The sequence below is a fragment of the Onychomys torridus genome, chromosome 9, assembly GCF_903995425.1.
Source record: "Onychomys torridus chromosome 9, mOncTor1.1, whole genome shotgun sequence".
In the NCBI taxonomy this organism is placed as follows: domain Eukaryota; kingdom Metazoa; phylum Chordata; class Mammalia; order Rodentia; family Cricetidae; genus Onychomys; species Onychomys torridus.
Genome location: NC_050451.1, coordinates 93,654,875 through 93,726,963, shown reverse-complemented (window position 1 = coordinate 93,726,963; position 72,089 = coordinate 93,654,875). Strand labels below are relative to the sequence as shown.

Here is a 72,089-nt window from a genome sequence, read left to right as displayed (position 1 = left end):
AAACAAACAAAAAACATGGTAGGGTAAGGATGGTGGGATAGCAATGAGGGAGGCTGGGAAACTATACCAAAGAACCAACTTCATGAATTCACTTTTATTTCCATATATGCACCTATCATCAGGTTTGTGCTAATTTCTTTATTCCCTATAACCTGGAGGTTATAAATTTTCCATAAAGTTTTTCTTTTAACCAGGATCAAAAAAAAAAAAAAAAAAATCAGCAAAGGAGGTTGAGAACATTCTGTATTTCATAAAAAGACCATCTTAGTACAATGAGGAGGGGCTAGGCTCTCCTTCAACTTGGTATGCCAGACTTTGTTGACTACCATGGGAGGCCTTACCCACTCTGAGGAGTGGATGCGGGTAGAGTGGGAGGGAGGTGAGGAGGTGGGAGAAGGGGAGGGAGGGGGAACTGGGGTTGGTATGTAAAATGAAAAATTTTTTAATAACTAATATATTTTTTAAAAAGACCATTGTAGTTAGAGTTTTTCTGCCTGGCCCAGTCAGGACAAATCTCTCTCACCCGCCAAGCCCATAGATGCTCAAAACCAACCAAGTAAACACACAAACTTACATTGTTTAGAAACTGTATGGCCGTGGCAGGCTTCTTGTTATCTACTTCTTCTATCTTAAATTAACCCATTTCTATTAATCTATACTTTGCCATGTGGCTCGTGGCTTACCAGTACCTTACATCTTGTCATGGTGGCGGCTGGCGGTGTCTTTTTTCACCCTGCCTTCCACCTTCCAGAATTCTCTTCTCTCTTGTCCCGCCTATACTTCCTGCCTGGCCACTGGCCAATCAGAACTTTATTTACACAGAGCGCTATCCACAGCAGACCATCTTAGGAAAGGGGGGTGTAGCACGAATCTTAAAAGTTCTTATTAATAAAATCAAACCTGAGCCAGGTATTGAGGTGAATGCTGGAAGATCAGAGAGACAGAACAAGCCACAGCTTCCTCACCTCGCCAGTTCCTCAGCTGGTCTTGTTTCCTCAGACTGCAAGCTTCTGAGTCCTCATCTGAATGGGTCTCAGCTAAACTGTGCTGCTCAAAGCCTAAAAGCTTAACCAGCCAAATGCTGCTAGTTTCTGGTCTTCACGCCTTATATATCTTTCTACTTTCTGCCATCACTCCCTGGGATTAAAGGCTCACTTCTTGGGATTAAAGGTAGGAGTCACCGAGCCTAGCAGTTTCCAATGTGACCTTGAACTCACAGAGATCCGCCTGGCTCTGCCTCCTGAGTGCTGGGATTAAAGGCCTGTGCTACCACTGCCAAACCTCTATGTTTAGTATTGTGGCCATCCTGTTCTCTGACCCCAGATAAGTTTATTAGCGTGCACAATATTTTGGGGAACACAGTACCACCACGCCCCCCCCCGGGTGTGCAGAGGAGGAGAGGAGGGTGCAGAAGAGGGAAGGGAAGGAGAGAAAATCATGGCTTTAATCAAACTTGTCTCAGTCACTGCATACAAACATAGCGATAAAATTCTCACAGTAGCAAAATGACTTAAATTCTGCCCTAAAAAAAAAAAAAAAAATCAGCTGGATGTGGTGGAGCAGGTGTGAAATCGAGGAGGATGTGTCTCAGCTGGTAGCCTATACTTGCAATCCCAGCACTCCAAGGGCACAGGCACAAATGTTCAAGGTATCAGATCTCCTGAAGCTAGAGACACCGGCAGTTCCAAGTCAGGGTGTGGGAGCTGGGAACCACACCCAGATCCTCTGCAAGAGCAGCAGGTACTCTTAACTGCTGAGCCATCTCTCTAGCTTCCAGACATTTATTTCCTTTTCCAAAATTAAGACTTGAAAAAAAAAATCTACCTTAAGTAAATTCTTTAATTAAATTAATTGAAAATAGAACTGGAATACTTTCTTTTTAAAGAATCAAATAGGAAAAGCAAATCAAACAAAAACAAAACCCAAAAACCTGGCTTTCTGGAGAAAAAAGAAAGGAAAAAACCCCACAAAATGTATCATATACTTAAGCTATAGATGTATTAGTGTTAGAACCTATGAAGCTGGCTGGGCAGTGGTGGTGCATGCCTTTGATCCCAGCACTTGGGAGGCAGAGGCAGGCAGATCTCTGAGTTCAAGTTTACCTTGGTCTACAGAAGGAGTTCCAGGACAGCCAGGGTTACACAGAGAAACCTTGTCTTGAAAAACAAACAAGAAAACAGACAAATAAAAATCCAAGAAACTCTGTTTCAATTCCAGGACCCAAATAAAAAAGCTCAAGGCAGCCCTGAGATAGTGTCTGGAGCTTCGGCATAGTGTGGTCTTGTTAGGGTCGGCGTATAAAACAGAGAGCTTCATTCCGATATCGGGTCATAAATGAAGCTTTACTTTAACACGAGCTTGTGGGACACCAGCGCGAGGAGTAGCTGGTGACCCCGAGTTTGAGGCTCACAGGCCTTTTATGAGGCAGTTCTACCAGGGCAGGGGAGTGGGGTCACCCCGAGTGCAGATACCTGGATGCCAGATGTCTCCAAGGTCTTTCTCAGAGTCTGGGTAGGTAAACGAATTCCAAGCTTATCTAGCAAGGGGTTATTTGGCAAGCATTCTTTCTCAAGCAATTTATCTTGTAAACACAACCCCAGGGGTCATCCTGCAAGCATCCTGTTAGCATAGCATGATGGGCTAACTTTTCTGATATGGGGCGTGGGGGCAGAGTGCAGTATTTCCCACTGAATCTGCAATTAGCGGAGCTAGTGGGGGGGGGGGGCTTTGTTTCCCTTACAATGGCCCTTTCATTCCTCCCTTTCTCTTGTGCCGGCCTTTAATCCTAAAGGCCACTGCCAGATACCGGCTGGTACCGTTGCCTCAGGACCATCATCTTAACCCCATTTACCTGGGATCGTACAAGAGCCGAGATCTGATTGAGGATACATGGTCCAATCATGAGGATAAGAATTAATATAATAAGTGGTCCTGTGAGGGCTGACAATAATGTAGTTGGCAGAGGTCCAGGTGCAAGTCAGGCCATCAGCCCCATAGTGGGTGCTGATTAGAGGTAATTTTTATATAATTTTTTCTTGGCCTGATATAACCTGCCAAGTCTGGGACGCTGGTTGATGTGGGCTACTTGCGGTCGCACTGGCGACGAATCCGGAGCTTAAGAGGATTGTCAGTCCGTTCCGCAGTCCAGGAGTCTTCTGGCACTTTGGCTGGCTTGAGGTGGGAGGCATGGATCCAGGCGGCGATCCCGTCCACCTTGACCGCCGTTGGAGTGGTCAGCAGGACTTGGTATGGTCCCTTTCACCAGGGTTCTAAAGTCTGATGCTGGTGTCTGCGGACGTATACGAAGTCCCCCATGTGGAACTGATGGGCAGCGCTGTCCCCACCGGGTTGGTATGCAGAGGACAGTTGCTTCCACAGTGTATGCTGGACAGATGCTAAAGCTTGCAGCCTGTCAGACAGAGAGGAAGGCATGATTTTTCTTTTTTGGAGGGTTAGGTTCTTAACTGGGGGTGCACACCCAAGGAGTAGTTCAAAGGGGGTAAGACCCATGAAGGAAGGGGTATTTCTAGCTCTAAAGAGGGCATACGGTAGGAGCATCGTCCAATCTCTAGAGCCAGTCTCCATGGTCAATTTGGTTAAGGTCTCCTTAATTGTTCTCCTGTCCTGAGCTCTGGGGTCTATAGATATAATGTAATTTTTAATCAATCCCCAGTACCTTTGTAAGTCCTTGACTTACCTGGGCCACGAACACTGGTCCATTATCTGACCCAATTACCTGAGGCAGTCCAAATCTTGGGAAGATTTCTTCCAGGATTTCCTTAGCAACTATTGCTGCAGTCTCCTTTTTGGTGGGGTAGGCTTTTACCCATCCTGTAAAGGTATCTACAATCATTAGCAGGTACTTTAGGCCATACTTAGCTGGCTTTACCTCGGTGAAGTCTGCTTCTCAATGCTGGCCAGGGTGGGTTCCTCGTAGCCTTTTTCCAGGGGCCAGTTTCCCAGGATATGCATTTACCTGCTGGCCGGCCTGGCAAGCAGCTATCATCTTTTCTGCCATTTGTTTCTTTTTAGATGGGGAGAGGGTCTTATCTTTTGTAGTCAGCTGGATCAATTTTCTGCTGCCCAGATGGGTTAATTTGTGGATCCTTTTTAGAGTGTCTTTCAGAAGTTCCGGGGGTGGAGCCTCTTCAGGAGCTGAATCCTCCGGAGTCGAGGCGTGAAAGGCCAGGCTCCTTGGATCCCGGAGGGCAGCCTCCTTTGCCTCTTGATCGGCCTTCCTGTTTCCCGCAGCCATTGGGGAGTCTCCTTTTTGGTGCCCAGGGCAATGTACGATGGCCAGCTCTTGGGGTAACATTACAGCCTCTAATAGGGCCTTAATTTTTTTATTTTTTATTTTTTTTTTTTTGGCTTAAGTTAACAGTCCCCTCTCCCTGTATATGGCCCCATGCACATGCATGGTTGCAAATGCGTACCGGCTGTCTGTGTAGATGGTAGCCGGTTTACCGGCTGCCATGGTAAGTGCTTGGGTGAGCGCAATCAATTCGGCTTTTTGAGCCGAGGTTCCCTCTGGGAGGCTGCTAGACCAGATGACCTTATTTTTGTCCACTACTGCCACTCCCGCTCTCCACTGGCCCTCATTTAGGAAACTGCTGCCATCTGTACACCATATCAGGTCAGGGTTGGCCAGCGGTTGGTCTGTTAAATCTGTCCGAACCCCGGTTTTTTCCACCAGAATGGCACCACAATCGTGAACCGGCACCCCCTCCTCTCCTTATTCAGCAATTGGGAGGAGGGTGGCTGGGTTTAGGACAGCTGGGGGCCCAAAGGTGATGCAGTCCCGGTCCAGAAGAGCCGTCTGATAATATGTGGCCCGAGCATTGCTAAGCCATCGGTCAGGCGGCTGGCGGACAATGCTCTCCAATGCATGGGGAGCTATAACAGTCAGATGCTGTCCCAAAGTTAATTTGTCTGCGTCCCGCACCAGCATGGCTGCCGCAGCCACCACCCTTAAACAGATTGGCCATCCCCTGGCCACAGGATCTAGCCCCTTGGATAGGTAAGCAGTTGGTCTTTTCCACGGACCGTGGGCTTGTATTAGGACGCCAACCGCCACCCCCCCTTCTCATACAAATACAAAGTGAAGGGTTTACTCACATCCGGGAGAGCGAATGCCAGAGCGGATAAGAGCGCCCTCTTTAACTTTTTGAATGCAGCCTGGTGTTCTTCCTGCCAGACAAAGGGAGTCTTTTCTTTTAACAAGGGAGAGAAGGGCTCTGTGATGGCAGCGAACCCTGGAATCCAAAGGCAGCAGTACCCAGCTGCACCCAGGAATTCACGTAACTGCCGGCGGTCTGTTGGAGCAGGTATGCTGGCCACGGTTCGCTTAGGAGCGTTGGTGAGCCACCTCCTTCCTCCCTCCAAGGAGTAACCGAGGAAGATGACTTTGTTTTGGCAGATCTGCGCCTTCTTGGCAGACGCCCTGTACCCCAGGCTGGCCAGGGTATCCAGAAGTTTCTCAGTCCCTTGTTTGCAGGCGTCCCGAGTCTCAGCTGCCAGGAGTAGATCATCTACATACTGGAGGAGGGTGACATCAGGGGTGGTTTCTCGATACTCCCGAAGGTCTCGGTGTAGGGCCTCATCGAAGATAGTTGGAGAGTTCTTAAAACCTTGCGGAAGTCTGGTCCATGTCAGTTGCCCTGTCACCCCTCCCTCAGGGTCTGACCATTCAAAGGCAAAGAGCTTTTGAGAATCGGGGTGGAGGGGGAGGCAAAAAAAAAAAGGCATCCTTTAAATCCAGTACAGTATACCAGTTGCGCTCTGGAGGTAAGGTACTCAAGAGGTTGTAAGGGTTGGGCACTGTAGGGTGAATGTCTATTACCCAGGAGTTTACTTCTCTCAGGTCCTGGACTGGTCTGTAGTCATCTGTTCCTGGCTTCCTTACCGGCAGGAGCGGAGTATTCCACTCTGATTGATATGGTTTCAGTGTGCCCAGTTCCAGAAACCTCTTGATGTGGGGTTTTATGCCTTTTCGGGCTTCTCGACTAAGCGGGAATTGTCTTACTCGCACGGGTACCGCGGTGGGTTTGAGGGTGACCACCACCAGGGGTTGCTCCTTAGCCAGTCCGAGGCCCCCTGTCTCTGCCCACGCGTTAGGGAACCTATGAATCCACTCCTCGTTGTACGGTGAAACAGTGGCTACAGAGGCTTTTGCCACCGCTCCATACAACTGGTATTCCTCAGCAGCTGGGAGTTCTAGCGTAGGAGATGGAGGTCCCCTATTTTCGGGTGGGCAAATTTTAATTCTGGGCCCCGAGAGGTAAAGGAGATCTGAGCTCCCAGTTTTGTCAGGAGGTCTCTACCTAATAGGGGTGCCGGACAGTCAGGTAAGACCAGAAAAGAATGTTGCACAGTACCTTTTCCCAAGTTAACTGTTCTCTGGGTGGTCCAGGGTCTCTCTCTGCTTCCATTTGCTCCTTGGACCAGTGACTTTCGGGTAGACAGAGGGCCTAGTGGATGCTTGATGGCTGAATAGACTGCCCCTGTGTCCACCTCAAAGTCCACTGGGGTCCCCTCCACTTCAAACGTTACCCAGAGTTTGGGGAGGGGGTCCGAACCCTGACTCCCTCAGTCCCCAAGGACTTCTTCGGGCATTCTCTGATCCAATGACCTTCCTCTTTGCAGTAGGCGCATTGATTTGGTCCCAAAGGAGGACGGCCTCCCCGACCTCCTCCTCCTCCTCGCCCCCCGTGGTCCCGGGCCGTCTCTTACCGCGGCTGCAAGAATCCGTGTTAGATCCCGATTTTGGCGTTTCCGCTGCTCTTTTTCTTTTTCCTCTCTTTGTTTTTCTAACCGAGCCTCTTTTTCTTCCGCGGTCTCCCGCTTATAATAGACTTTTTCTGCCTCTTTAACCAGGTCCCTCAGGCTCAGCCCTTGTAACCCATCTAATCTTTGCAACTTCCGCCGTATATCTGTGGCAGACTGCCCTATAAAGGCCATGCTCACTGCTCCCCTCAATTCCTCTGACTGTGGGTCAAAGGGTGTATACCTTCTATATGCTTCCATGAGTCTCTCAAGAAAGGCAGAGGGGGTCTCTTCAGGCCCTTGAAGAACCTCGCCTACCTTAGCCAAATTAGTGGGCCTTCTGGCCGCTGCACGGAGACCTGCCATTAGAGTCTGGCGATAGAGGGACAGATGCTCCCTACCTTCCGGAGTATTCGGATTCCACGTTGGGCGCCGCAGGGGAAAGTGCTCATCAATGAGATTGGGGAGCTGAGTTGGCCGCCCGTCCGGTCCAGGGACCAACTTCCTAGCTTCCAGGAGGATGTGTTCCCTTTCTTCTGTGGTGAAAAGGACCCCCAGAAGTTGCTGGCAATCATCCCACATAGGCTGGTGGGAAAACATGATGGACTCTAGGAGTCCAGTTAGGCGGGAGGGGTCTTCAGAAAAGGGTGGGTTATTATTCTTCCAGTTATATAAATCTGAGGAAGAAAATGGCCAGTATTGGAGGGCAGGCCTGTCTCCTCCAGCCCCATCATCAATAGTTCCCCCAATGGGGCGTAGGGGCAGTGTGACTGCCGGTGAGGTCTCATCATGAGGGCGTGCCCTTCTCTGGTGTGTGCCCTGTGCAGGCCCCGAAGGGGAGACTGGGGCCAGTCCGCATCCTGCCCCGGCTGGCGGCGGCGGCGGCGGCGGCGATCTGTAAGGCAGTAGGGGGGTCTATGTCAAGAGAAATGAGATCAGCCTGAGACTCTGGCAGGGGTGCAGGTGTCGGGATCAATGGGGGAGGGGAAGATTTAGGCGAATCAGAGGTTTTGGTTAGAAGGAGAGAGGTATGATCAGTAGGTGGTGCAGATGGGCCGACCTGAAATGACCGGACCCACTTAGGTAGGTCCACCACTAAATCTTCCCAGACCCAGATATAGGCTTGTTGGTCCGGATGCCCATGTGAACCTGGAATGAAGATTTTTTGTTTGACTGCTCTGATTATATTAAGATCAAAAGTACCATCTACCAGCCACCCGACTCCGAAGGTGGGCCATTCAGACGAACAGAAAGTCTGCCACTTCCCTTTCCTCACCCGAACCGCCAGCTTCAACTCGCGGTCCGTCACTGCCGACCAATGAGAGAGGGTTAGGGACAAAGGGGTGGAGGCAGACTTGGCGGCCGACTGTCCCATTCCAAACAAGTAGAAACCGACACAGAAGGACACAAAGATAGAGACATAACATACAAACAAGACAAGCAGGCAAAATGGTAGGGAAAATGAAGCCAAAAGATTGTCTATTGGCCCGGGCCGTCTGAAAAATCTCCTAGACAGAAGGGAATCAGACGGGGTCCCTGTCTCAGGGTCCCCACACTCCAGAGCGTCCTCCAGAGCTGTAGCCTGTGGGTTCAGGACACGTCTGTCCCCCACCGTCCAAGGGTCCTCACGGGCCGCTTGAACAGCTGCTTCCCTGCCGACTCACCACTGTCCTTATCAATCTAGGTGGGACCTCCAGATGTTAGGGTCGACGTACAAAACAGAGAGCTTCACTCCGATATCGGGTCATAAATGACGCTTTACTTTAACACGAGCTCGTGGGACACCAGCGCGAGGAGTAGCTGGTGACCCCGAGTTTGAGGCTCACAGGCCTTTTATGAGGCAGTTCTACCAGGGCAGGGGAGTGGGGTCACCCCGAGTGCAGACACCTGGATGCCAGATGTCTCCAAGGTCTTTCTCAGAGTCTGGGTAGGTAAACGAATTCCAAGCTTATCTAGCAAGGGGTTATTTGGCAAGCATTCTTTCTCAAGCAATTTATCTTGTAAACACAACCCCAGGGGTCATCCTGCAAGCATCCTGTTAGCATAGCATGATGGGCTAACTTTTCTGGTATGGGGCGTGGGGGCAGAGTGCAGTATTTCCCACTGAATCTGCAATTAGCAGAGCTAGTGGAGGGGGGGGGGGCTTTGTTTCCCTTACAATGGCCCTTTCAGTCTTTCAAGTGTATCTTTAAAAGCTTTTTTTATATACCTTTACAATGTTTAAATGACTGCAAGTTAAAAACATTTCTTCCCCACGAGAATAGCCTAAATCTGTATACACACTCCAGTCACCAAAGCAGACATATTTAGATGGTAACCTGTACACTGAGATTTGGAACTGGCTGTTGGCCTTAATAGTTTGATGTCTGTACTAAAATAACCGTGGTTGTGGGAATGTTTGGACCACATCTTCCCTAGAGAACAGTCTGAACTTCCTGTGCTCTTTGACCAGATACTCACACTCTGAGAAGTAGACGATTAAAACATCCACAGATGTGGGATGTGGAACCCCATGTTTGCCTGCCTGTAATCCTAGCACTTTGGAGGCAGAAGCAGGAGGACTACAGAGTTGAAGGCCAGACTCAGCTACATAGTTGAGACCTTGTCTAAAAATCAAACTATAATATCCTATGTATTCAGAAGCCAAATTTTCCTACTGCTACTAAACATTACCAACAATATCTGAAAACTAATGTCCACTACTCATTCTCTTTTATACTAGGCTTTAGTGTCTCTGTTAAAAAAATATTCTAGAACGAAAAGGAGCAAATGCTAAGAAACACATAGAAAAGTAAATGAAAGGTGGAGAGAACAGAGGACTAGATCAGTCCCGCAAAGGAAGAAGTTTAATCTTTAAGTCAAAGGACAGATATATTGGAAAAGCAGTGAGAAAACACATGCGGCCAGCAGTAGACTCTTTCCTTGCCTTGTTACAGACTTTCAGCCCCTATATGACTTTGTATCATCTGTAGCAATGATTTGCAAGCATCTGGCAGGAATATTCACTCATTAACCAGGACAAACCGCAGGTAGAGTCCAGCTAAATATGAGATCTCTGAAAACACCAGACCTACGGGAGTCTGTGGACCGAGGTCACTTACCCAAACACCTCCTCTCACCCTAGCATAACCCTAGATCTTGCACCCAGTTTAGTTAGGGATAAGGGACAGCTGCAAAGAAGGTTAGATTCCGAGATAAAGTACTTCCAGTCCCCCAAGCAATCGAGATAAGACATCAAGTGGTCTATTTTGAATTCCTTTGCTTCTTTAATGATGCCACTCCCAATTCCCCTCCTGGAGGCAATATCAACAGAATGTGAGGAATCAAAGAAATTCAAAGCGTAAAATGATAACAGTTGTGGCTGCCAAATCCAAAGGTCCCCACTGCAAAGTCCTCTGCTGCAGGAAGGTCCCAGAAGAGCCCTTGCATAAATGAATTTTACTGACCCAATCCGACTGTAAAAAGAAATGATGGCTGAAAGGTCCAAACTGGAACCCCTGGAAACAGTACACACTGTTGTGTTCTGTCCTGTCTTTAACTATGAACACAAAACAAACAAACAAAAATCCCACCTCCTTTAGTAATAGAACAAAATGTGTGAATATTTATCAATTCTTTGTCTCAAAAGCACACTGTACGTTTGCAAGGCTTCTCTAAAGTTTACAAGCCTAAGACTAAAGCTAGGAAAGTCAAGGGGTTTCTTCAAATCTCAGAAAGAAACTGGAGTGAGAGCCATCTAAAGATACACTTTCCCACTTAAAGAAAACCAAACAACTTAGGTTAGCCAACAAGGACAATCCTAACCAAGGATTCTACTCACTCAACAAAACTCCAACGGAGCATGTTTACAGTCTTCTTCACTACCTTCTATCCGAGATTGGAGGAGGTGAAATTCACCAATGTTTACATTCTGCTTCATTAAAAAGAACACATGAATAAGACTATGGTTATGAATTACAAATACACGAATTCAGAAAATGAAGCCCGAGTTGAGAACTCACTAGCACACAACAGATTCTAATCAACAGCCAGCACTGGTGAGGTATATTACTTGAAGAGTCCTGGGAACCTGGAGTTGAGCATCAGCTCAATGTGGAGATCCACGGACTTGTTTATGTGTTTGCTGTTGTTCTTGTATCAGGGTGCTCTTTCTAGAACTTTCCACCACACATCTAAAAGTGAACTTTCTCATGATGTTTGTCTGAGCTCTGCTACTATCCTGGATTTTCTTTCACAATTAACCCCAGTTTTAATTTGTGAGCATAACTGATTATGAGACACAGTGGTTTCATGAAACATCTCATTGTGCATATACAATGTGTGGACAAATACAATCCGTCTTTTCTATTTTAACAGTAGTCTTTGGAAGTACAATATGGTATCTTATACACTGACTGAAAAACAACATGCACTAGGTAAGATAAAGACTAAGGAATAATTAAAAAGAACCCAGATTCTTACATTTATTGTGATCTTAAGTTATCCGTAAAATGTTTTCCTAAGCAGTAATGTGGGGGTTATTGGAAAGAAAAAGAGAAGTAGATTATTACCTAAAATCCTTTCTAATTTATGAAAGATAAGTATGAAGTCTTAGATTCTTTCCCAAGCATCCGGAAGTTCCTGGTTTAAATTCTGTTTTATGCTTTGATTCCTAATGACCTCTTGGCAGAGCTCCTGCAGCGCTGGAGGAAATGGCATGGGGCAAATGTCTCCCAAGAAGCGGCCACCGGGTGAAAGGCGGTGAAGGGAGGTGTTTCTCTGGCCAGCTCTGCTTGGGCTCCTTGCTGGTCACACACCAGCCGCCCTAGTACAACCTGCCTTTGACCCCCGAGCTCCTGGGCTGAAAACTTAACGCTCTTCGGAATCGAGGCAGCTCAGTCTCAAAGGGAATGTGGCTAAGGCGATGGTAAAAAATGCTACCTTGCGTGGCGCTTATACTACACATCTCTTAAAATCCCGAAGCCACCCAGACCCACTCCTTTGAAAGGCAACCCCTCCAATCCGCACTGAGTCCTAAAGAAAGCAGCTCGAGCCCGGCGCCTGGCGCACGCCCCCTGGTGGCTCCATAGGGAAGCGCAGCGACTGCTGCGCTCCCTTGCTAGAGACTCCCCGGTTTCGGACGCCGCGCGAGCCGCGGTGGCCCGAGAGGCCCGGCCGTCCTGAGCCCAAAGTCTCGGGGAAGCGAAGGAGCCGGCCGCCGAAGCCTCTTCCACCCTCGGCCGTGGGGTGGGGGGACGTAGCCCAGCGCCCGGAAATAACGCATGCCACTTCCCCTGCCCTCTCTAGTTCCAAACCCCAGGCGAGAGAGAAGAGCCGTGGAGAAACACGGAGAGGGCAGGGCGAGCGCAAAAGTGAGGCAAATGACGTGACAGGGACAATCTAGAGAGATGCGTCCCCTGAAGACTGCTAGAGGCCAGGGTAGCCGCGAACAGCCGAGGGCTGGAGCGAGATCAAACTCTACGTTTCCCTAGCGCCGGCTTTCAGCGGCTGGAACCTCGCATGGCGCAAGGTCGCAGGTGCTGTGCGGGAATTTTGACCTTACAGCAGGTACTTTCCGGTAGAGGAAAACATTCTGTACATTCTCAGCTACAATGGCAACATTAGTAGTGGATCTATTAGTAGTGTGGATCTATTTCAGCTACCCGCTGGGGGCTTCCACGTGCAGTCACCTTTCTTCGCCCAGCAGCGGCCAGAGCCTGTGTATTTTTTATATTTTACGTGGTTAACCGTAGTCCACTTCCAGCACGAAGAGGAACTTCTAGGAGAATGTTCTGGGTGACAAATGGTGGGATTTGAAAGACGGCTCTCCTTTTATTTACGGTTTCGCAAAGGAGGAATTCAACTCTGCAGGGGAATGGTGAGCCTCTCCCCCTCTCCCTATTTCGGAAGTCCATGATGTCGCCCTGAGTAATCGCGTGGGTATTACTGAATTAATTTAAAAAGCTTTTGCGACGAGCAAAACAATACCAAAAAAGTCTTCAAAGGGCCTCCATCTATAGATAATCCCTCCTAAAAATGAAATTCTAACAAACTACAAGTCCACACAATCAAAAGCCAATCCCAGCCAGAGCAGAAGGGACGTGAAACCCGAATCTGCATTCCGTTCCTCCCGTACAAGGCTCGGAGGTGGGGGAGGCGGTTTGTGCTGGTGCCCGGTGTATAATCGGGTTAATCCAGTAGACAAAGAATAAACCAATAGCCCTCCCACCTCACTTCCCGCTCCCCTTTCCCTCCCTCCCTGCTCTCCCCCACCCCACCCTCTTCGCCCCCCGGGCATTGGAGGGGGTGGGGCGGACGAAGGAGACGAGAGGTAGCACCGAAATGGATTCCCAATCGAAATCTTCAAAAGCTGCAAGTCGCTTTTCACGCTAACGCTGTGCGGCCGGGTTAGTTTGCTACGTCCCTTCTCTCCTCCTCTCCTGGAGGCGAGGGGAGAAAGTTCCCTTAAGTCAGCCTAGCCTGGGGCTCGTGCTCGTGGCCTGTGGGGGTGGGGGTGGAGGGGACCCTTTAAGGTCAGTGTTTCCTTGAAACTAGATAAACTGACCTCGCGGTGGCCAGAGCGGCCCCGCGTGACGGCGCCCGGGCTGCAGGAGCGACTGGGGACGCGCGGGGCGGCGCGGTTGCCCTTTTGAATGCCTCCTGCGGCTCGGAGCGCTGGCGGGCGCTGGAGTGTGAGTGAATGTAGCCCCGCGGAGCCAATGAGCTGGGACCGGATGCGATATATCCTCTGGGACAACAACTGCTCTGTTCCGCCTCGGATCCACATGACGCCATTTACTGCTGCCGCGGCCGCTGCAGAGCTCCCTGCCTCCTCCGGAAAGGCGAGGGCGCAGGCCAGCGGCGCGCCCCCCCTCTCCGCCTCCCCTCCTACCCCCCACCCCCGCCCCATCCCCGCCCGGGCCCCAGACCCTCCTCCCCCCTCCCCACCGCCTCCTCCCCCTCCGCACCCCCGCCCCCGCCTCGGCCTCGCCGCCGCGCCTCCGCAACGCCCAGTCTGCACGAGCGAGAGCTGCGCGCCGCAGCGCCAGCGGAGGACAGGGGCCGGCGGAGCGCGCAGCGCCCAGGCCCCCGCGCGCGCCCGGCCCGGCCCGCGGCCCCGCGCCAGCCTCCGCTCGGAAGCAGCCCGGGGCCCCCGGGACTTGGCGAGCTGCTGGCCTTAGGTTCTTTGTAAGGCCGTGTTCGCCTCTCTTTCTCTCGTCGACCAGGAAAAAAAAGAGACTCGCCAACCAAGGCGCTTCGGCCTCTTGTTCATTGAGAAAAAAAAAAAAAAAAGGAAAGGAAAGGAAAAAAAAAAAAAAAGAGGAAATACTCCGCGTGCGCTTCTATAAGGGAGGTCATCTCTCTAGCCCGGAATCCGGGAGGATTCCAACGGTGGAGGATTGGGTTCCAAATTTTCCCGTGGTTGTTTTTCTCCTCCCACCGATTACTTGGAAGTTGGACTGAAGCAGAGTTCGGAAAGAAGGGAAAAGTTTGCATCGGGACTGGATTTATTTGCACATCGCAGAAAGAAGAGAATCCAAGGGAGAGGGGTTGGTGCAAAGCCGCGATCACGGTGAGGAGCGTTTGGCTTTTCCCCTGCTGGAGCCACAGCCGGCCGCGAGTGGGGTCCGGGTTCCTCTCTCCCCCTAAACCCGCAGGCTTCCCGGGAGGATCGGGGAGCTGCCCCGCGGATCTGCTTCGCCTAGGACATGGGTTCGGCCACGGCTGGGCTGCAGGGCGCGCCGGTGCAGTGTCCCCCACCCCCGCGACACCGCGCTCCCTGTGGGGTTTGGGGTGGAGGACTGACTGCTCCACTGCGTTCCGCTCCTACCCCTGCATTGGCGGCGACTTAGTCGCCGAGAGCCCTGTTTTTCCAGGTCGTTGTTGCAGGCTCTTACGTTGCTAACCTGTTCCTCCTTTGGGTGGAAGGCCAAGTTATGGGAAAGCCTATCCTGAGGCGGGGGGCGCCTGTGGGGCTGGGGTACCGGGCTTCTCACCTCACCGGGGCAGAAGACCCGGCGGACAAGCGGGGAGGGTAGGTTGCCAGGCGGAGGGAGTCCCCGCCTCTGCCCGGTGTGGACAGTCTAGCCCGGTGCGGGTGGGAGCGTCGCCCAGCCTGGCGCCGCGTCTCTGCGGTTCGGAAGTGCGGCTTTCTCTTTTTTCCGTTCTTCGTGGTCGGCCTGGGTCATGCTTTTTTTATATTTGGACACTTGGGCTGACCTAGCACAGGAAGAGAGTTATCAAGTGGTCGCGATCGTTTTCCATTACCTGAAAGTAGGTGGCAAAAAAAAAAAAAGAGAGAGAGAGAGAGAGAGAGAAGGGCTAGTTTCCCCCCCTCCCTCTTTTGTGTTACTGTTTTTAAGATTTGGAGTCTTAACGCCTTTTTTACAAAGGGGTTTCTGTGTCGGTTTGCCCCACCCTAGAGCTGTAGTCGTTTCCCCTAATCCTCAGTCTGATCACACACTGTTCTTAATGGGGGTTTCAAAGCACTCTCAAAGAGGGAGGGAGAGGAACTGGGAGAGCGCAGGGGGTGGAGGGGGCCTGCGACGGAGGCGGCCAGGGATCGGTAGAAATCACTTTTTTTTTCCTTCGGAAAGATGCTGCGTTCCACGGCAAGTCCTCAAGGAAAGTTTCCAATCCCAGGGGTCCGAGTCCTGCACGCCTGGCGTGTGCAGTGGGGCTCTGGATAAAGCTTTTTTCCTTTCATTTTAAGAAATACGTCCTTTTCTTCTTGATCTAAAAGGAGGTAGGCGTGTGCAGATTGCAGGCAGTGCTCGCTTGGGTCATTGCACGTTGGAGTCTCTCTGGGAGCGTGGGTGCTTAGACTTCTGTGCGTCCCGGCCTGGCTCTCTTCCTCGGGGCGGCGGATTTGGAAACTTGTGGGGACAGGCGTTTTGAGGGCCTTCGCAGAAACACCTTGTGGTGACCTTGCTGCGGGGGTGGGCGTGTTGGAGTGGCTCCCCCTCTTGGGGCTGGGTGGCAGTTCCCTTGGGTTGGGGGAAATTTTAGCTGAGGGGGTGGAGGAGGGGGAGTGTGCTCGTGCATTTCACGACACGTCCCCTTCGGAGGCGCCCGCGCCCCCTGCCTGCCTGAGCTTCTGGGGATTGCGCGCAGGAGGGGCCGGGCTGGCCCCTGGACAGCGTCTGTCCGCCTGGAGAAAAGTCCCCGGGGTTCTGGCTGAGTCCCACCTGCTGCGGACTGTGTGGGGGCGCAGATAGAGCCGATAAACCGGGTGAAAGCAAAGAACAGTCTTGTGTACCTTGCTGTTGGAGGTGAGCAGATCCGGTTTCCAGCTTTGCGTAGTTCTGAATTAGGAGGCATTTGTCACCTGCCTTGTTCTGTGCTTCTCCAAAAAGCAAAGGTTTCATTAAAAGTCGGATTTTGCTTATTTCCTTTGTATGTTATTAGGGCTTGGGAGAAGGTATGGTACTTTTTAAACTGAAGAATGACTGTAATTTAAGCGATTGCTAGACAAAATGATAGGTTTCAACTGTGACATTTTGGATTTTTAAAACTTTTCCTGTTGCTGTTATTTGCTTTGTGTTTGTGGGTATTTTTCAAAACGAGAAAATGGCGTTATTTTTTGCATGATTTATTTGTAAAACAGGAAGAATGACTTGGGATTGAGAATCTAAAGCTAGAATCATAAGTCGTATGTAGGATATTTAATTCTCGAGTTGTGGAAAATACGTTTTGGTCTTGTGAGTTTGTTTTCATGTGATACCTAATGGGACTCGAAGTGACTTGTTTTAATCCTGTAACTTTGTACTGCTATATATATTTAACAATGCAACCTTAGTTGTCCTCGAAATGTACTTCTGTATCGAATGGGATTGGGGAAAGGTGCTGATTAGACAACTCAGTGCAAGCGTGACGTAAAAAGCTGACTTAAACCCAGGCTATTGTAGGTATTTGGTGTTTAGTGTAAAAACGGTCATGGCAAATTCAAACATGTTTCAAAATCGGAAAGGTATTTAACCTCTGAAAATGTTGGTAGCACTGGTAGGCTCCAGCATTTACTTTTCCTCCAGTTTTTACACTGAACCCTAGACTTCCAAATTGTGTGTTTCTTTGAATAAAGGATTGTTAGCTAAGTGACCCTACAAAGATTAGCTTTGTGTCGCTGCACATCTCAAGATTACAGAACTGTGAGTGTCCAGCCAGGATTTTCACTTTGCAGTGCATGCCTGGATCATGTGGCCCCCTCTACCAGTGCATTTCCCGTTTCTCCAGGGGATGTGGGAAGTGAAGAGTCAACTCCGGTGGGTGGAGAGTGGGAAGGTTTAGAGTGTAAACCACTTTCTTTCCTCTTGGTTTCTCCAGGAGTTCAGATGTGTTCTAAGCCCGCTGGAGTGAACACACCACCAAGACCTGATGGAGGCCGGAGCTCAGAGTGGCAACGGGTCGCAGCCTTTGCTGCAGGCGTCCCATGACAGTGGCAGGCAGCGTGGGGAGCCGGACCCCAGAGATGCCCTTACCCAGCAGGTACATGTCTTGTCTCTGGATCAGATCAGAGCCATCCGAAACACCAATGAGTATACAGAGGGGCCTACTGTGGTCCCAAGACCTGGGCTCAAGCCTGCTCCTCGCCCCTCCACTCAGCACAAACACGAAAGACTCCATGGTCTGCCCGAGCACCGCCAGCCTCCCAGGCTCCAGCTCTGGCAGGTCCATTCATCCAGGGCCCCTCTGTCCAGGTCCATCAGCACCGTCAGCTCAGGGTCTCGGAGCAGTACAAGAACAAGTACCAGCAGCAGCTCCTCTGAACAGAGACTGTTAGGATCATCGTTCTCCCCCGGGCCTGCTGCTGATGGGATAATCCGGGTGCAGCCTAAGTCTGAGCTCAAGCCTGGTGAGCTTAAGCCACTGAGCAAGGAAGATTTGGGTCTGCATGCCTACAGGTGTGAGGACTGTGGCAAGTGCAAATGTAAGGAATGCACCTACCCAAGGCCCCTGCCGTCAGACTGGATCTGTGACAAACAGTGCCTTTGCTCAGCCCAGAACGTGATTGACTATGGGACTTGTGTGTGCTGTGTGAAGGGTCTCTTCTATCACTGCTCCAATGACGATGAGGACAATTGTGCTGACAACCCTTGTTCTTGCAGCCAGTCACATTGTTGTACTCGATGGTCGGCCATGGGTGTCATGTCTCTCTTTTTGCCTTGCTTATGGTGTTACCTTCCAGCCAGGGGTTGCCTTAAATTGTGCCAGGGGTGTTACGATCGAGTGAACAGGCCTGGATGCCGATGTAAAAACTCAAACACAGTTTGCTGCAAAGTTCCCACTGTCCCCCCCAGGAACTTTGAAAAGCCGACATAGCATTATTAATCAGGAATATCATAGTAATAAGGATTGTTTCCCCTCTCTCTCTCTCTCTCTCTCTCTCTCTCTCTCTTTTTTTTTAACACACATGCAACCCACTAAATAAAACAGTTGTAATCTTGGCACTGTTAATAGAGGGTTAGAGTATTTGTCGTTTGCAGTGAGATGCTTTGTTTTTTTGTCCATGTGCCATTTTAACTGATAGGCTTGCTAGAACTCAGCTAATGGAACTCCAAGGAAAGGGAACGGAAGTTGGTGACCCACATACTGCATAAGCTAAAGCAGCAGACACTCCTAGGCAAAGTTTCTTGTTTGTGAATAGTCCTTGCAAAATTTGTAAATTAGCAAATGACTCCCCCTCATTGTTTTCTCCAGAGATAATGTGCTATATTTTTGTATATACAATAATATTTGCAACTGTGAAAAAAACAAGTTGTGCTATACTCCATGGCACAGTCACAAAATATTATACTAATATGTTGTACATTCGGAAGAATGTGAATCAATCAGTATGTTTTTAGATTGTATTTTGCCTTACAGGAAGCCTTTATTGTAAGACTCTGATTTCCCTCTGGACTTGATGTATATTGTACAGTTACAGTAAAATTCAACCTTTATTTTCTAATTTTTTCAACATATTGTTTAGTGTAAAGAATATTTATTTGAAGTTTTATTATTTTATAAAAAAAAGAATATTTATTTTAAGAGGCATCATAAATTTTGCCCCTTTATGAGGATGTGATGGTTGCTGCAAATGAGGGGTTACAGATGCATATGTTCAATATAAAATAGAAAATATATTAACGTTTGAAATTAAACTGAGCTTGGTTTATCTTACTTTCCCTGTTTTTTCTTTCTTTCAAATGCAAGAAGCCACGTTTTCTGTCAAGGCATTCTAATCCAATGGTTTTCCTTGGACAAGCCCCCTTTTAATGACAGCTGCTTTAAAGTAGGTGAGTTCAGTGGCTTTCAGAGATGATGCTACCTAGCAAGACAGAAAACAACTGACTATTTGAGTGTTGTGAGAATGCCCTTTGGCTTGGCCGGCCTGTTCTTCCCAGTCTCTTTGCAGACTGTTATTTTGAGCTTCTTTAGAAGACATTCCGAAAAAGATTAATGCTTAGAATTTTGTCCTATTAAAAATGAATGCCAAAGACACTCAAAACTAGAGGAGCAAGTTTGTTCAACAAGCACTGAGTGTCAAACATGGAACATATCATTGCCCAGATGGATCCGTAGAGCAGGAAAAAAGCTTTTCTTGACTTAGCTGGTCCTGCCTGTTTTCTCTAGTGTATATTTGGTTTAGTTTCTCGGTTCATCACCATCACACCAGATTCTTTATGTTGGGGGGGAAACATTGAAAAATGCTGTTTTGATTCAGGTATATATTTGGTAGACTTTTCATACTCTAGGTCAAATAATTCAAATGCCAGTTTATATCTCTGACCTGCTGAATCAAATTACATAGGAAGTTACTCAATCTTACTCCTGTGTAAAAGGTGCGGTATGGCAAAAAGTCAGTGTTCTCAGAGCTGTCCTTTGGGAACAAAGACACCGCAAGCTGCTGCAAGCCCATCTTGACAAATATTAGTCACTTTGTGGCTGATGATTTTTTTTCCCAAAAGCATAACACTTTGCTGCCAAGAATCCCCGGAAGTCTAGGAAATTATTTACCTGCCATTATAGTTTAATCTCTTGTTTCCTGTTCTCTTGTGTGAAGAGGTCTTGGGACAAGCTGTCTTCTGTTTTGTTTTTTAAAATGGGCTTTCAAGGAACCCTATGGCTGCCTAAAAGTCTGAGGACCTTCAGTCCTCTGAACTTCCTCCAAACAACACAAGATTCAATTAATTTAGAGCTTGTTTACTTTTAACTTCAACTCGGAGATACTGAATGTTCAAGGAATGTTGGGTTTAATGTGCATTCTTAAATTTCTCACTGGTGATTTAAGGAAGAATGAGAAAGCTGGAAAATGAAGCAGGGTTTCTTACTCATGGCAGTCTTAAGATTTGTAAAGCACAATAATTCTGACTAATTAGCATTGTTCATCATTGTGCTTTATGCATTGATAGAGCTTTTTTGGGGAGTATAAAACTTGTGAAAGTCAAAATTTCCTTACACTGTGTAAGCAGTTTACAGAGTGTTCTGTACACAGATTGGAGCAGATGCCATTGAGTGTTTATTGAAGTTAGATTAAAAACTTTCTTCATAATTACCCAATCAGAATCTCTGATGCGGCCTAGAGATTTGCATTTACCATCATTCCACAGAAAGTTATCTACAGTCTGGGGCTGCTGACCTAGGAACTGGGTTCTACTTGAGCATGCTTTTAATGAGCTCTGATATCAAGCATTCTCACTGATTTGGATATTAAACAATAGCCAACTGAATTTAGAATAGAGGACTTGGTGTGTAAATATGTTAAGTGCTGGTAGATTTAATTTATCTAACATACAAAGGGAACTTGGTTTCCTCAAGGACTCTCTCATTGACCTATTCAGTGTTGACTTTATCCACACCAGTATAGAAGTTGTTTTTACATATGAAGATTAAATATTTATGACTAGACAGATTAAAAATAGTGGGGTCTACCACATTCTTTGCGCTAAGAGTTGAGGGTAAATCACTTCGCTTGGGAATAAATAGGGAATAATAACCTCAAATGTCAGTTTCTATTGAAAGTTGAAGATGCCAGGAAAATGAAGTGAGTTAATGGGTCCAATGACCAGATTTTGGTGTACCAGATTAAAAATAACTATGCAGGCAAAAATAACTGCTGAGCCCTGAGACAGTTACAAGAAACTTTCTGTGTCCTTAAATTTTTCTTAAACCTGTGCATACTCTGTTTGAGATTCATTTACCAATGACAACTTGATTGTTGTTATTTGAAACATTCATTTATGTGTTTTGAGGAGGAGATTTGAAGGCCTTGCCAAATTTCTGCCATGTTGGAGCATGCTCTGGGGATTGTCTGAAAGAAGACAGCCAAACCCAGGGATGTAATTCCAACCCAACCGTTGGCATAACTTCTTTCCCAGTACATGTCTGTCCCAAGGACTGCTCAGTTCAGTAGCTAAGGTATTGGTGATGTCAGATAAATGAGTATGCTCGCTGCACAGTGCTGGGAAGTAACCCATAGGTGTGTTGTCATTCATGAGCCTTTGTGTGCACAATCCAAGATTTACTGGGTTTGGAATTTCAGTTGGCAGCCTCTCCACAAGTGACCCTTTACCTTCTCTCCTAAATGTGCTGTAGCTGGAGAGCTTCTCTCCAGCTCCCGCCAAGCCCCTGCAGTCCAGCAGCCCACTTATAAAATAAACACACAGACTCTTATATTATTTAAACTGTTTGGCCTAATGGCTGAGGCTTCTAGCTATCTAGTTTTTACATCTCAAATGAACCCATTTCTATAAATCTACACCTTGCCACGTGGCTCGTGGCTTACCGGTATCTTACATGTTGGTACTCACGGTGGCGGCTGACAGCATCTTTTGACTCAGCCTTTTACTTTTCAGAATTTTCCTCTCTCCTTGTCCTACCTATACTTCCTGCCTGGCTACTGGGCAATCAGTGTTTTATTTTTTAACCAATCAGAGCAACACATTTGATGTACAGACCACCCCACAGCAATGTACAGAAGGACTGCAGCATGGCATAGAGTCAGTTTTGACACTGATTAAATTCTATATCGAAGAGTAACTTGTCTTGAACTGGAGCTCTATCCCAGGAATAGAGTGTTGAGCAGGTGAGAAAGATCCAGGATACAACCCCCAGCACTTACTTATACCCACAAAAACTACATTTTTATCTTACTAATATTCTGGTCTATTTTAGTAAGGAAATGTTAAGAGGCGTAGCTCAATTGGTAGAGTACTCGATATCCTACAAAGAGCTCTGGATTCAGCCTTTAGCATAACACAAGTGAGGCATGGAAGGACAAGCTCATAATTTGGGCACTTTGTAAGTTGAGACCGGAGGATCAGAAGTTCAGAGTTTGGCTACGTACTGAGTTCAAAGCCAGTCTAGCATACATGAAACCCCATCTCAAGCAGGACAGATATGAAAATCGGTTATTAAGAAGTCATGCCATTTATGTCCGTGACTAATCTATTGGCTGCATCTATTAAGATAACATATTAATTCCTATTTTAATTTTGATAAATGCATCATTTTTCACCATTGAGACCAGGTCAGAATTTTATCAAGGCCTACCTGATTTGGCTGAACACTGGTCACCATGGTGAAAGATACACATCTGAGATATTTCATCACTGGTTTGGCTGTTCATCAAAAGAGAAAGAAGGCAATTAGGCTGAATGTGCTCAGTGCTGCAAACTGGCTTAGATGCCACCACCCCCACCCCTGCCACCTTCTATCGCTTGAGAGGACCATGTGAATAATGGAAGTATTTACCAATAGTACAGTGCCTCTGGTCAGAACAGTGGTCATTAACTAGGAGTCAAAAAAGACCAGAAGTGCAGAGGGAGTGGCTCAGTGGATAAAGCGTTTGCCCCACTCATGTGAGCACTGGAATTCAGGTACCCAGAAGCCTGGCAAGGAAGGTGTGGCTGCTGCCTGTCATCCCTGAACTCGGTGATGCAGAGATGGGACCCCTAGGTCAGGTCTGTCTCGACATATAGGGTGAAGAGTGATTAAGGAAGATACTTGACTTTCACTGCTCACAATGCATGGGCACACATATGAACACGCATGCACATGTGAGTACACCAGCCACACACACATATACATCAGGCCTACCGTGGTGGCACATGCCTGTAATCCTGGAAAGAAGATTGCTAATGTGAAGCTAGTCTGGGCTTCATAACAAACCATTGCTAAGTCACCCAACAAAAGGCAACAATGACAAACGGTAGTGAGGATGGAATATTGTAGATCAAAGGAGTGCTTAAACATGAGTAGACACAGATGGCTGGGAGACGGCAAACACTTTTATTTACTGCTGCATCTTGATTGATTTATAATCCTCCTCCCCCCTTTTTAAGTCTGTCTTACTTGGTAACTCCTTTATGAAAGTCAATGAAATTAGAATGGAGCATTGGCCTCTGCCTTGGCTGGATGGAGGCATTTATTTCTCAAAACAGTTGCTAATACACGGAGGGATTATACTGATTAGTAAAACATTCACTCATCATGGAAGAAGAGCAAAACAACCACCTGGCAGTTCCACTTAAATTCTATTTATTGATTCATTCATTTATTGAGACATACACCCCAACCCAAACTGGTCTCAGATTCTTAGTTCTCCCTAACTCTCCAGAGGGCTGGAATGACCAGTTACATACTGGTCAGTTGATTCTTGAATCACTGCATAGGAATCATAGGACTAGTGAATCGGATGCAAAGGGGTAGAGCTAGCAAGTGCAGTGCTATCGTGCCTTGAGCTGTGGTAAGAGCACAGGAAGAAAGAGAAATCAAGATGCATTCTCACCATGAGGTTGGTTCAAAGCCACTGAACAACCCTGCTATGGCTGCAGATACACAAGAAAGATTTTGCCATGAGAATTGCAACAAAATTCATATTACTCATTAAGTGAAACACTTTGTCAAGGTCAGACCTTATTAAATCCCAGCTCAAATGTGCAGGCGTTTGATAAATATTTGGCTAACTGTATTTCCTATGACTGCTTGTTTGTTTGTTTATATAGCCCAGACGAGCCTAGCACTTACCGTGTAGCCTAGGCTGGCCTCTTACAGGCAATCCTGCCCTGGCCTCGCCTGTGCTTTGTTTACCAGTGGGTGTTTTACGCTGAACTTCATCTACAACTCAGCTGCATTTATTCTTAATTTTCAAATATAATTCACAAAAACCTTTTACAAAAAAACAAATCAACACACAAACCGAACTTTAAGGCTGGGGACATAGCTCAGTCCATAAAACGCTTGTCTTGTGGGCATAAAGACCTGAGTTTGATCCCTAGAACCCATGTCAAATATGCCAGGCAGGGTAGTACATGCTTGTAATCCCAGTGCTGGGGAGGCTAGTTTAAAAATAAAAAAGATGCTAACACCTAAGGGATAATACCCCCGAAGGATGTCCTATGACCCTTACATGCACACGCACATGTGGATATGCTCCTGTATGTACATGAGTGTGCGCACACACCAGAATACAGAAAGACATTGGAACAGACATAATTAAATTGAAAAGACCCTCTTACCACTGCTTAAGTTCTCATTGAAATTTATCTCTAGCCGTCAGGACAGGGGAAACATGAAAAAGGAACAAAAGGAAAGAAGTAGCTGGCTTTTACTGCAATTCTACCCTGATGGAAAAAACAAACAACAACGCCGCGGTTCTTAAAACCAGGTGCCCATCTCTAGGACCTAAGCAAAATAGTTTTTGTTTTTGAAGTGTTTTGAAATCCTAATAACATATTGATTTGTATCCATGGCTCTGGCACCCCAGCAGCATTCTGATAAACTTATTTGTATCAATTCTCATCTCTCCAGATTCTTATTGGGTGCCCCAGCTTGGCCAAACTCCCCCTGTACGGCCACAGTAAACAAAAAGCATCTGCCTGCTCACAGTAGAAAATAGTCCTAGACCCTGTCCTTTGCAAGTTCAGAACAGCATTCAAGGATGTAGGTAAACCACACTCCAGTGGATGGCCCCACATTCATCAGAACGTGGGCAGCACAAACTGGACACCGTGGGTTATTTAAAAACAAAAACGAGAAGGAAGGATGTGGTATTGGGAGGGGATGGGGAGATTGGAGGGGTGGGGCATGAACCTGGGAGGAGTGAAGGGTGGTTATGGTAAGAATACAGTGTATGAGATTCTCAAAGAATTAAAATATGTTAAAAAAAGAAAAGGATGACTATCTAATAATGGTCACTGTGGATGTTATAAAACCTAGTGACCTAGCAACCCTGCATTCACCAAGCAATACATAACAGTGCACACAGAATCTAAGAAGAAGGCTGGTATCTTCTCTAGGATGCCTCAAAGCAATGCTTCTCAACCTGTGGGTCGCAGTCCCCAGGTGTCAAAAGACCCTTTCACAGGATTTGCCTAAGACTGTCAGAAAACACAGATATCTACATTATGATTCGTAACAGTAGCAAAACTACAGTTATGAAGTAACAACAAAAATTGTAACGGTTGAGGTCACTACAACATGAGGAACTGTAGGGCCACAGCATTAGGAAGGTTGAGAACCACTGCTCTGGGGGACTGTTTTCCTGACTATTGACTCATCAAGTAAGGGACTGAACACTTGCATTTAGCTGCGATGTCTCCTGGAGTTTGACCTACAGACTAGAAAGCCTAATTGGTTTCATTTTGTTGCACTCTGTGGAGCAAAACTTTAAAAACACTGAAATTACCAGTTCTTTCACAACGTACTGATTTGTTATTTATCATCTGTGAAGTCATATGGTAAGCCCAGGACCAGGCCTTCTGAGTCTTCCGTATGAACGAGAAAACTGTCTTAAGAACTGTAGAACTAATGTAGTTCAGACGTAGAGCACTTACCTAGCATTGGGGAGGCCCTGGGTTGGGTCCATAGTACAGCAAAACCAAAAAGCCTTTGGGCGCAGGGGCAACTGCTTGTTGCTGACTGAATTCTTACCATACATCTTTTTGTTGTTGTTGTTGTTATTGTTTGTATGTTTGTTTGTTTTGGTTTGGTTTGGTTTCTGAGACAGGGTTTCTCTGTGTAGCTTTTGCGCCTTTTTCCTGGAACTCACTTGGTAGCCCAAGGTGGCCTTGACCTCACAGAGATCCACCTGCCTCTGCCTCCCAAGTGCTGGGATTAAAGGCATGCACCACCACTGCCCAGCTCACATCTATTGTGTTTCAGTTGTAAATGGTGTTACCACGGACAAGAGAGGAAAATAAACGTTCAATGAACTTTGAAAGCTGACAATCTAAGACCTAGGTGCTAAATCTTAGAAGAGGGTTGATAGCATGATCCACGTCCTTCCTTGGGTGTCTGTCCCTTGCCCCTCAGGGTCCATTTGGCAAGATCTTGAACATTTTTGGATTTTGCTACTGGCAGTAGGAAGGGAAAGCCAGGGACAATGCCAACAGCCTGCAGTATACTTAGGAACTCTCCCAGTAGCCAAGAAGTACCTATCCCAGTCAGTATTGGTGAAATTATTAAGGCAACTCCACGTAGTTAAAAGGGAGGTTTATTTTGTGGGGTAACTTACAAATGAAGGGATAGGTAACAGGGTCTGGCAAAGGTAAGGCGCAGTCCTGGGATGTTCTCTGGAGAACTCTGCTCGGTCTGCCAACAGCGTCCAGGGTCCTTATGGGCGTGACCGTTACCGAAGCCTCAATGGGGGTTGGAACTTCCAGGCCAAGGCTGGGATGGCTGCCCACTACAAGTCAGTCCACCAGTTAAGTGAACTTTAGGCAGTCCTCCCTGTTACAGAGAAAGCCGAGAGACCAGTGGGGAGAATGTTGCCTGTGTTCCCAACACGCGGCAAGGAAGGCTGTCAGGTGAGTGAGAGTTCGAATGTGAGGAGATGACCGTGACCTTAACTTTGAGATTCCCATTCTAGTGGTAAATATCTGGAATCCTTAAGTGAAAAGTATCCTGTTTACAAAAGTCCAACTCTAAATCTGTTTACGATGCTTTACTGTGCGTGCGCGTGCGTGCGTGTGTGTGTGTGCGTGTGTGCGTGTGTGTGTGTGTGTGTGTGTGTGTGTGTGTGTGTGTGTGTGTGTGTTTGTGTTATGTTATTTGTTTGATTTTTTTTAAGCAGGGTGTCAGTAGTTACAGGATGTAACTAACTGTATGTGTATAGAAAAGGCCAGTTTCAAACTTGTACCAATTCTGTCTCAGCCTTCCGAGTGTTAAGTTCACAGGCATGCGCCACCTGCCTTTGTATATACATTTTTGTAGTTAACTTTAACAACACTTTAGTTTTATCAAAAGTTGCTTTGAGACTTCTGTCAGAAAGAGAATTTTAGGAATTCATTCATAGTACCAGGAATTGCATCTTTAATTAATAATTTCCCAAATGAATTTTTGATGATATCATCAATCTATGGTTTTGTGGGTGGGAGGAGGTAGATTCTATTGGCAATTGTTTGTGGCAGCAGAGCCTCATACATATCCCATCTCTACAAATGCTTAATGAACACTCAATGAATGACTGTAATCAACAGAGAATAAAGATCTACTAGTGGTTCCTAAAAGTATGAATAATGATATATGGCAAAACAGAAATAGCAGTTGATAAAGAAACAGCATAGTAGAGTTGGGGGCATTGTTCATAATAAAAGGATTTTCCAATTCTAAGATCTTCATTTATTTATTTCTAAAGCTATAGTGCATTTTGCAATCAGTGACCAAAATTGCCATTGGTTAGACAGTAACCATAACATGCTTGACATTATTTGCTGTGCTGGAACTTGATCAGAATGTCTGACTTCAATTGAGTATATATGCTGTTTTTATATTTTAAATTTAACTGCTGTTAGTACTCTAAAATCAAGAATATTTTATTAGGTTTAAATTCAATAGGAAAATTAGTTCTTGGAGAAATCATTGCAATCCAATTCTCTTATTAAACAAACAAATGAGGAACAACTGCTGTATAAGACCTAGGAAAATTCCAGCATGGTGGCACATGCCTTTAATCCCAGTAGTTAGGAAGCAGAAGCAGGTGAATTCATGGGAGTTGGAGACCAGCTTGGTTTACATAGCAAGTTCCAGACCTCCAGGGCTACATAGAGAGAACTAAAAGATTTTTGCACAAATTTATCAGCAATGCTTTATTTTCTTCATGGTTCAAACATAATAATGCCTCTTACGATCCATTGTATTTTAAATGAGTTTATTTTATTTTATGTGTATGAGTGTCTTGCTTGCAAGTAGGTAAGCATACCATAGACATGCTTGGTTCCCCTAACATTAGAAGACTGTTGAATTGCTTTGAACTGTAGTTATGGGTTTTTGTGAACTACTATGTGAGTCCTAGGAATGGAACCCTAGTCCCCCACAAGAACAGCAAGTGATCTTAACCACTGAATTATCTCTCCAACCTCTGTTGTATTTTAGACATTTAAAAATAAGAGTCTTAGCCAGTCAGTGATGGCTCGGGCCTTTAATCCTAGCAGCGAGGAGGCACAGGCAGGTGGATCTCTGTGAGTTCAAGTCCTGTACAGAACCAGTTCTAGGACAGGACAGGCTACACAGAGAAACCCTGTCTTGAAAAACAAAAACAAAACAACAAAAAAGAGTCATTTTAGATATTCTGAGAAAAGGAGTCATGGGCAACAAAGATATTGAGAAGAGAAGAAATTTGTCTGGGACTTGAGTAGATAGTGAAGTGATATTGGGAAAGCCAAGTCAAGATTAAACAAAATCCTGTTCTGGAGACTGGCTGGACCAGGCCAGCGAGGATGCTTACTCATGTAAGGGAGAAATGAAAGAGCACTGGGAAGAGAGGTTGCCTCACTTCCAAAGAACTTTTCAAAAGGCCTTCCCTTTACCATAACAATCAACACGGGATTCAATACTGTACTTAAGATACTCCTTTTTCTCCAGAGCAGAGTTCCATTTCTGTTTAGAGTATTGACAGACAGGGTCTTCTCTACCCAACCCCTGTCCCCAGCATCCCCTCCTGCTTCTTCTCCTGGTGTTATCCAGTCTCTTCCTTCCTATACACATCCTTCATGACCACTGTGCCATTGAGTGGAGTCTCTCCCATCACTCTACCCATCCACTCACCTGGAAAATGTTTATTCATCCTTAGAAACTGTCTTCCAACTGAAGAACCTTTCTCCCCTCCTTACCTCTGTGAGTGTGTGTGTGTGTGTGTGTGTGTGTGTGTGTGTGTGTGTATGCCTGCCAGGAATTGAGCTCAGGGCCTTGCATGTACTAGGCAAGCCCTGTACAATTGAAACAAATCCACAGCACCTAGGAAGTCCTTAAACCCCTAATGTCTGTAAGGTCTCCTGACGGTTTATGGTCACATTGCTCAGTCATTTTATGTCAAAGCATATATTGCACATCAGTTGTGTGTGTGTGTGATTATTTGTTTAATCACAATTAAATAATCATGAAATTATTTAATCTCATGATTAAACCTTTTGTATTTGGTTTACATTTGGATTCTCTGGATTATGCCCATCATCTGGCACAGAGTTGATGCTTAGTATTTGATGAATGAGTTCAGTGAAAGTGATAGTGTCTAAGAAAGCAAAGGCATGAAGAAGTGACTGGTTTAGCAAGCTCAGCTGACCATTTAGTGTGTAATGGTTTAGAGTGGTGACAGCTACTCATCTATCTTATCTGATTGTAAGAGTTTTAAGGACAGAGTGAAGACTTCTCAATATCAACTGCCTGGCAAACATTAGACATTCCCTAAATGTCACTTGAATATCATTGACCACAATACAGTCATTCTCTAGATTGGTCAACTGTCATTTCATATGTATTCATTTATGTTAGATACATGATTCTTAATTTCCCCTCTTAGGTTAGCAGGACTCTATTTAAATGATTTCAATCAGAAACTTTTAAAGTGCCAGGAACAGCGGCTCATGCCTGTAATCACAGCACTTGGGAGACTGAGGCAAGAGGATGGATCATCAGTTCTAGGCCAGTCTAGGCTACCTAGGCCAGCATGGGCTACATAGTCAGGTCCTGGCTCAAGAAAAAAAAAAAAAAAAAAAACCAAACAAACAAACAAACAAATCAAGAAATGTGGACTAATGTTCTCTGCTGATAAAAAATTAAATGACTGAATCAAAAATTGTTTGAACATTGGTGACAGTGAAATCTAGTCAGCAACAATTTTCCTCCTTTGCTCCTTCCCTGCTGGTGAATGCTTAAATAGCCTGCAAGCACTAGGAATACAGACACAAAGTTAAAAAAAAAATCCACTTAGAAACATAAAAGGGGGAAAACACACTATCTAACTTTCCCATGAACAGTAGTCACCTGCAGTTGATATGCAGATTTTGAAGAGCACAACACAGCCCAGACCTGGAGCAATAGTGCAATTGAGTGAAAGTGAGAGAGTGATTTCATTTTCAGGAACTGGTTGTTGTGATTATATATAGAGTCTAGCAGGTTCAAAGTCTGCAGAGAGGACAGGATGGCTGCAGATCCAGGGAGAGCCAATATACCAATTCAAGACCAGAGAGCAATCTTTATTCCTTTATGGCCTTTGATTGATTAAATAGGGCCCACCTACATGATAGTGGGCAATCTGCTTTATAAAAGTTTACCAATTTAAATATTAATCTTACTTCATTTTGTGGAAACATCCAAAATGCCCTGTGGGTGCTGTGGCCCATTCCACTTGTCAGATAAAATTAGCTAGCAGTTGAGATGGAGAGACGACTCAGTAGTTAGGAGCACTGGCTGCTTTTCCAGAGGACCCAGGTTCAATTCCCAGCACCCACGAGGCAGCTAACTACCTTCTGTAATGCCAGCTCCAGGGGATTCAACACCCTCACGTAGACATACATGTAGGCACATAAAATAAAAATTAATAAATCATTTTAAAAAAACGAGCTAGCTGCAGCAAGAACCCAAGGAACCGTGCAGTTCTTAGAACAGCTACATTTTGTTTGTCCTGTCTTCAGGGGTTTGTCAGTGTGTTATAAATTAATTGTCCGATGACAACTGTATGGGATTTCAACAGCTGGCATATTAAATTTCCTGCATTAAAGAGAAAGTCATCTTAAAGCTTAGAGAATCCATACTTCTATTATGAAAATTGATACTTTCAATAGCACATATACATCTATAACTTTATAGAAGAATAATTTTTGTTGTTTTAAGCTACCTAGTGGCAGCTTTAATGGGAAAACACAAAAATTAATTTTGATGCGATATAAACAGCCAAAATCACTGCCTTGGTAACATAAATGATAGCCTCGCTTTCTGGCACCACCATTTCCTGACTGAGCAGCCTGTGGTGCAATTACTTAATGTCTCGGAGCATCAATTCACTCTCACATAAAGAAGGGATTAAAATTATTTTAACCCTGTGGGTTGCTTCGTAATTAAAACTATGCTATGTTGCTACTGTCTTCTTTACACTGGTTCTTATAATCCCCTGAAAGAGATGTCTTAGCCTACTCTCTAGCATGTGCTCAGATCTGTGGCACAACAGCATCCCTTAACACAGTAGCTTCGGCCGGCTTCTTTCCCTGTCAGAGCAGGATAGGAGCGAGAGCATCTCAAACTGTCATTATTCATGATGCTACCCTGGCACTCTCTCTCTCTCTCTCTCTCTCTCTCTCTCTCTCTCTCTCTCTCTCTCTCTCTCTCTCTCTCACACACACACACACACACACTCTCTCTCTCTCTCTCTCTCTCTCTCTCTCTCTCTCTCTCTCTCTCTTTGAGGGAGTATTTGTTTATTTTGTTTTTCCCATGAGCTCCAGACCTGTGAATTGGAGTCTTATCAAGGAAAATCAAAACTTCACACTTTGTGGTAGCGTCCTATCGATGGGGAGGAGTTCCTTTCACATATCGATGCCAATTTGATCGTGAATCTTGTTGGCAGTTCAGAGGGGTCTGCAGGGCAGATACTGACATTGCTATTTTTCACAGAGAACTTACTCAAAGCACGCAGTAAGCAAAGGTAAATAAATGCCTTGACTCAGCCTTAGCGCTTTGGTTCCAAGTCCCGTGGTCATGCTATCACTGCTGTTTCTGCTCACCAATGCTTTCAAACGACAACACATGTCTTGAAGTCGTTCTGCACTACTGAGGCTTCTGCTCCTGCAGCGTCACTCCCAGGCAGTAAGTTCCTCCTCACATGAGGCTCCTCACACTGTCTATACAGCCTCTAATGTTGCTTTGTGTTGTAACTGGCATTCCACCAATGCTATTCCTTCAACTGAGGCAGCCTCATCCTACTGTTTCTCTGCCATTCTAATTGCATAACTACAGAGAACCTTCATATCTTATAGATCCATTGCTTAACTTGGAAACCTATTTAAAGAGGAAGTCATGAAACTATATTTCATGGGCCCTGCATGCCCTTCATTTTAATGAACCAGAACTGATGAAGCACCTGAATAATCTTAAAATTGATGGAATGTATACACAGAGGACCTGGTGTAGACCCATGCAGACCCTGTGCATGCTGCCTCAGTCTCCGTGAGCTCATATGAGCTTAGATCGTGTTGGTTTAGAAGGCCTTTTTTCCTTGCTGTCCTCCATCCCCTCTGCCTCCTACACTCTTTCTGCCTCCTCTTCTGAGGGTTCCCTGAGCCCGGAAGGCAGGGATTCCATGTTTAGGGGGGCATGTTCTCACTCTTCGTATGTTGACTAGCTGTGGATCTCTGCATTGGTACCCAGTGCTGTGGGGGGAAGCTTCTCAGACAAGGACTGAGCAAGGCACTGATATATCGTGACTTCCCGTTAAGAATTTTTGTGAGATTCCTGAGTGTTTCTTCTGCCTTCTCTTGGTCTCTTCTCCTTCTGTTTGTTGGTTTTGCCCAGTTCCATTGGGTCAGTTTTTGTCTTATCTTATTATATTTTATTTCATTATTATATGGAGAAATGGCATGATTGGGTAGATCTAAAAATAGAAAAAGAACTGTAAGTGTAAAAGGCACAAAACTAAATTTTATGTTCTATAGAAATTGAATAGACTTTTATGTAAGGTTGCCTAAGGAATATCCTGAAGTTATAATAAGGAACTCCTAAATTCTAGGCTAGTTACTGCTATGGTTTTAGATGTAATTTATGACCCAAAGGCTCAGGTCATGGAAGCTTATGTTTTCAAGGCCAGGATCCTGAAAGGTGAAAGAACTGTAAGAAGTGGGAGGTGATTAGGTCACGTGGGGCTCCAATCAGGACTGAGGGAACGGCGTTCTCTCCAGGCTGCACAGGTGATCTTGAGAGTGGGTTGCTATCCAAGTTTGTATACCTCAACTTGCTACCCTGCTTTTTTCACTGTGTGTCCTTTTCCATCATACTGTCCCCAGTTATGCCAGTGTGAGATTCCACCTGCTGCCGTGATGCAGCAGCATCTCCAAATCCCTTGGTCAACAGCTGCTTTCCTTTACAAAGTTCCTTGCCTTCAGTACTGTCATAGCATTACAAAACAGACCACGACAGTAACTCCCACAGTGCTCTTTCTTCCAATATAGGAAAAGAACAAAAAGGCTAACTTTTTGGATATAGCAGATCTATTTTTTTGCATACATTTACCTGCCTTATATACTACTAAACCCTATGATTTACATAGTGAATGAACTTACCCTGCAAAAAAAGATCTGCCTAAACTCCCAAGTTCAACAGATTTGCAGGTGCATTGAGGTAGGTATATTATTAACGGCTTGTCTTTTCAGTTACCTGACTTACCCCTCCCCACAAAGAGTCTCCTCTGAATTTGTATGCATTTATTCTCGTTTTTCTTCCCAGGGAATTCTCCTTCACATATTAAAAAAGATGAGGCACGATTTTACTTGAAAGGCCGAACCTCTTGGTTACCTGCCTAAAGCCTTGGAATGAAGCCTAAACTTTCAGTAGCAAGTTAAACAGTAAATAAATTCTGCTAATGGCTATTGGATTGTTAGCTGGGGAGATTAGTATAGGGAGTGATTCTAATTAAACGGAGAACACTGGAGAGCGCCGGAACGTTTCAAGAATAGATTTTTGTCTCCCATGCCTCATTAGGAATATAAAATCAGCTTCTGTTGTGGGGATGACAACCTTTCAAAACACTGCTCTTTTGCCATACGGAGCTGTATAACCTCCATTTTCAAATTTTGAATTTCTTTTTTTAGCAGCAAAAGGTACTTTTATAGCTCTAATCCAATTAAAGCCATGCTAAATCACCACATTCTATTTTAAGTTAACAATAATTTATCTCTTGTTTAGACACATAGAAAGGCTGATCTCAGCCCTTGCTATAGAATCACAGAATTCAAATCCTCGCCTCCCAGAGCTTCTCAGATGGGCCTTACAAGAGCCAGGGGGTGGGGGTGGGGGTGGGGTAGAGGACTCACTCTCCTCCTCCGTCACATTTTCTTCTACATCCACAGTCCACCCATCCTGCAGCCTGATAAGCATCACCCAAGAGAAGAGAAGAAAATTGGAGTTGAGTTGCTAAGTATTTGGATTTAGTTTATTGAAGGTTGTTCAGATCAGTTTCAAGTTTAACTGCACAACTCTTTTTTTTTTTTTTTAAATAGGAAGAAAAGGTGACAGATTTTGAAGTAATCTAAATGTTAAAATTTACCTCCACCTACAGAGTACTGGCTGGGATGATGTATATATCATCAGAGATATATGCCAGCACTTCCGGCTCGCTGCCTGCAATCTTGACCCTTGTTATATTTGTTTTACAAATATGAAACCACAAGATATTGAATGTAAGAGAAAAAGGTAGTTTACGAGTTGATCATGCCATCCAACCATAGCTGAAAGGAAAGAGTTAACTAAGAGAGGGGGAATCACTTAAATAAGTTTCTGGGACAAACAGGAAATCACTCCTGCAGGAAGGAGTGACTGCTTCAAACATGACATCACGAGAGATGGTGGTGTGTCTTACTGGGTCCTTAGGAGGGTAGCGAGGAAGGAAAGGCCAGAAGCCCAATTCCTTCCCTCTCTTCGCTGAGCCAGTCTTCACTCCAGTTTCTCTGTGAGGAGTAAGAACCAATCACATTACCGTGTCGTCACAGGTGCTCTGAGCATCCTTTGAGTTGGCAGATCCTTCGCAAGAATCGTACATGCTAGTTGGGCGCCATTTGTAGTTGGAGAGCTTCTCTCCAGGTGCCACCAAGCCCCCGAGGTCCCATAACCCATGTATAAAATAATCATACAGACACTTATATTATTTAAACTGCCTGGCCATTAGCTCAGGCCTACCATTGTCTAGCTCTTACTCTTATATTTAGCCCATTTCTATTAATCTATACTTTGTCACATGGCTTGTGGCTTGCCAGTGTCTTTATATGTTGCTTCTCATGGCAGCGGCTGGTAGTCTCCTCCCAGCCTTCCTGTTCCCAGCCTTCTCCTCTTCCTTGTCCTGCCTACTCTGTCCTTCCTGCCTGGCTACTGGCCAGTCAGCACTTTATTTATTTTAACCAATCAGAGCAACACATTTGACATACAGAACATCCCACAGCACTACGCCTCTAACACGGACATTCCTGAGTCATTTCATTTATTGGTATAATTGTTTGCTTTACTAAGGGAGTAATTTCCTACAAAATAAACTGTCCCGTGTATTTATTTATTCTGCTTATTCACTGATGCAGTGTTCTATAAAGCACACAGACTCTGAAGTCACTGATCCTCTCACCGGAGCTCTGCTCGACCAGATGAAACCTGTGTCACCCCGGGTCAATGTCATGGCCTCTCTCTCCTGAGAGTTTTGCTTACAGCACAGAATGAGGTTTTCGAGTTACATGTTCTGGGTTGGGCATACATATCTAACTTTCAACTGACCTAACCTCACACTCAGAGCTGAACAGTGACTGAAATGCTTATCATGATGTAAATCCAGGTAAGTGGTAAGAAAATGAAGGAACAGCATTTGAAGTGAAGAGCAAAGAATAATGTGGGAGAAAATCAGGGGCTAGGGGTTTGGAAAGTTTATAGAAAATATGAAGCCATTCATTATCATTGGAATTGTGAAACACATCTAAAGTATTGTTTTGTAGTATTAACACTTCTTCCCCACCCCCAAGATTTAGAGGTATCTAACTAGCTGAACCTAGAATCATATTTTTAAATCATTGTACCATAAAACATTAGATTAGAATCAAAATTAAGTCTATTCATTGACATTATCTTTAAGATGAGCAAATAAGACCCAGGTATTGCAGCACAGACCTCTAATCCCAGATCCAAAGGCAGAGTCAAGAGACTCATGAGTTTAGGGGCTGGGTTCCACACTGAGACTTTGCTTCAAAAGAAAAAAAAAGAAAACACATTTGTTTTTGTAGTATTAATTAATAACACAATCAATCAAGAATTATTTTAAAAAGTTACCATTCAATTTTCATCATATTTTTGGTTCTGTTATATTTATTATAGAGACAGTGTGTTAATGTAACAACATTTGCACATTTATAATTTATTACATCGTATACTCTAAACTTGCAGTGATAGATTCATAAATAAATATATTTAATTATCACTGAGCAAGAGAAAAAAATTAGAACATGGCTGGAGGAAGCATTACTGTAAATGAGGTGTTGGGAACCATCTTTGGTTTCTTCTACTGAATACTGTGGATAATAAATAATACCTAACATATGTGATAGTTTTAAAACTTGTGTGTGTGTGTGTGTGTGTGTGTGTGTGTGTGTGTGTGTGTGTGTGTAGCTCAGTGGATAAGAGCACTTGCTGCATAAGCATGTGGACTTGAGTTCAAATCTCCAGAACCCATGTGAAAAATTAAATATTTCCCAAATAGCACACACGATATTGGTATGCTAGGTGTGCGAGTGTGTGTGTGTGTGCAAGCAAAGGTCAGAGGATAACCTGCAGATGTCGGTTCTCTCCTTCCACCACCTGGGTCCTGGGGATTGGACTCCAGTTGGCAGTTTGATGCTTTTACCTGCTGAGCCCAGTGCGTACCTCACCTAGGTTCCATCTACCTGCTGATTGCCATTGTTACTGCAAACTCCCAGACTTTGTTCCAGCACTTCTCTGGAAAAGTGTCTGTGCACATTTGAGCAATGCTGCATTATCTTCTCTTGAAGAGTTGCAACATTAACTGCTATCCCAAGAGTTTTGAGGCTTCCTAAAGTAAAGGAACTTGCTCAACGTTACTTAATTCCTTTTTAAATACACTTTACCCCAAGCATAATTATGAGCTTACAAATTAACTAGTTTCATTTAAATAACTGTAACAACCCCATTACTATCAGCATAAAAAATGTTTCTTAATGAAAACGATTTTACCGACTCTGCCCCGTCAGGAAAAGTGGGCTAGAGCTGGAGAGAGGGCTCCGTGATTAGGAGTGCTGGCTGCTGTATTCTCAGTACCCACTTAATGGCTCAAAACTGTCTGTAGCTCCAGTTCCTGGGGATCTGATACCCTCTTTGCACACACATGGTACACAGACATACAGGCAGACAAAACACCAAAATACATTAAGAAGAAAGAAAAGTGGCCTCATTTTACCTTTTTTGTCAATCTCTTTACTGTCCATCTGTCTGTCTGTCTTAGTAGCTTGATTCTCATACCTCCTGCCATAGTCTATTGTTCAAAGTTTAGGTTGAAATCATTTTTGTTTGTTCGTTATAAGGCCTTATATAGATACATAGTTTGAAATAGTGGGAGTTTTAAAATAGCATTTTAAGAAAACTGAGGTTTTCCTACAATACTACACCAAAATTTGATGCCTAGTAGTTTCTTTTTCCCACCTTTCTTTTCCTCCTTTCTTCCCTCTCTCCCTCCTTCCCTCTCTCCCTCCTTCTCTCTCTCCCTTCTTCCCTCTCTCCCTCTCCTCTTTCTTTCTCTTCCTTCCTTCTTTCCTTCCTTTTTTCCTTCCTTCCTTCCTTCCTTCCTTCCTTCCTTCCTTCCTTCCTTCCTTCCTTTCTCTCTCTCTCTCTCTCTCTCTCTCTCTCTCTCTCTCTCTCTCTCTCTCAAGGCAGGGTCTCACCATGTAGTCCAGGTTGGCCTGGAACTCACAGAGCACCACCTGCCTCTGCCTTCCCAGTGCTGGGGTTAAAGCCTTGCATTACCATGCCCCCCCCCTGGTAGTTTCTTAAGGTACAATACGGAATCTAAAATTGTATGAACTTTTCATATTCTCTTTCAATAAAATTCATTTTAATAGAAATATATTTTCTTAAAGGATGTGAATATATTTCAAAACACAGTGAAGTATCTTTGTGATAAAGTTCATCTGGCATTAATATCATTCTACTGCATGATGATTAAAGTTGGGTTTAGTTAGGTTCCTGCTCAAAGCAAAATCTGTATTCAGTAACGGAATTCTGAGTTGAATCTCCACATCTCTCCTTACTGATCTCCCACACTGTGATAAAAGATACCAACACAATTGAAACTGGAGCACAGTAGCCTTTTAATGGGTGGGAGAAAGTGGGAGACGAGCAGGGTGGGGATGTGGGAAGGTGTTTCTTATACCCACTTGACTCAGCTTCTTAATCTATTAAGATGAACTTTTACGTTCCTTGACCTGCCTCTTACTGAGCATAGATCAAGTATGAACATGGCTGTGCACACAGTGACAGATTCTCCAGGCTAAAGATGTAAAGTGCTGAGAGAACCCACGTTCATGTCCAGAACTGGTGCCTCATCAGCAATATTGGACCACAGACTGTCCATCTCTTGAGAAAATCATATTTCTCTCCATATTAGCCTATGCAATCTTTGCTAAACAATTGCCAGAATTTGCTAGGAAGACTTTTAACCTTCCTGCAAAGAGCAAAGAACATGAAGGAACTTTAAATGACATTGTTACATGAATCTGTTTGTTTGTTTTTCACAACCAAAAGAATTCTGTCAATAATGTTTCTTGAAAAAAGTGTTAAACATATGTAATCAGAAACAAAATATAGTGGAAGAACATGGTTAAGCATTTTTAAGAAAGCTCACTACTCTTTAGTGAACAGAACTATTTCCAAGAATAACAATTCTTAAACATTTTTGTTTTTGCCTTAAAAAAACAAGAGCATAAAAAGTGTGTCTCACAAATCACTTAGATGTGTAAATAAAGGAAGCTTCAGAAATTCCTATGGAAGAAAAATACCATTTTAAAATTTATCTACTTGTGAGAACAAACATATCATATCTGAAATGCAAATAATTATAAAGTCACAACTAATTTCTTCCTCCATGTTAAGCTGTTGAACAATTTCCAAGTTTTTCTCATTGTAAATATCCATAACTTAAGACCCTGCTCTTTAATTTATAGGACGAGGAAAGGTATTTTTTCTTCTGAAAAGCTGTCATAACTAGTTTATAAATTTGTTCAAGTTAGAAGCCAGAGTTTTCATAATTAGATGATTAATGAGTGTTTCTTTAGCTTATGGGTCAGATAGGGGTCTGAGTTAAAGATTTCCTAGGGTCTGTGAGAAAGAAACCATATCCTCTCATCTCCCCATCCTGCCTAGGCAAGACTTCCACATTGCCCCCAGTTCCCTAACTCCACAGTCGTTTGGAGATCTGACCTGGAAAAGGACAAAACCCCTCCTTTCCCACAGAGAGCTTCTGTAAGCTTTCCTCCTCAAACTCAGAGCTGATATTTGAAACTGGGCTGCACAGAGTTCTCCCCCAGGAGTACATGTGTTCCACAAGCTGACCCCTTGAAACAAACAGCTGCTCCATCGCTCCTCCCTCCCGGAACCTCCCAAGCAACACTGCTCAGCTATTATCCAAACCCTTCTCAGCTTGGGATTTCATCCCCTCTCCAGCTGGGTACCTTTAAACCCTTAGGTGAATCTCACATTCTGAAAGAGACCTCTCCCAGTCTCCTCAGCCAGGCTGCGACTGACTTCCTTAAGCTCTCCCAGTGCCAGCCTACCTTTGATACACACTCCGTCTTTGCCAGTACTTGAGCCTACTTTGATTCTCATATCTCTCTCCCTCTCCCTCTCCCTCTCCCTCTCCCTCCTTCCTTCCCTCCCTCCCTCCCTCTCTCTCTCCTCCCCCCTCTCATTCGTTTTGTGTGTTTTGCAGTGCTTTGATTAAACCTAAAGTCTTAGACATATGAGGCAAGCATTCTATCCCTGAGGTATAGCTACAGCCATCTATACTAGCTATTTCTTTTGGTAAAAAAATTCTAATCTTTATATTAGTATATATTAATCGTACATACAGGTTTCATTATGACGTTTCGTACATGTACTCATTGTATTTTGATGACGTCCCCATTCTTTTCATCCTCCCTTGTCTTCCTCCCACCCACCCCCTTCCTTTCCCTAGTTGGCCCCTCCCCATTCTTCTCTCTCTCCCACACCTCCCCACTATGTGCTGCTCCAGGATTCTTTACCTCAAGTACATACTTCCGGTCCTGCTCACTCTGCATCTCATGCCATCTTGTTTATTCCTTGGCAGTACTATTAGAGCATTTGGTTCATGTTAAGGGCTCTACTTTGATACTTTCTTTTTCTACTTTGATAAAGGCAGTGCTGTGCGTCAGAACTTAGGTCCTCACACCTGTGCAGGAAGCACTTGCCCACTGAGCTGTATCTCCAGCCTTTTATCCCAGATTTGAACAGATATACGGACACACTTGATGTATTGGCCAGAAAGAAGATACAGGAAACAAGTGAGGCACCCCTGTGAGCACCCTTCTGATGTAGAAGAAGACACTTCCCAGGCCAGCCTGGCAGAGTCAGTCGACTCATTTCTTTTTTGAGCAGTGTTCAGTGTATCTAACGCATATTAATTGAGCCAGTGGAAGGAAGAGACCACAATCCCTTCCAGGACCTCAACAATCTTCGATAATACATGAGGGACCTCAAGGTGGCTTCATTCATTTTGATTTAAGCATAAGATGAAGCCAGTGATGTTACATGTAAAGACTTTTTCTGAGTTGTGGTGTTGTTGTTTTGTTTTTATTACCAGTCTGGGACTGAGGAGAGCTTAGCACGTAAAGAAAGCCCTTGCTGTGCAAATCTGATGATCTGAGTTCTGGCCCCAGAACCCACAAAACAGTGCAAGGAGAGGACTATTAACACAGCCGTCCTCTCACCTACACACACACACACACACACACACACACACACACACATTTTTTTCTGGATTACATAAACCCTTTTCTAGGAAAATAGAACCAAGACTACTTGAGCAGAACCAAAAACTGCTCAGTGATTAAGAACACTTGCTGCTCTTGCAGTGAACCTGAGTTTGGTTCTGAGCACCCACACCTGAGACTCACAACCTCCTGTAACTCCAGCTCCTGGGGATCTGAAGCAATCCTGGGGATCCTTCGAGCACCGCGCTCATGTACATATTTCCCGCCCTTCTCTCCCCTTACCCACATACACATAAAAATATTACTAATGGAGAGATGATATACATAAATGAATGATCATAGAACTATTGAAGAATGTCCAAGATTTACATCTGAGAAAATGTCAGCTATTGATATATTTGAGATTCTAAATATGAAGTTCACAGAGAAATTATAATTCTAACTTTTTAAAAATAATTTATTTAGCTTTATTTTAGGCACACTGGTGTGAAGGTGTCAGATAACCCTGGAACTGGAGTAACAAGACAGTTGTGAGCTGCTCTGAGGGTGCTGGGAATTGAACCTGGGTCCTCTGCAAGAACAGTCAGTGCTCTTAACAGTTGAGCCATCTCTCCGGCCTCCTAATTCTAACATTTTAAAAACTGTTTCAGAGCCGGGCAGTGGTGGTGCATGCCTTTAATCTCAGCACTTGGGAGGCAGAGGCAGGTGGATCTCTGTGAGTTCAATGCCAGCCTGGTCTACAGAGTGAGTTCCAGGACAGCCTCCAACAAACCCTGTTTCTGGGTGGGGAAAAAACCAAACAAACCTATTTCAGAGATAGGATATGGTTCTACTCCTAGATCTACTGATAACAGGGGTATAGGAGAGAAAGAAGATCCACACTCATTGTGTCCTCAGAAAGCATCACTTTAGGATAAGGATAAATTTTAGAGCACGTTGTGGGAGAGACTGAGGGATTCCCAAGGACAGATGAAGTTGTTCTGGGAAATTGGAGTGGGAAGAAATGGGATTGCAAAAGGTTTTGACATATTTCTTTGAGAATTAGAATCTGGAAAATAAAGAATATAGTGGGGATTGTAAACATCTTTCAATTAGGGCCAGAACAAGGGTGAAGAACAACAACAACATGGTGACATTTTTCCTTAGACTCCATAGTGGCTGTATTGAGAATGAATGTCACCAGGGTCTTGCTCAGAACACACAGGGCCTGAGACTTCCCTTGATATCTGCTTCCTTGTAGATCTGTCTACAAGAGGCCATAAAGCTAGCAACATAGTGTCATACTCAGAGCATCCACACACCCTCCTAAGTGCTGCCAATGGCTTACATACTAAGAACCATTCTAGCGATCCTAGCCAATGTACTTACCTAAGAAAAACAATGGGAAAGAAAAGGCAGCATTGAGGGAATATCATCCAGTCACGGCTAAAAAAGCCTCACTAGAGCACAGGAGAGTTACTTCTTGTAAACCAATGACTCTGGGTGGCAAAGGACATTATCATTTCAGGTAAGAATTGTATCTCGGAAAAGGGGAAGATCAAAGCCTGAATTTAGGAGAAACCACAAGTATTAGAGATAAAGAAATGACTTTGGGATGAGTGCACATGACTTGTGGACCCTTTGTTAGAGAACAAAGGAAATGAAGTAAAGCAGTCTTCAGGATAGATAGGAACATCAGTCAGGCAGCTAGAGAACGCAGGATGCCTGGTGGATTTGGATGGAGCAATTCATTTATATTCCATACAACTTTTGACATGATTGCTTTGAGGTATATGTGCAATATCCAGGTAGAGGCTCAGCAGCAGCGGCTCAAGATCCAAGCATGAGGTGGAGTGCTCTCCAAGTGTGCTTGCAGCAAGGCAGACGTGGGTGTTGGGAAGGGGACAAAGTAACAGTAGGGAAGTCTTGCTTCATACCAATCTCTCCCAGTCTCAACTCCTCAACTCCTCCTCCTCCAAGCCATCCTCCTTGTGAATAGCCCACTACAAAATAAGCAAATTCTGCTCAGTCACTGGCAGAAAGTTAAGTCTCTATGGATTGAGTAGCTACTATAAACATGGCAGTAGTCCTTTTTTCCACATGCAGAAAGCATCCCACTTAATTCTCACAGGAGGCAGGTGTTATTATCCAATATTTGTAGACAAGATACTAAATCCCAAAGACATCAGCCAACGCTAGAGACACATAGCTAATAATAAATGGCACGGCCTCCTTCTGAAACTCAAACACTCTTTCTTCCCAAAGTTTACATTTTTGTCTTCTAACATCCATCCCATTGTCTCTGTCATCACTGTGATGTTTCAGGCTCTTTAGTTTTGTTTGATTTTTGTTTTTCATGACAGGTTTCCTCTGTATAGCCTTGGCTGTTCCGGAACTCACTCTGTAGACCAGGCTAGCCTTGAACTCAGAGATCAGCTCGCCTCTGCCTCCCAAGTACTGAGGTTAACCACGAGTGCCACCACTCCTGGCTGTTTGTTTTTGAGACAGGATCTCACAACAAAGGCTTAGCCAGCCTGGAACCATACACAGTGATGTAGACCAGGCTGGCCTCAAACTCACAAAGTGAATTCCGCCCCCATCAGTCTGCAGAGTGTTGTTGCAAGTTTTGTTTTGTTTTTTGATGTTCAAAACTGAATAAAACAAAGGAGGTGGGAAGTTTCCCCTCATTTCATGTTATCCCGAGGGGAGACTCCAGTGAGTAGCCTTGGGTTCCTTGAATAGAACTTTCAGAGAATGTATTATTTATGTCTGTCTTCTGATATTAATGGTTGCCTCCTAAGGGAATACCACTGTTGACAGATATCAGAATAGAAACTTGCTTACATTACCTGTGTGACAAGCCAAAGCTGGTATATGCTAGGTAAATACCATTCTCCCACAGATGAGAAGCACAAAAGTATGTTATGGTGCCCCTAAATCAGTAAGGAGTTTAATTATCACTAATATTGTAAACAATACTGCTGAAGCCACTAAGAAAGATTATGTGTCCTTAAAAATAGTCTTATTAGAGAAATAAGAAAAAGGCATTCAAGATAATTTGTTGATTGTAGTTAGACGCAACTCATATAAAAACGAAACAAAGACCTCACACTGTGGCCTTCTTCCACAATGGAAATATTATAATGCCGTAGAGAGATAAACACCTACTGTACATACAGGTGCCAACATCTTCCAAAGCTTAGCTATCTCCCTGCTCTCTGGATCTCAGTACTGACGGGTAAGTGACAATTTGGGTGTTTTAGGACTTAGTTTGCACACATCCTTTCTCTCTTTTAATGTTGTCATATTTTTCTTCAGCAACTACAATTTGCCCAAACGCGTCTCACCAAAACTTAAAGATAAGAGATGGAAAAATCAGGTTGAAGGGTAAAGGGAAAGTGATTATTAACTAATAACAGCACATCAAACTCAAAGTTAGGACTGGTCTTTCTAAATTAGAAAACACAGTTTTTTTGCTCCCCTCCCCCGTTTGGGGTAGGGGACTGGCTTTGTTGCCCAAAGTGGTCTCAAATTCCTGAGTTCAAATGATTCTTCTGCCTCAGCCTTCTGATTGCTGCAATGGCAGCCCAGAAACTGGACAGCAAGGGTTAGAGCTGTAGCTCACAGACAGAGTACCTGCCGAGCGTGCTCATTGTTGTAAAACTCGTGGAAGTCTGAGATCTGATCAAATGTACTACTGTAGTAGAAGCCTTGTCCTACAGGGAAAATGGGAGCTCTCTTTGGGGGTTCTTAGTTTTGTTAGTAAAAGAATTTAGAAAAAGACTCAGAAGGAAGCTAGGGAGCAATTTTATTAAAGTTTTCAAGAAAAACAACAAGGACAGCAAAGCTGTTGATCTTGGCGAAGTCTGGGAGAAGGAAAGACAAGGGAAAGAAAGCCTTTTCTTCTGAGTTAGGGGCCAAGAGAGCAGGCAGGCCCGGCAATAGAGTTAAGCTGGCAAACAGCCACATGGCTGGGAAGCAGCTGCATGGGAAAGGGGGTGGGGTGAGGAGAGCCTCTGAGAATGAGTGAGAAAGCCCAGAGTGTCAGCAAAAGCATGCCCAGACTTTGGCCACTATCCCAAAGGAAAGGACATAGGAAAGAAGCAAAGGGGGGCTTTGCTTTGGGCTCCGTGCTGTGTACCAGAAGTTCTGCAGGCAGCGGCACAGAGGCATGAAGGGGAGGATCAGTACACTGTCTCACTAACTCAACAATTATTCCTTCCATCTCCTTAGCTTTCCTGGTGGCATGGACCTCTGGCCAGGGGACGGGCGGGCCCAGGTGCATTAACTCTTAAGGGAGGAGACAATGGTATATAGTATTTTAATCTTGGGATCAGATCGGAATGTTTTGTTTCCACTCCCGGCCAGAGGGAGTCTATTCTTTCAGATTAGAGGTTTAGGGAGTGGCGAGGCTGATTCTACCTTGCTAGAATTATCAGAGAAACAGGAGGTGTGGTCCAGAACCAACTGCGAGCTGCGGTTCATCCTCAAGGTTATTCTAACATTCCTGTCTCGAGTACTGAGGCCCTGAAATCATTTAGGAACCAGAATTCAAATACTTCTGGCATCTCTGCCTCCAGCCAGGACAGGACAAAGGACATTTTCAGTTTCCAGTCAAGGCCACTGATAGAGGAACCCACATCTAAACTGCCTGTGGGTTTCCATCACCTGTGCTCCTTACTTGGTCTCTCAGTTCACTTTGTTCTTGCTTCTGTGGTTCTCTGCTGACTTATAGTGAGGCCTCTTCTTACCTTGAGCTTTCCTCTTAACCACCAGGGCAGCACTGAATGTGTTCATAGCTTGGCTGGAAAAAGGTGTGTTACCTTGCACCTCATCTGCCTACAGTATTTTTCCCTAGGTATCTGAATGGTACATCCAAATCTTCAGCATTTGTTCGGCCACTGATGTCAACAGTGCTAGTGAAAGGTACAGTGAGGCCAAGTTGTAAACTACTATTAAAAATACATCGAATTAGAAAATAAGATTGAAGCTTCCAGGCAAATTGCCCAAGCCAAAACTCAGGCAAACCAAACCATTGGGAACTGGTTTGCACGTAGCTTAAAATTGTGACTAAAAGAAAGAAGGAGATGCACCAGAGATCAGTGTGAACCTCATTTTAAAAAAGAGGCTTGGTAAATTATTCATTGTCACAGGGCTTCTGTTGTATTTATAGATCTTAGCAAAAGCGATAGTACCTAGAGGGTGAAGGGATAAAGATGTCATTTTAAAAGACAGAAGCAGACCACTTTCACTCCTCAGTTACTCATCCTTTGCTTGTACAGGACTTCAGCTTTCTGTCCTGATGATCTACACTCCTCCGCACTACTCAGAGCAGCTTAACTGATTATCTTGCTCCTGTGTGGTAATGTTGATGAACTTCCTGCTCCCTAGGGGAGTGGGAAAGGAAGCTCCCCCAGGGTGGGGATCTCAGTACAGGGTCAATCAGGAACAGTCTTGCTGAATTTTAACTTTGAAGGACCTTTTGTATCTAAAAAGACTTTCTGTTAATGAGAAATAGGACAGTCTGTGAAAACTGTGATCTGTGATAGACTTAGTGTGAGTGAGGTATTAGGTCCCATGCCAAGCCCCCTGCCCCCACACAAAGACACACACACACACACACACACACACACACACACACACACACACGTCCCTTGGTCAGAATTGTACCAACATAGCCAAAGTACCTCTGTGGCCTGATCATCAATGAAACAGATGATCAGAGGATGGTTGTGGAAAGCAGAGCGGCTGACCTGTGAAGTTCTGAGGATGAAGTCTCATCTGTGACAGAGACATCAGGAGGTTGGCAATACCAGGAACATGGAATGTTTGCTAGGGAAGACTGCAGGCAATAAGTGAAGCCAGAGCGGGAGGGTGTCCAGGGGATGCCAACAGCAAGGTGGTGGGCACAGAGCTGCCCACTTACCTTCACGTTCAAATTTTTACACCATATGTGACAGAGGCGGGACCAGGATCTTTAGGGCTTCATGTTTGCCACGATGGACTCTTCTTCCTTTGTTCTGATCCTTCCTTGTATGCTGTTCCTCTGTTTTGGAATAGGGATGCTTAATGTGTGTCATAACATCTTTGGAGCTTATCACTTGCTTTCTGAATTTATTGTAGTTCACAGCTCAAAGTTTGATGTGAGTCTTAGTAAAGGCTTGACTTTGTACTTCTGCATAATTGTGAAGCCATTCCAACTATGAAGATGACACATATAAGAAAGAACGAATGCATTTCCCATTATGAGATGGAGATGAGCCTCTGGAGACCAGGGTAGAAAGCTAGGATTTAGGCGTGACATGTCCTTACAAAAGTCGCACACACTATCGTTTAAAATACTTGCTATACCTTCTTCATGAATACTTGCTATATCTTCTTGGTGAATTATAGCTATTTTTTAAAAATGTGAAGTCTAATTCCTAGTTTTATTGGTAAATAAAGAACTGCTACTCAACTAAAGGGTTGTTGCTTGTTTTGAGACAGGGCCTCAGTATGTAACCCTTGTTGGTCTGGAGCTCACTGTTTGGCTTCAAACTTACAGAGATGATATGTTTATGTGCTCATGTGTCGTGTGTGTGCACATGTTGCACATGCATGGGCAATTGTGTGTAATGTAAGTTGGGTAGACCTCAGATGACAATTTGTAGGAGTCAGTTCACTCCTTCAACTCTGTGAGTCCTGGTGATCCAACTTAGTTTCTCAGGCTTGGTGAGAAACAAGTACTTTGAAATCTTATCGGCACTCTAAGAAGTATTTTAACATGTATGTATTTTTTCATGCTATATGTATTAGTCTATATCTGTAATTCAGGCCTTTGGGAAGCCAAGCCAAGAAAGTCATGAGTTCAAGGTCAACCTTGGTTAAGAAAATTTTCATAAATGAGATAGTGGCTTTTGTTTCTGTTTCAAGAGCCACCCACACTGTTAATGAAGGTGTGGTGAAAGTAAAATATATTTGTGTTTTCATGCTAATATTCTCTTTATAAGATGTCCAGTTCAATATCTACTTTCTGTACACCTATGTGAATCATGACAGTGGAAATTTTTCAGAGTGTTAAAATTACTGAATTTGGTGTAGGTAGAAATAGACTTACTTTGCCTAGAAGTACATATATTTCTAACATATATAAAATCACAAATTCTGTTAGAACAACAACATAATGTGTTTGCTCACTTATACTATCTTGGGGGTGATCTTCTGTACGCTCACATGTGAAAAAGAGGAGAGGAAAATATGAAAAGAGTCAGCTAGTCACAGACATGACAAGACTTTAACACCCCAGAGTGGAAGTGGGCGCTTAGAACTAGATCCCCCTCACTGAGCTGTGTTTCCCACTCTCACCCCACTTTTACTGAAAGTTTTGTTTCATCTTCTGGTGGTAATGGTGGGACCCCACTCTGACACCAAGGCTCCATCCACCTCTAATCTTCTGTACTTAAGTTTTTACACATGTGCCTACTTCCCTAAAACGCAGTGCCCTAAAGGCGTAGCTCTTCCTGACACAGAATCTGGCACAAAATATATTAACAAGCATACATTAAGTGAATAGCAGAATAAGTAGTAAAATGGTAGAGTGATGAGTTTTAGTTCCTGCAGTGGAATACAGGAACAAAGGTCAGACCCTGGACTTGAGGCAGAAACAGAAAAGTCAGTTTAAGTATCCCACCAAGTCTCAAGTTCCAGACAGTAACGGATTCTAAACTAATGAATAAAGCAGAAGTCTATGAGATGATATAGGTACAGTATCAATGAATAAAATTGAAAGTCTAAGGAAAAACACATAGTTCAACCTTCAAATAACTTCCCCTACAAAGTTCTTCTGATTACAAAGAAACAAAGTAAATCCACAGCAGAGAAGCCTGCCAGACACCTTGTTAGTCAGAGGTTGAAGTGCGCAGTATTAGGAGCCACGGCCAGGGAAAGGAGACCACGCTGTTGTGCTTGTCATATGCTTATTAAAGATAAATAACTTGATTCTCACCAAGAAGAAATGTTCAAAAATTGCAATCAAAGAACATTCTACAACATGACTTCAAAATAGACTTTAAAATTATTATTATTTTGAGGGCTGGGGAGATGACTCAGCAGTTGAGAGCACTGTCTGCTCTTCCAGGGGGACCCGGGTTCAATCTCTAGCACTCACATGACAAGTCATAGCTGAATGTAACTCCAGTCCCAGGGATTCTGACATTCTCACACAGACATACGTGCAGGCAAAACAGCAACGAACATAAAATAAAAGTAAATTATTTTAAAAAATTATTATTTTTAAATGTTTATTTGTTGGGGGTTTTGAATGAGGATCTGACAGTCTTGCTGACTTAGAACTCACTTATCTAAATGATGGACTCAAGCTACATCTTCCCATCTAGGCGTCCCAAATGCCAGGATTATAGGCACAACCCATGATACCAAATCTACGCTTTAAAATAGCAAAATGTTGAAAACTAAGCAAAGATTGGAAAACTTTTCTATGCATCTGATAAGATAAAAAAAGGATATTATTGAATCTACTTTTAAAAGGAACTACTTGTTTTAAATAGGATAAGTAATGAAAAATTTTTGTCTGAATTTATCAAATGTTACTGGACTGGACATTGTTAATATATACAATGGAGTTTTTTTTTAATCTTATTCTGTCAAATGTTAATGGACTAGACATTGTTAATGTAATTCTTGACTGTATATATTGGATATACTTATTGAATATAGTTTTTCTTGTATTAGTTATAAGCTTTTAAAATTTTAGACAAAAAAGAGGAAATGTGGTTGATATATTGTGGACCCCAATAAACTTATCTGGGGGTCAGAGAATAGAACAGCCATAATATTAAACATAGAGGATAGGCAGTGGTAGCACACGCCTTTAATCCTAGCATTCCAGAGGCAGAGATCTGCCTGGATCTCTGTGAGTTAAAGCCACACTGGAAACAGCCAGGCATGGTGACTAGTGCCTTTAATCCCAGGAAATGACCCTTTAATCCCAGGAAGCAGAAGGGTATATAAGGCATGAGGACAAGGAACTAGAGGTTAAGCTTTTAGGTTTTTGAGTAGCACAGTTCAGCTGAGAGGCATCCAGTCTGAGGAAACAGGATCACCTGAGGAATTGGTGAGGTGAGGAAGCTGTGGCTTGTTCTGCTTCTCTGATCTTCCAGCGTTGACCCCAATACCTGGCTCTGGGTTTGATTTTATTAATAAGACCTTCTAAGATTCCTGCTACACTTTTTCTTATTCAAGGAGATTAAAGAAAGTAGACCCAGGCATCATGGCACTTACCTTTGCCTTTAACCCTAGCATTTAGGAGACAGAGACACACAGATCTCTGTGAGTTCAAGGCCAGTCTGGTTTACATAGTGAATTACAGGCAGCCAGGATTATTAGAGAAACCCTGTCTCAAAAGAAGAAAAGAGAGAGGGAGAGAGAGAGAAAAGGAAGGAAGGAAGGAAGGAAGGAAGGAGAGAGAGAAAGAAAGAAAGAAAGAAAAAGAGAGAGAGAAAGGTAGATAGATAGATAGATAGATAGATAGATAGAAAAAAGAGAGGAAAACGCAAAATTTGAATGAGAATTAAGGACTGAACTGATAATAGAGTAAGATTAACTTTCTACTTTCATGCTTAGATGGAGTTTACATGAACAAGTGTCTTTACTTGTATGAAATGTCCATGTGCATGGCAGTTTGTGGCTATCAGATTAGTACTGTTATGGTTCTTACCGTAAACTTAATCCTTAACCCGACAGTGTGAAGAGTAGCAAGTGGAGGAAAGGGTGCATCACTGAGGTTGCAGGGCTGGGCTCATCATGGAGAGTGTGAGCTCTCATAAACTGGCGCTCTCTTGCTTTCTCCGGCGCTCAGTTACCCTTCTGCCTCTTACCATACACCAAACCGAAAGACCCTTGCAAGACACCAGCGCCTTGATCATGGTCTTCCTAAACTTCAAAATGATAAGAAACAGATGTCATGCATATATAAATTACTCAATCCATAGAGTTCTGTCACCGCAGCACAAAAGGAAAGAAGCTATCCTCAAAGGTTCAGAAAAGCAGCAGCAGCAGCAGCAGCAGCAGCGGCAAACACAGACTTTCTTCTGTGCTGGCCACTCTTACATATTTTGGGATCCTTTGAAGGTACTATAGTATTTTATTTACTTATTTTGTGATTCTGGGAAGTAAGCCCAAGGTACTCTATCACTGATCTCCATGCCCTGCTCTGGATGGTATTTTATATTCCTAAACCTGAGAGGTAGGCAGAGTCTGCTGCTGTGCTTTGTCTCAAACTCCAGCAACTCTCATTGAATACGCTTGTGTGAGTTCTGTAACCTCACTGAGCTCTCTGCCCTGATTCCCTTGAAAGACTTAGTGGTGGGAATAACTACTAAAAAGGCTATTCTAAAATTTAAATGTTGTTGTTGTTGTTGTTGTTGTTGTTGTTGTTTGGGGGAGTTGCAGGGGTGGAGGGAGGGTGTGAGGGAAGAGGAGCTAAGTGGGATTGGGATGCATGATGTGAAATCCAGAGAAAGTCAATAGAAGTTGAGAAAAAAAAAGTGAAACAGAAAGGAATGTTATGAGCCAGAGAGATGGCTTAGTGAGCAAAGACATTTGCCAGGACTGTCAACATACTCTCCCTCTCTGGGTCCATGGAAAAGTGGGAGAGGATCAGCAGATGCCAGGAAACTGTCGGTGACCGCCATCCAAACACCATGGCACACATGCACCTACAAACACATCACACACACACATATACACAAACACAGATACACACACATACATACATACGTACACAACCATAATTAATAAATTAAAATTAAAAAATATTTGAAAGAACGTCACATAATCTCCAGCTATTAGAAAATTATATTGGAAGCCATTTTCCTTTCTCATTTCATTTCTTCATTTTTCTAACTATAATAAAATACTTAATTAGTTCACATATAAAAGACCACAAAGTAGAGTGCAGGTGGTGATTGACTCTTTTTTATACAGAAAGATGAAGTATTTTAAGCTCTTTAACTATATCTATTATCTATTGACTATATCTATCCTGAATCCAAGGTATGTTCTTGTTAAAATCCATCAGAATAACACAGTGAAAGAAAGCATGTAACATACAACTTACACTGCTACAATAACAATATTTGATGCCACTAAGTTCTGACTATAGAAGCATTCAAGTGCAAATACAATTCTTTTCACTGGCAGAAATAGTCAAACATTATGGATGTCACAGTGACAGAGACTATGTCACCAAATCAACAATAAGACATGACAAACTTTCATATGCATGAGGTTGCAGTGGCAACTGAGAAAGTTCGTTATGACGGAGAAAGATGACACATCTGTTCTTAAGTGTTCCGGTGATCCAGCTCCACAAACTGTATCATCACAGTGAAGCCACAGCCGCCATGTATTGTCTCAGCTCCGTGCAGCAGCAGTTTGGGTGGGCTCAGCTTTTCCCTGAGCTCAGTGTCTCAAGAGACTAAAATCAATGTTATTTGCTGGGTCCATTTTCACTTGAGGAGACACTGCCCTTCAGGCTTTTACAGACAGCTGGCAGGACTCCTTGCAGACAGGGCTGAGGTCTCTGTTTCCCTGGTTGTTGTCTGGAGGTGACTTTTAGTTCAAGACCAGACTCCACACGATTCATCTCACAAAGCCCCTTCCATCTTCAAACCAAGAACCCGGGGTCAAATCCTTTGCACGCTTTGACTCTCCCGTGACTCCTCTTCCGTCACCTTTGGAGAACGTTCTTTGCTTTTGAGGAACATGTGTAATTAGTTAGAGCCTTCTAAGATAATCTGCCCTTTTTAAGGTCAATGGTTCCATTTAGCATAACTAAGGAGTGACATGTTATCACATTCAAAAGTTCCGAGGAACAGACTGTTGACATATTGGGAAGCGTCCCAGGGAAGAGTATTGGGTTAACACAATTCGTTTTAAGTTCGTGTGTCTCATACACTAGGAAAAACTAACAGTTCACTTTCCTGTGAGGTTTCTGTAAGTTCTGGAGGTATGTTTTATGGAATGTTTGTAACTTAGGTATATCTGCACAAATTATGAGTTAAGAAAAACACTGGAATAAAGAGAACAGCCCTTACTGTATTTCTCTTCCATAAGAATGCAAGATAATCTAAAGGCATTTGAAATTACGCTTTCTCTCCAAATGCATGGATTTTTCTACAGGTATCACAATATTGTATCACTTAAGTTAATATTGTTTCTCCTTTATCCCAATTCTATCCTTAACTGCTAGATTGCCAAATCACCGTGTCTCCTCAACTCAGATCTAAAAGCCAGCAAGGAAAATAATTAATTGGAAGAACATTTATGCTGGTTCTGACTACAAAGGCATCACAGTTGACTGTACCAATTTTGACTTGTTAATCACCACAGAATAGGCAGATTTAAAGAAAATTGGAACCAAGTTGGAGAGCTGTACATTAGGAAGTTGAAAGAGGAAACTGAATTGAACAACTTCAAATACAAGGAGCAGCATAAACAACAGCCCGTAATACAAACAATAACGTGGATGTTTGTGTATTTCTATGCATACTCCCCTTGGAGGGCCTGAATCAGGACACCCATCCCCTGGTTCTATAGCTCACAGGCTTGCTTTAGGTGGGGTTGGAAATGCCCTAGAATGGCTCTTTGTTGATTTTCCCTCATGCTAGAGCCCAGTTCTGCTGCGAAGCAAAGTGCTATTGAATTTGCTCACTCAGGCAGAACACTCAACAGGAAGGAAGGAAGCGGCCATTCTTTCTGGTCCTATTGTCTGACCACCCGGCTTAAGCAATCAAACAGCTCTGTGGGTTTTCTTTTTCTTTCTCTTTTTCCCCCCTTCTCCTTCTGGTGGGCACTGGGGAAGGGGGCGGGGATGGATGCAAACAGGCTCTTCGGTTTTCACTCATTTCTGTAGAGTCGGACGGCATCTTTTCATGACTTAGATTCAGGTACTCATTTTTCAACAGCAAAATATAGGAGAGGGAGAGACTGTACACGTTTGAAAGTGAAGCCAGTGTGTAGCTATGCATTGGGCTTTCTCTATGGCTGTAGTGTGTAAACAGGGAATAGCAAATGTTCCGTTTCACTAATAAAACTCAAGACCAGTCAGCAGTTGTAAGTGATGGCATCTGAGGCTCCGAGCCCTTCTTGCCATTCTCGGGAAGACCTTCCCGGCTGAACTTGTTTTTCTTCCTTCATTTTGAACAAATAGTGTAAGGACAGCACCTTGTTTCGTGTAGTTGTGTTGCTAAGCAAATATAGAAAGATGTACTTAGAAAAATATTATATTATCCTAATAAACAACATTAAGATTCCGAGGGGGAAAATGACATCAATTAAAATGAGTAGCCATGATAAGATAGAGAGTGGAATAAAAACTAAGATGACTGAGTAAAACTAATAAATTTGTGACGGATTCATTTCTAATTCCCTTTGCTTTCCTATATGAAATGATGTCTTGCTTTGTAACCCAGGTTATTCTGCTCCTTTGTATTTAATCGAGTCTGGGATTGAACTCATGATCTTCTGGCCTCATCCTCCGAAGTGCTGGTATTTCAGGCATGTATCTCCACACTTAGTGAAACAATTCTAGTTGTAAAACACATTTATCAAAGATTGATACCTCACATTATTGGTTCTTTTTTTTTTCAATCTGAAAGTTAGTGGAAATGGGAAAAAAATTAAGATCTTAAGAGTAACCACAGTTAAACTTTATGGGAAAAATGGTGCCTTTAGGAACATGAACTTTAGGCATTTTTCCAAAAGAAAATGATTACAGTTGCATTTTACCAACATTAAAAGCCAGGAGAAGTTTAAGTTTACCTTGGGTTATTTGGACACATTCTGACAATTTCTTAAAAACGTGTCACAGCCCTTTGTAAGTAATAACTCTCTTAGTAAAGTATGGGAAGAGCCTTTGGGAGGAGAGGCAGGAATCACACCTGCGTGGTGTCTACAGACACAGCCGAGGATGTGTTTTCGTCTGGGCTTTGTAGATTTTTCCTTTCTAGGGACTTGATACAAGGGGAAGCCCAGGGTGGGTTGGCTTATGAATTGGGGTCTCTCTGTCTCTCTTTCTGTGTGTGTGTGTGTGTGTGTGTGTGTGTGTGTGTGTGTGTGTGGTCCTCCCTGTCTCTTCCCTCTCTCTGTCCTCTCCGTCTCTCTATCTTTGTCCTCTCTCGCTCCCCCTCTATTTGTGTGTCTCTTTCTTTCTTTTCCTTCTCTTCTTCCTCCCTCCTCCTCTTTTACAAAGTGTCTCGTGTAGCCCAGGCTGTACTCAAACTTGCTATGTAGATAAAGGTGACCTTGAATATCCTATGCCTGCCATGTATAGAGATCCTACACTTACACCTGCCATGTACAGGGTTCCTACACCTGCCATGTACAGGGTTCCTATACCTCCTATGTACTGGGATCCTATGCCTCCTATGTACTGGGATCCTACACCTCCTATGTACAGAGATCCTATACCTCCTATTTACAGGGATCCTACACCTCCTATGTACAGGGATCCTATACCTCCTATTTACAGGGTTCCTATACCTCCCATATACAGAGATCCTACACCTCCTAAGTACAGGGTTCCTACACCTGCCATGTACAGGATTACAAGCACAGTACCATGCCTGCTGAATTCAATACTCTAAACAGAGGAACAGTTCAATATTTTAGCAACCAAATGTTTCTGTATATGCAATGGCCAAAATTTAATTCAAATTTATGAGTACAAAATTCAGGACTATATTTAGGGTCATATCAAAACTGTATGATATAGTGTCCTAACTCCAAGCCAGTTTATTGAATAACTTTTTATATAACACAAATCAACAACTCAAATAGCTATTTTTAAAACCAAGTATTCTAATGCAGTACAGTCTGAAAATGCACTAATGTGCTCTTTACTTACTAAGGAATAATGGGTGTATGATATTAAAGTCTTTGTTTTCTGTAATGAAACCACTATTTCTTTAAGAGCAGAACACATTGATGCCCACTAAAAACATTGCAACTCAGAATATACAGTAATCAAGAATCCAGTTCAAGGCATTTCATGCATCCTTCATTGGTATTAGGTGCCCTGAGGTAAGCACAGTGCAGAGTTTTTGTGTTGTATCCTCAGAACCAAGGCTGCCTTGGCTGCTCATCCCAATATGACCAAGAGCTTTCAGAAACATGGTGAAAATAAAATCAAAATATCACTCAGTTCTGAAAAACACTGAAAATGCTCTATGTCGGGTAGAATCAAAGATTCAGCTAGGATTTAAATTTTTATGAAAAAGTAAACTAGCATAAACATTTTCATTAGTATGCAAATTTACTTGCATCTTTAATAAATGTATAATATCAAAGAATTGTTTTAACATAAATGGTAATGGTTGGTTTTAGTAAGTGTTTGATTAGTATGTCTATTCGAGATGCCTGGATACCTGGGGTTGATTGTTTTGGATGGAAAGACATTGCCAGTGGAGAAGTTTGAGAAACCTTGGTCTAGAACAGGCCTGAGCTGGGTGTATTGGGAGAGTTCTTGCTTATCTTAGAACCTTCACTCTTCCTAGCCAGGTGTGGTGGCTCATGCCTTTAATCCAGGAGAAATCAGGAGGCAGGTGCAGGCAGATTTCTAAGTTCCAGGCCAGCCTGCTGCAAGACAGCCAGGGCTTACTCAGAGAAACCTTGTCTCAAAACAAAACAAAGAATCTCCCTCTTTGTTTTTCCATTTTAGCTGTTAGTAACTAATTGATTAATTTCTTGGTAGTTCTCATGAATTTATTTAGGCACCAGTAAATCTTGTCTTTGTGAGCTCTCTATTCATTTTCCTCAATGTGCAGCCCGCACAGCGGTGGATGACCACTTCTGTATGCATGTTCTTTGCAGTTCTGGGCAACCTCAGGAGAAAATGCTTTTTATTTAATTTCTATTTTGGTGCTAAAGATGAACTCACGGCTGATAGCATGTTAAACAAACACCACACCATTGAGCAACACCCCCAACCTTGAGCACAGTAAGATTTGTTGCTGTAATGACAGCAATGTTTCCTCTGGCTCCTTGATGTTGGGGGCTAAGAATTTCCTAGAGTTCCAGAAGCATAGGCTTTATTTTCCTATGATTACCGTAACCAACATGGGGTGCTAAGATCTAACCCTTGGATCTTCCCCACAGCCTACTGTGAGCGTGTGTGTGTGTGTGTGTGTGTGTGTGTGTGTGTGTGTCCATCAGTTAGTTACCCTTAATTTTAACGTGTCCACCTGACCAGTGTTACATGACTTTTTGATAATCTTCCTAATGATCTTGGGCTCTAGAGAGGTCTGAAGATGGCTAGTGAAGGATTGCTACCGTTGCCAGGGAGCTGAAAGGAGAGACTGCTACAGTTTTTTGATGATTTCCTTTTTAGTTTCTGGAATAGTGTCTCACATAAGCCAAGCTGTTTTTGAATTTGCTACATAACGAAGGTTGGCTTTGAACCCCTGATCTTCCTCCTTCCACCTCACAAGTGCTAGATTTCAGAAATCACTTCCATGCACTCATCTTAAAGGTTGTTGCTGGTTTGTTGGTGATGGGGGGGGGGGGTCAAATCCCGGGCCTTGCACATGCTAGACAAGTGTTCTCCCCTGAGCAGCATTGCCTGGGCTTGGCTACTGCTTTTGGCGGTTGAGTAGCTATGCCAACACGTCTTGGCTGCCCACCACTGCTCTCAGTAGTAAGGCGTTCTGCGGTGATTTTTTTTTTTTTTTTTTTGGAGGTTTAAGAGGAAGCTTCATCTGCTTGTTGTCAATATCTAGAATGTGAATCTGGGCTCCCAGCAAGCTCTTTCCTGGGGTTATGAGACCAGTTAGTCCTTAAGGGTGGCGAAGCCTTAGTCAGCACTTTGTGCTGTGGTATATAGGGGTCCTGGAGAACCTCAAAGCCTAGAATTTACTGTCATAGCTTTATTGTTATGGAATTCAGAATTCTTCCTTTGCAACAAATCATCCTTTTGTGTGAAGGCCACTTTTATTTCTCTCCTCTCTGTCTCTCTTGCTCTCTTTTTAGAATGGATCCAGTTTTAGGCTCTCTTCCTGAGGATGAGTCAGTGTGAAACCCCGCAGCCTGCAGGAAATGAAAAAAGTTCCCAGAGACTAGAAGCTTGAAAGAAAAGATACATTTCTTCCTTTACAGTTTTTGTCAGTATCCTCTCATCTAAAGTTTTATTTATTCCCTGAAGTTTTAGGTGACAAAAATAGAGAGGAGCAGTGAGTCTGGGAATGCAGAGAGCTCAGATCTGGTTACCAAGTTCATAGTTTTAATGCAATTTCCTGCTCTGTTAAACAACACCCTTGGAACAAATGATTTTCTCATGCTGTTGGTTGATCTAAAATTCTCTCATTCTCAGGCTATGCACTGAAGGACCTACGTGTGTGTGTGTGTGTGTGTGTGTGTGTGTGTGTGTGTTCAAAGCCACGACCCACTTATCCAGTCACTTCTGTGATAGATAAGGGAAAGAAGTGTCCTATGTTATTGATGACATGGTCTTCACTGAGAAAGCTGAGGGGTCCTCCTAGAAAAGCTGCTCCAAAGATGGGACAGACCCCCTTGTCTTGCAAGTGGACAAGACACAATTTGTGTACTGTGCAAAACAATGTGTCTATATTCTGTTCATCTTCTGAAACTTTGTTAGAGCCGGAGTTTAAAGATGGTAGATTAATTAATTTGACAGAGGAAATTTCAAGACAGGATAATGTTCAGTTATTATTGGCTTCTTTTAGCCAGTTTTACAGTGATAATCTAGAGGCAAAGGAGAGTAGAAAGAGTTGAGAAACAAAATTTGGGCAGAAAGGGAACACAAGGATGTGGAAAGGGAGGGTATGGTTGCTAAACAGATTAGTGCCATAACAAAAGGCATTGATTACTTTGCAAGGGGATAATAGGAATAATGCCTTGAGGGTATTTCAGGAATCAGTCATACCCAATCATCATAGGTTGCCAGGCATAAAACTGTCAACTCATTTTGACACCTTTTTCCTTGAGATGAAAGAACCACAGCATAGCCTGATCACACAGGGCTGCCTAGGGAAGTACTTTCTTGGGTACAGACACCTATCTACTCAAAGGCCATTGTAGAGAAAACTTGGCTATTACTCAGACTTGAAGGAGACCTGACTGGGTGTGCAGGCATGCAGAATGCACAAGTTTGGGGATGATTATGGCTTCCCTAGAGATTTCAAAGGAAGGCACAGGAGGACATGCAGTGGGTAGCAGAGGCAGATTTCCTGCAACAAGCCCCTGGAAAGGACATGTGTGATCCTGTAAGAGTGTACCTTAAGCCACATCAAAGACAACAGCATGTTGGAGATGCCAGAATGCTGAATACGTGGCTAGGAAATCTGCAGGCAGCAAGAGAAAGCAGCTCAAGAGAGGTGGTATGGACTGCATCCGGCAAAGGCCCAGAGCTCCACAGTTTTTGCATGTTCTGAATGCTGGACATGTTTGCCTTATTGGTTTTTACTTTTTTTCTTTTTCATAGCCCCTGCTGATCAGTTTTGGAATGGCAATATTTTTTTTTTTCCTGTGGCATTATGTCTTTAAAATATGTAATTTGATTTTAATTTATAGGAGCTTACAGTTAAAAGTAATACAAGACTCATAACTTGTTTTGAGCCAGGTTTTTAATCAGTGGCTGGAACTGTTAACTTTAGAGATCTTAGAGATGAACCAAATACATTTTTCATGTATGAGATGTGTACGAGCCTTTGGGGACCAGAAACAAATGTTATGGTTTGAATGTGAACGTCTTCTGTAGAGTCTCGCTTTGAATGATCTGCTCTCAGCTGGCGACACTGTTCTGGGATGTCATAGAGTCCTTGGGAGGTAAAACATGGTAAAAGGAAATAGGTCATTGGGGATATGACTTTGAAGGTTGCACTGGGCCTGTCTGGGCCTCTTCTCTCTTTTCTGTCCACTATTAACCATCTGTTCAAATTCAGCATAATAAATATAGTTGACATGTATAGAATATTTCATCAAACAACAACGGAACACACATTCTTCTCAAGTGTGTTTAGGATATTCTCTAAGAAAGACTACACATTCTGGATCATGATACATTAAAAAAAAATTTAAAAAAACCCAGACCTCATACAACGTCTGCTCTCAAACCACTGTAAAAATTAGATAGGAACTGATAGCAAGAAAAAAATTGGAAAAGATACTAAAAAAGAGATTAGACAACATACTTCTAAGTAGCATACAGGCAAAATGTTTGAAGGCAAGCTGAAACATATTTTAAACAAACAAAAAAGTAAAGCTTATCCATGTTTGTAGGTTGTGATGAAAGCAGTGTTGAGATGGAAATCTGTAGCATAAATGTATATATTAGAAAAAGTTTTTAAAAAAAGATCTAAAAATAAGTCAATTAGCTACTACTGTAGGAAACTAGATAGAAATATTGTCAAGTCCAAAGGAAGACAATAAATATAAAAAATTTCAAACCATGAAGTCAATACAGAAAAATAAAACCCAAAGCTAGTTTCTAAAGAAGAGATCAACAAAATCAATATTTCTAGCTATACATAGAAAACACATGATGGCAAATTTGATATGGAAAAATGGAAATGAAAGAAGGGGCATTTATTACTATAGATACTGTATTAGTAGAATAATAAGGATATGTGATGCACAATAGTAAAATTACTTGGAAGACAAATACGTCCAGACTCCTATAGATGAAAGACAACATGAATAACACTATATCCATTAAAAATAATTAATCAGTGATCAGTGACTATAATGGCTAGCTTTATGTCAATCTGACACAGGCTAGAGAGAAGGGTACCTCAACTAAGAAAATGTCTCCATAAGATCAGGCTGTAGTCAAGCCAGTAGGACATTTCTTAATTAGTTATTTATATGTGGGAGGACCAGACCATCATGGGTGGTGTTATCTCTGGGCTGGTGGTTCTGGGAGTTATAAGAAACCAGACTGAGCAAGCCATGGGGAGCAAGCCAATAAGCAGCATTCTTCCATGGCCTCTGCATCAGTTCCTGCCTCCAGGTTCCTGCCCTGCTTGAGTTCCTGTCCTCACTGCTTTTGATAAAGAACTGTGAGTGAAATAAACCCTTTCATCCCCAAGTTGCTTTGGCCATGATGTTTTGTCTCAGAAATAGTAACCCTAACTAAGGCAGAGAGCTATAAGCCAGAAAACACGAGACCTGTCTGGGTTCACCTAGTAATTTCTATTGAGCTTCAAAGGAAGAAATTATATTCCTTTTCCAAAATTTCTTCCAGAAGACAGGAGGAGAAGGAATACTTTCTGGTTTTATCTGTGAATCCAACATTACTCTAAGAGCAAAACCACCAATGGCTTTAGAGAAAACAAACAAAAACAGCTATTAATTAGTGTTCTTCATTGATGGATGGTGGCATCCAGAGGTAGAAAAAGAAGCATACATTATGGGATTTTCCCAGGAAAGGAAGTCTGATTCAGTATTTGAAAATGAAAGACAGAAAACAAGAAAAAAACATTAGTGACTAATTACTATTAATGTTGAATTGTGAACTAAAGTGTAATTCAAATAATTCTTTCCTGCTCAAGATGATTTTTGTTAAGGTGTTTATCACAGCAACAAAGGTAAAATTAAGACATGATTGGACTACTTATTTGGGGGGAAGAAAGTTGGGTTACTACTTCTTTTTTTCTAAATTAATGTTCTAATATTTTGTTTTATCTTTAATTTTTTTATTTTATTTATTTTGTGTTTATGTGAGATATATGTGTGAGAGCTGGTACATACATGCTATGGCAAATGTGTGAAAGAAGTCAGAGAACATCTTTGGGGAATCTGCTCTCTGGCTTTCTCCTGCCTCAATATTTTATACCTAAACATTAAAGTACTAAAAGATCATCCACTTTAGATTGGGGAAAAAATCTCCCAAATCCAGAAACAATAAAAGAAACGTTAATAAAGTGACTATAGATGAATTTTAAAATGTTTAATATGGACATAGACAGACAAAAACATTTGCATTATATAAATGAAAAAGAGGATTACTTTTCTGTATTATTAAGAAATAGGAAAATTCCAACACAAAATTGAGAAGAACAAAGCACTTAAAAATGATCAAAAATATGGTAGCCAGTGTTCAATTTTGTTTATAAGTAAAGGACTAGAAAACAGTCAACAAAAAAGTTTCAGTTGCCAACCTGAAAAAAACTAAGGATTTTTTTTCTTGAAAAAATATGATGGTGGGGACAATCTAATTAAAAATTGGGAGGAGAATAAATAAATAAAATTTCTTTGAATAACAATTTTGCTGAAACTGTTAAATTGATTAAATTGAAATTGTGACTTCCATGGAGACTTTGTGGGTTTCTGTCTTTGTATTTATCCTAAAAGCACGTTAACACAGCTGCAAAAAGAAGCGCCAAGGAGGATGGGGTACAGTATTGGTGACCTCACAATGAACTAACTCAAGTCCTGGGTCTAGTTAGATGAGTGACTCCCACAGGAAAGGGAAAAGTAGGGGCTAGGCACAAAAAAATCTTACAATCACAACCCTTCAGAAACTGAGGCAAGACAATTGTCTGTAGTACACAGGAAAACCATGTCAAAAATAAATAGGTACAGGTAAGTAGGTAGATAGTCAAATAAATGGGATATAATAAATTTTATGTATACAAATGATCTATGTTTTGTTCAATAAAGTCACCTAATTTAAAACAATTTATGTCTTGAAGAGCATGCTTATTTTTGTATAAAAAGATACTTCCTGAAAGAATATACAAGACATTTCTGATGGCCTTTTCTTTCTCCTGCTCCTCTTTCTTTCTCCTCCTCTTTCTTCCTTTAATTCCTTTTCACTTTGTCACAGGGATTAAACCCAGAGCTCTGCAGATGCTAAGCACACCCTCTATCTCCTGTCTGTACACTCTGCCCTGTACTGCTGGTTTTTCCCTACAGCAGGACTGAGTTCACATTGAAGGCAGACATTGACTGCATTAGATCCCTCTCTACACTGGATTTGTTTCATTGCAAGTCATTAAAATCGCTCCCAGACATGATTTTCTAAAGTCTAATGAAGCGTTTCTTGTTGCAATAGAGTTAAATTGTCTCTGTGTGCCAACTAACTGAAATATTTCAAGACATGTTTTGTTTAAGGTGCAAATCTTTAGTTTTCTCATTTATAATCTCAGATTAACAAGCTATGCTTGATGAAATGTCAACATCTCAGTGAAAGAAAGGGTTTGCATTTGTTTCTTCAAATTTTAAGAACAGAATTTTCCTATAAAATGATCTTTTAGAAAGCTAGTAAGAGCAACCTTAATCAAAGATACATGATGTAGAAAGAGTTAGGGAAATATGAATACAGAGGCACAGAAGGCAGCAATAACTGGAAAGCGGCATATTTATATCCTGTTACCATAAAAGACAAATTTGGGTATCAAATAACTTTATTAAAGTATCAAATACAAACTGAATTTATTTTCAAAATACGTATGTGTGGTGGTATTTTATTTGTGCATCCCAATAAAACTTATCTGAGATTCAGAGGAAAATGCCAGCCACTATATTAAACATAGAAGTCAGGCAATGGTAGCACACACCTTTAATCCTAGCATTCAGGAGGTAGAGATCCTTCCAGATCTCTGAGTTCAAGGCCACACTAGGAACAGAGCCAGGTGTGGTGGCACACACTTTTAATTCCAACACTAGTTAACCACAAAGGTCTGGAGGTCTGTACAGACAGACAGGAAGTGATAGAGCTGGGCAGAAAGAGGAAGTGATGTAGCTGGGGGCGGGAGAAAGGAAGTGAGATGGCAGGGACAGAAAGGCATATAGGTGTGAGTATACAGGAAGTAGGTATCTCTGAAGGCTGAGGAGTTGGTAAGGTGAGGTTGGCTGTGGCTTGTTCTATTTCCTGGTCTCTTGGCTTTTGCCCCAATACCTGGCTCTGGGTTTTTATTAATAATCACTTAGCAATTCATTTTTACATATATGTGCATTCAAAAATAGTATTATAAAAAAATCTCAAATACATATACAAATTGGTAGTATAAGCAATGATTCTGTACCCCAGCTATCATGTGGCTGAACTTGTTTTACATTTCATTATCACTTTTGCTTCCTCTCATATTTTTATAAGACATTTAAAAAAAATTTTTATTTACATGTGTGTGTGTGTGTGTGTGTGTGTGTGTGTGTGTGTATGAACATATGCCAGTTGTGTGTTGGTACCCAGCGAGGCCAGTAGAGATGTTAGATCCTCTGGAGCTGGAGTATTGGGTGGTTGTGAGCCACCCAAATTGATTACTGGTAACCAAAGTTGGGTCCTCTGGAAAATAAACAAATACTCTTAATCACTGAGCCAGTTCTACTGCCCCCAATATTGTTTTCATGCATATCTTAACCATAATATATTTACACTTATAGGCAATTCAGTATATCTCAATAAAAGGTAAGGAATAGAAAATATTATACATTTGAAAACATTTGGGGAAATATAACTGGTGTTTAGGAAACTTTGTGGATGTTTTCCAGAAATTAAAGATTAAAAGAAAAAAAAGTTAACTCTCTGAACAAACAAAATCAGTGCAAACAAAATACTAATAATGAAGGTAGAAATCTATGGAAATAAGACATTAAGAAATATATGATAAGGGCTGACTAAAAAATTTTAAAAAATTTTCTTATCCAATCACAAGTTTTTAATGAATGAGAGTTGTAGATTTTGAGGACCAAGAGTGTGGTGGTTTGAAAGAAAATGGCCCCCAAAAGGAGTGACATTATTGGGAAGGAGGTGCTTTGCTGGAATAGATATGGCCTTGTTGGAGGAAGTGTGTCAGTGGGGAGAAGTCTTTTGCTTAAGTTTTGCTCAGTGTCACAGTCTCCTTCCTGCTGCCTGCAAGATGTAGGACTCTCAGCTACTCCTCCAGTACTACATCTGCCTGCATTCTACCATGATCCCTGTAAACCTCTGAAACTATAAGTGAGCCACCCCAACTAAATGGTTTCTTTATAAGAGTTGCCATGGTCATGGTATCTCTTCATAGCAATAGAAACCCTAATTGAGACAGAAGTTGATACCAGGGACTGGGATATTGCTGTGACAGACTGGATCATGTTTTTGTTTGGAATAATATAGACTTTGGGAGTTTGTGGTAGGAAATCAGTGGAATGCTTTAAGCACTGTTTAATGGGCCATACCCATAGGAGCATGGAAGACAGTGGTGCTAAGAGTTATTTGAACAGTCAGGGACTCACTCAAGAGGCTTCAGAGGAGAAGATTAGTATGTTGCCTAGAGATTGTTCTTGTGATATTTTGGTGAAGAAAGTGGCTGCCTTTTGCCCTTGTCCTAAGAGTCTATCTGAGGCTAAAGTGAAGAGTTTTGGATTAATTCCATTGGCAGAGAAAATCTCAAAACAGCGTAGTATAGACTCTGCCATGTAGTTATTAGTGGCAACTCTAATGAAGATTTATAATTAAAACTAACAAGTTGAGCAGGATAAATTACAAAACGTAAATTTTGAGGAGAAAAAGAGTACCAGGAAGTGGAATAGAGCTAAGTTCTGTGTTCAAGGAGATAAACAGAGTAAGAAATGGAATGAAGGGCATGGTGCCCTCAGGGCAAGATCCCACCCAGCTAAGTTTCTGACTTGTGAAAAGGAACTAAATAAAAGTTTAGAGCCATGTGTGGTGATGCACATCATTAACGCCAGCACTTGGGAGGCAGAGGTAGAGGATCTCTGAGTTTGAGGCCAGCCTGGTCTAGAGATACAGTTTCAAGACAGCCAAGCTCAGGCAGTGAAGGATATAAAACTGGTGAAGATGTAATTGAACAAGGGGGCCATATTCCAGTCCCATTAAGCAGTAGAACTTGGCAGCTTTGGCCACGTGGTTCTGGAGCTAAGGACTGAAGATAGGGGTTATGGAATTTGCCCTCAAGATTAAGGAAAACTACTGAGGCTAGGCATGTGTCAGGGCTGTCCCAGAATGAAGGCATAGAGAAGCCATTGAGTGAAGCTGTGAAGTTGAAGCCTGGATTGCCATGGTGAACCCAAGATATTAGAGATGTCAGAGCTGTGGGATATCTGCCAAGGAGAGCTGCTAACAGGGAGTAGAACCAGCCCAAGAAAAAGAAGTGTGTTGCAGTCAACTAAGCTGAACAGAATTGGAGATCTGAAGAGTGTTTTGAAGTCAGACATAGAGTGCATAGTTTGGAGTTTGCCAAGATGGTTTTCAGTCTTGCTTTGGACAGTATTTCTTCACTATGCTCCCCTCTCTACGTTTTGGAACCATAATTTATATCCTGTGCCATTATATGTTAGAAGTATCTAACATGTGATCTACTTATTCATTTTAATTTTACAGGTGATTACTGTTAAGAGATTCCCACGAGTCTCAGAAGAGACTTAGAACTTTGAAACAATTTTGAGACTGTTACAGACTATGAGGAATTTTGAAGTTGTACTAAATGCATTTTTGCATTATGATATGGCTTTAAGCCTTTGGGGGCCAGGGAGGGGAACATGGTGATTTGAAAGAAAACAGCCCCTAAAGGGAGTGGCACTTTTGGGAGGTGTGGCTGTAAGGACTATGTTCTTAATTACATCATCAGCCTGCGACTGTGTCCCAGCCTAAAAAGTGGGTGGGCCCTCTCTGCCTCTCTTCTCTCTTTCCGCCCTCCATGAGGTCTTGCTGTCTCTCTGTCTCTGTTTCTGTCTCTCTCCCCCTCTCTCCCCCTCTCTCCCAATAAAGCTCTAGAAAGGCAACCATAGCTTGTGATTCTTCTGCCAACCAGCATGCTCCTCCATCAGCATGGCCGGCCAGCCACCAGCAGCACTGCTTTAACTAACATTTGGTGCCGTTCAGACTTGATACACCAACCAAGGACCTGCTGACTGCTGTCGCTTGCCACCTCCTCCCCCATCCAGCGAGACCACGAGCGTGAGCAAGTCCCTCGCCTCCACTTGACAACTACCGCCATGATTCTTCACAGTGAGTCTGCCATTCTCGCGGCTGTAATCTGAGCTATATTCTTTGCAAGGACACCCCAGGGGTTGTCCTTGGGCTGTGCTGGAAATGGCAGGCAAATTTTTGGACCAAGGGCAGCAAAGAGGACAAAGAGGACAGGAACTTGAGCTGATTCTTAGATCTTACTCCACTCTTGGGGATGCCCGAATTGAAGTCTGATCCCAGTTTGTTATTTTAATTTTTTTATTTTTCATTTTTTATTTTTCTCTTGGCTACAGCCATGAGACAGGGGTGGATGCCATCCACTTACATTGGCAGATGGGGTGGGTACCGATAAATCTGGCCGCATAACAGAGTTGCAGGAACTTCTGCCAACAAACGGGCAAATAAGAGTTACTTTATCTGCAAGCTTTCTGCTAAAGCTCTAAACCCTTCTCCCTCCCCACTTCTGCATCTGCCACGTGCAACCTTTTCTGTCTGACTTCCACTGGTAGTGGGTGGGCTCAAATAGGCAGGCTCAAATGGGTGGGCTCAAATGGGAGGGCTTGGGCGGCTTCTGAGACTCTTGCCCTAACTCACCTTAACTCCACCCACTCATTTTCAACTGCCTTAAGAAACACAGACAGGTCTGAAAGTGGCTAAGATCCATACAATTAAGTTTACAGTAGTCAGGATGGCTCCTAAGCCAAAAAAATCAGCTTATAGCCTCAGATAAGTCTTCCAAAAGGATCAGTTTACAGTCTGCATACTGGTAGATCTTTCAAAAGCTGTCCTTAAGCCACCAATCATCAGGGGGAAAAAATCCAGGACACGGAGTAAAATCCACCTCTTGTTCCCCAGACCTCCCTGACTAGAACTTAAGCATCTGGAGAGCAAGGCTCCTGACCCCACGGGCAAAAGAGTCATCTGTGGCATTTAAGGTGTGCCAGGGAAGAGATAAAAGCCCGAAAACAAAATTGCCAAATGCTGGCACTCACTGACTCCCAAAAGCTGTTGGTGTTTTAAGTGAAAAAAGGCCATGGGCTAGCGAATGCCCTGCCAGGCCATCAACACCCTTGTTAAAAGTGCCACCTAGAAAGACAACCAGTCAGCTGACTGCCCCCAGGTGCCAAGAGGCATGGGTACATCAAGCTAAGACCTCCAGCAGACCTAGGCTTGGCTACAGACATGGCAGGGAACCCAGAATGCAGCAGGGAAGCGATCCTTTCATTCTGGACACCAGAGCCACTGACTCAGTCCTGGGAGTTTTAGGATGCCACTTCTCCTTTCTATTGTTGGGTACAGAGGACAGCCTTATTTACCTCACCAGATTTAATTGTACTTTCAGAGTTACTTAATTAAAAAAAAAAAAAAAACTAAGATAAGACTTCATTGTCTTACTTCAAAGTTACTGCCTGTGTCTCTCATGTGCATACAGACAGGGCCCTGATCTTTGCCTTGTCCCTAATTCCAAAAAGAATAAATAAATAAAAATAAATTCTTATGTACCATAAGCTTTTCTCTTCCCAGTTCCCTGTTCTGTTCAGCTAATGGTACAGGACCACAACAGAACCAGAGTCCAGAGATCATCAAGTAAGAAACTGTAATAGCTAAAAGGTATTTACACCTCCAGACCCAAAAGTGTCTGGGTGCTACAAAAAGACTTTAATGTAAACATCTATTACTATGAGATGCTTTAAAATAATCTGTCTCTGATAAAGCTTAACATGTTTCAAAATCTATCTAGACAGGCTAGATCTACCAACATAAAATAATAATGATTATTTTCTCTCTAAGCTTTTTTTCTATGTCACCAGCATCTTGTCAGACAGAAGGTTCCCAGCCAAAGCCAAGAGGGATACATGTCTCCAGAACAAACAGATGGCAGACAGTATCCCACAATGCCTGTCTACTTCGGAAGACTCCCCTTCTACATTCCCCCAAGAGCCAACCGACATCCAAAAATCAGCTGGAAGCAGTTTTTGAGAGGAATGATGCCCCTATTCCCATCTACCTGCTTTTTTTTTTTTTTAAATAATAATAAGTGAAAGTCTGGGATGTAAGGACTATGTTCTTAATTACATCATCAGCCTGTGACTGTGTCCCAGCCTAAAAAACAGGTGGACCCTCTGTGCCTCCCTTCTCTCTTGCCACTCTCTTCCCTCCACACAGTTTCTCTGTATTTCTGTCTCTCTTCCTCTCTCCCTCCCCCCCTCTCTCCCCCACCTCTCTCTTTCCTCTCTCCCCCTCTCTCTCAATAAATCTCTAAAAAGGTAACTATGGCTCGTGACTTTCCTCCAGCATGCTTCTCCGCCAGCATGGCCACCTCGGGCAGTGGCCAGACACCAGCAGTGCCGATTTAACCAACAGTGGCCTTGTTGGAGGAATTGTGTCACTATGGAGGTAGACTTTGAGGTCTTTTGCTTAAGCTTCACTCAGTGACACAATCTCTTTTCTGTCACCTGCAAGATGTAGAACTCTTAGCTACTACTCCAGCACCACATCTGCCTGCATGCCACCATGCTCCCTGCCATGATGATAATGGACTAAATATCTGAAACTTAAGAGAGCCACCCCAATTGAACCCTAACTGAGACAAAGAGTCACCGAGCTCTATACTATGCTGCTGTTTATGTAGGTCCTTTATGACTATTTGGTAACATAGGAAAAGCTGAGGAGGTTTTAAGCAAACAGGGCATTCAATAGCATCTTCATTTTGAAATGATCATTCTGATTGCTGCTATACTCAGAGTTGGCTGTTAGGGATGAGATGTAGCTTAGTGGGTAGGACACTTGCCCAGAGTGCCCTGGATTTGATCTCCAGCACTACATAAACCAGACATGGCAACATCCCAGAACTCAGGAGAGGGAAAGGTGAGAAAACAGGAAGGTCAGAAGCTCAAGGTCATGTTCAACTACACTGAGTGAATTTAAGGCCAGCCTAGAGTACATGAGATCCCCTTAAAAACAACAACAAGCAAACAAACAAACAAAAAAACCCTCAAACTACTTCACCAAGAACTATACAGATAATGGAAATGCCATGTCTCTTATGTGTTAATACAGGTATGCCTCTGAAACAATTTGTTGCGGGTAATGAAGCTGAGAACTGCTCAATATTTCGACAGCAGGATGAAAGTCAGGTCTACCATCCACAAAGAAAGACATGGAATACAGAGAATGTCATCCACATCCACATTACCATTCTAGAGAGTTGAGCAAGCAAAGTTTTTCTTAATGTGATTGTGTTAGACTGAATTATCTCCATAGCAGTCTTGATTCTCCATTGAACTTGAGAAGTTCTTTCTAAAGAAAAGTTGTAGTTTGGAAAGTTGCCAGTCATTCAGACAGTAGAATAGACATTTCAAATCTTCCTCAGTCCTTGGGGTATCCAGAGAGCAGTAGGCTGAGATGGAATGTTGCCAGTGAAGCTCTGACATTCTTTTATGCACCTACAATTGGTGGATTCTGTCACTCCATTTAACTACTTTCTTCTGTGTACTTCTTTCTAGTAAGATCATGTTTTTCTTCCAGGTGTTGTGAACTGGTTGTACATGAGGTGCAATGTAATCACAAGTTATTCATAACCCATCAAAGTTATTCTGAGCCATGTGAGGTATGAGAGAAGATTCAGATACATTGTAAATGGTGATTTGTTAAAACAAATTTGAAAATAATAAGGTTGCTACATACAAAATCAAACATAAATATAACCAGATGTAGGAAAACCAGTCAGTTTTTTGAGGACAATAGAATTCTGCTATGTTGAGAAATGGGGAAACCACATTCTCAGGGAATAAACATTACAGCAGGAAATTCTTCTCCAAATCTCGTTTATAGAAATGTATCTATTCCACAGAAACTCATGAAAATAGTCAGCAATTCTCAGTATATGTAGCTCAATGGTTGCAGTTTGAAAAGAAATACTTTTCTTAGCAATTACTACTGAGAAAACTTCATTGCCTGGACTAAAGAAGAAAAAGGAGATCACAAAATTCCTTCCTTCCTTCCTTCCTTCCTTCCTTCCTTCCTTCCTTCCTTCCTTCCTTCCTTCCTCTGCCTCCCTTCCTCCCTTCCTCCATCTCTCTCCCCTCTGCTTGTGCCCTCCCTTCACACTTTAGACCAGACAATGTCTCCTCAAACTTGCAATCGTCCATCTAACCCTCTTCAGCACTAGGGATCAAAGCACGTGCCTCCACAGCAGCTCCAACATTGGAATCCAGATTTTTCTTCCTCCGTGTATTAAAGACTTAGTATTTCTAATAACTCATCTGGAGGGGTAACCTAATTAAAAAATTAACTTCAAATGCCAAGAGCTCTTTTTGTTGTATGAAGTTCTTAAATAACAGGAGGATTGGAAAATAAGATCAAATATAGCCCAAATATCATTTAACAGATAAAGTCAATTTTATGTTACCAAAGATGAATGAACTAAGTGATTTAAATTCTCTTAAAAGAATGGCCTTTGAACAATGTATATACAGCTGCTACTGGTCTATAAAAAGTTCCCTTCTTCAGTGAAAGAAAAACTTTATTATCCTGGAGATGGTGGGTTTTTTTTTTTCTTTCCTCTAATAAGCTTCTTATTTCGTTCTTACAATACACGTCAGCGTGGTCCTTTATTGTGAGCTAATACACGCAGAGAGTTATAAAAAGCAGACTTTATGGCTTTAAATTCAAATCATATTGTCAGAAGAGGCATCTTTGGACTCAGTTTTTACTTCTTTATCCTCTCTCTGCCTCATTTTCTGGTCTCTTTTCCTTTATTATTCACAGATCTGTTTTTCATAGATTTTCTTTCTTTTGGAATACTGTCATGTTCCAATGTTAAACTACTTACTCTTTTTAATGGAAATGTTGTTTTTTGGTGATTACAAAGGACATTGCTCTTGACGTTTCTGAGTTCTCAATTTCCTTTCTCATTCTTTTATGCAGCTTTTATTCTCTCATTGTCCAGACTTTTCCTCAAATGCCATTTTATGGTTTGCCTTCCTAGTAAGAGTGCCAGTATTATAATACCTGTTATTTATTTGATGTTTTACAGCTTTATAAAGCACTTCAATTTCTTTGGTTTATTTATTACATTTTGTTTCTTTTGAATATATTTGTCAAAACTTCTTTTCATGTGAAAACCAGCAGTGAATGAGGCTGTTACCAGAAATGGTTTTCTCCTGTTTTCAAAGCCATATTAATACTGAAGTTTGAATCCCTTCTGAAATATATTAATCCAGTAATTGCAAGCTATAGAGGACAAACTAGTAAAATAGCTTTTCTTTCTAAAATTGTATTAAGTAATGGCATGTTTTTTATTTGTATTTTCCACAGAGTGATGGTTGAAGAAATTGCCAATTGCCATACTAAAATGCTGGCTACTTTAAAAGGTGTTCCTGGCTTAACATATGTGATACTCATATTCCAGATCGTTTTTAAACTGGGTACTGAAATTACGAATTAGCAGCAACCATTTTTGTGTCAGAAAGATCATTAACTTTTTA

At 43.0% G+C, this 72,089-nt stretch overlaps 1 protein-coding gene across 1 annotated transcript; it reads left to right on the top strand.

Annotated features, from left to right (window-relative positions):
* The first annotated feature begins 13,700 nt into the window (after positions 1-13,700).
* Spry2 (sprouty RTK signaling antagonist 2) lies at positions 13,701-18,126 on the top strand. Its single transcript, XM_036200019.1, has 2 exons — positions 13,701-14,314; positions 17,065-18,126. Exon 2 carries the CDS (start codon positions 17,116-17,118, stop codon positions 18,058-18,060), a length of 945 nt encoding a protein of 314 aa, XP_036055912.1. The 5' UTR covers positions 13,701-14,314; positions 17,065-17,115; the 3' UTR covers positions 18,061-18,126.
* The last annotated feature ends 53,963 nt before the right edge of the window (positions 18,127-72,089 follow it).

Excerpts from the sequence above, each read along its gene's own strand:
- Spry2 (XM_036200019.1), top strand. The coding sequence starts at position 17,116 with ATGGAGGCCGGAGCTCAGAGTGGCAACGGGTCGCAGCCTTTGCTGCAG.